Below are 60,560 nucleotides of genomic sequence, written 5' to 3'. Positions count from 1 at the left end.
CACACACACACGCACACACACGCACACACATATAAACTAAATATGATCAAATATTCACATACTTATTCATATACAGTTCTATTCTCTAATGGACACACAGCCCAAGTCCAGGCCAGAGTACACTGGTCCTTCAGGGCGGTGCCTCTACCTGCCTTCTACCAAGTACACTTTTTCTCCTGCACCTTTCTTCTGGGGACAGAGAAGCACACACACACGCACACACACGCACACACATATAAACTAAATATGATCAAATATTCACATACTTATTCATATACAGTTCTATTCTCTAATGGACACACAGCCCAAGTCCAGGCCAGAGTACACTGGTCCTTCAGGGCGGTGCCTCTACCTGCCTTCTACCAAGTACACTTTTTCTCCTGCACCTTTCTTCTGGGGACAGAGAAGCAGCTCGCCCTGACACCCACCCAGGACACACACTATCACATACAGTTCACCCCAACTCTGCTGCCTGCCTGCCTACTGTGACTGTAGCCGGTCAATACATTGGCTAAGATTGGAGTGTGTGGCTGTGTGCGTGGACATACCCAGCTCACCCCTGTCTAATCTGCTGAGACATGTTAGACTGAGTGTAAAGATGTAGCCCACAGGGCTCGGAGAGCGCTGGACGGATCCAGGCTCCAACTGTCTCCAGCTTTCAAAAGAAAACTGAATCAGCCTGACACACACGCACACACAGTCCTGCGTGCCTGCCAGGCATCCCCAGCCCAGCCCCAGTCAGTAAGATCTGGGTGGTGTTATTGAGTGTCATGCCTGGTCCTGTGACTATTGATCTGTTGCCACAGCTGCACACTAGTGTTAGTAATGTCCCTCCTAGTCTATGTTACTGCACACTAAACACAAGGAGTGAAAACGGTGGTTTTCTGGTTGGCTGAATAGGAGGTGTGAGATGTTACAGCAATCACTGTACTGCCCTGTGTGGATAGCTGGACAATACATCCTTCCCTCCTTCCCTCCCTTCCTGTACTCCTTGGAGTTGGCTCGGATCTGGTAGTTCTGCATTAGTGTTAGCTATGTAAGGGACACCTCATTTCCACCATGTTCAACCATGTTCCAGATAAGAGGTCGCCGATTACTTCAAGGAAGGGAAAGAAGCACTTCCACTTAGTCTACAGCTGGGTTGGTGACTGTCTAGGGGCTAGAAACTCACTCCGGGCTTTAGGTTTCAACCGCAGGGCTGCCATCTAGGGGAACGACAGAGGAACTGCACCGTCACCCCAGTCACCCCTCCTCATCCCTCTTCTCTCATTCGCCCTCCCTCTAATCCGGCCAATGAGCAGTAAGCGTGGGTACATTCCTGACACCTGTCACACACTGTAGCCCCTGAGGGCCCAATCCCTTCTGAAAGGTCGTGGTAGGACAAAGTTACCCGGGACACTGATCTAAAGTCAGTTTGGTGTTTTCCTCCCAGATAGTGAAGATTAGGTTTGGTGGAGGGGAAGCTGATCCTAGATCTGTGCCTATGGGCAACAGCCAGAGCTGAAAGGTCAGTGAGTCAGTGTGACGTCTCACAGGGCTAAGAGCCCTGTAGGGTCTGTCTGGTGTCTCAACCACTTTGCCTGTCTGTCTGTCTGTACTGTCTGTCTGTCTGTCTGTCTGTCTGTCTGTCTGTCTGTCTGTCTGTCTGTCTGTCTGTCTGTCTGTCTGTCCCCCCTCCTCACATCAACACAACGCTCTAGGAGATAACAACAGCCTACACAGACTAGCACACACACACACACACACATGACTCATCTCTTTGGTTTCCTTTGAACTTTAGATGTGTGTGTTGTGCCGTCAACAGTTTTGAAGAGTGGAGGGGGAATGTTCTTTAGAACAGGGCTCTTCAACCGTCTCTTGTTCAGGGACAAGGGCAAAAACAGAAAGGGGAAAGACTGGGTGATGACTAATGACTGGGAATGGTGATATACATTGTTATAATGTACCACTTCTCCATTGCTGGATTTCCATTTCTCACTCTCTTTCTCCATTTGGCAGTGCTGTGTGTCAACCCTCCCACCGTGAAGAACGCCTTTCTGATTGGTCGTAAGCGGTCCCACTATGACATCCACTCAGTGGTGCGTTACCAGTGTGCCGACGGGTTCCTCCAACGCCACGTCCCCACGGCCAAGTGTCGTGCCAACGGCAAATGGGAGCGGCCCAAAATCATCTGCACTAAGTGTGAGTGACCAAGACTGTTAAAGGGCTTTAAGTTTTATCTCTATGGGGTAAATGATCAAAAACAGTGGAGGAATGGAAACTTAAAATGAGACTGAATTCAGTAGGAATACAAGATTCTCCATAGAAGTTGTAGCATGTACTCGAATTTGACAAACTTTTCATTCAGATAGAGGTTGTGTGACGACGGTAATGTAATTTTAATGTAGATAAAACTAAGTTATAGCCCTTGTTCTGTTGAGATAGTGTATCGCTCCAAAGTCTGATTGACAGCCAGGGGTTTGGAGGAATGCCAGAAACACCAAAAAGAAACATTTCATTTTACTATCCTCCCATGAGAAGTAAAACTCGCTCTGCCAAACGACGGAAACATCCATCTTTCTTTATGACAGCAGAATCATTCATATTGTAGGATTGTATCAATGTTTGCCCTTTTTAAGAAGGTATGAGCAAACAAGTATTTCCCATTTCCCCTTTCGGCTCGTACTGACAAATAATGAATTGCTGCTGTTTGAACTGGAGAGAAAATATGGAGCCTTATTTCGTATTCGGTGCATTTCGAGTGTAATGTTGTTTTCCTGCTAGAGTCGTTTGTTAGTCATTGTTATCATGGCAAGGTAGACCTTCTGTTGGCAAACCTAACCCAGGACCAACGGATCCAATTTGGCAGCACAACACAGGAAGGAAGCGGCTCACTCAGGACGTGAGTGGGAGGACAGTCCTATGCTAATACATTTAGAGAGCTAGTAATGTAAAGTTGAGTAGAGAAGACACTTTAGGCAGAGTGGCTGATGTTGAGAGCTGTATGTCTGTGGTGTTGACCTCTCACCCCCCTCCTCTCACATCTCATATCCCTCTCTCACTCTCTCACTCCACTTGACTCTCCACTCTACCTGTCACCCCCCACCCCCCTCTACTCTCTCTCATCCGTTCTCTTTCTCCTGACTCATCCCCTCTCACACTCTTTCACTCCCTTCTGTCTCTCTCCAGCCCGGGGAGCACAGCGCTACAGGCGGCACCATGACCATCACAACGGCCGACGGGAGCGCAGAAAGCACAAGAAGCACGGCCATGGACACGGAGAGGGGGGCCACCACGGAGGGGATCAGGGCCACAGGCATGGGCACGGGCACGGGAACGGGAACGCTCATGCCCACATCTGAACCAAAAACGTCCACTGCCCGAACCTCGCCTCGCTGCCCAGTCTCCTTCCTCCCCCTCTCTACCCCCTCTCCTGCCCTGTTCCTGACCCCACAACCTGGCTCCCAGAGCCAGCCTGTATCATACTCAACTCTGAGGCCTGACAGCCGACTGCTAGGCCTCACTGAGACAATAACAATCTCTTTGTACTCTTCTTTACCTTCACTGCTTTTCTGTCTCACTCCCGGCCTACTTTTATCAAGTCAACGAGGACCCAGGATATGGGGCTTTGCTCACCTGTTAAAATCTGAAGAGGTTTCTTTTGTTTCCTTCTATTTTTACATTAACGATCGTGGAGGAGGAGGTTTAGTACAAACTGTAAATAATGACAACATCGTCAGAAAATTCTGTATCAAAACCAGAAGAGTCGAGGAATACATGTACATGCAATCCATGTTTTTCAATTGAGTCTTCGTTCTAACCTTGTTTTTAACAGATGTATTGTCTGACTGTATTTCTTGACTTTGCTGTTTTTGGTTAGCTCTTTGGAAGACCTTTTGCTTAATGACCTACAACAGTTATTCTGAACAGATTTAGCTACGGGCTTTCTTTGACACTGGCAATTCTACTGGTTTCGAATGACTAGCATTGTATCTCATCATTGTTACGACAGTCACTTTTAACTGGGTGTAGAGGAAAACCGAGAAAATGCACAGTTAGCCTGTATCCAAATCGACCTCACGCCACTGAGGTTGATCCAGAAGCTCAAGCTTCTCCCCGTAGTGGTGGAAGACCCCCACAGCAGTCCATGTTTCTTCTAACGATATCATCCTACTGTACGTGTTTCCTTTCTAAGTCACTCTGTGTTCCTGCTTCACTATTAGAGGAGATAGCTAGTAAGGAGTCGAGAAACACAACCCAGAATACGGCAGATTATGACTAGCCTCTCTGAGTCTGGTTTCCCAGCTAGCTAATAGGCAATGATCCTTCGTCAGAATTCTCTCATACCCATCACCACACTCTCATATTCCGTCTATGTCCCGGTGTCAATGGTCTGTTCGTCTTCCATTTTGGAGTTCTACTTCTCTGGCCCGCTGAGGAGAAATTGTTCTGTCAGACTGTCAGAGAGAGAAAAGGAGAGGGGGAGGAATAGAGAGAGAGAGAGAGAGAAAAAAAGAGAAGAGCAGGGAATTCGGACTCTTAATTGCAGTCGCCCCCTTCTCCAGCACATCAAACAGAGGGATGACAGGGCTCTCTGTGCAGCCGGCGGGTACAGCGCTGGGCCCATAATTAGCTTTTTAAAGTAGTGCAGATGGGGGCATAATGCCGGGATGAACACACACTCTGCCCCACCAGAGGAGGAGTAAGCTGGGCTAGTGTCCTAGTGTATGGATCTGGCTTTAAATACAGAGAACCAGAGTTGTTGGAGGATGCAGAGGGGAATGGGTTCAGAGGCCAGTCTCAGTGAGGTTTGTGTGGGGGCGACAGAGACAGCGACATGGCCCACAGAAAATTCTAGAAACATCTGAGACGGTTAAAAGGGATAAAACACCCTTGTATTTCTGGACCAGTGGTTCAGAATGGTAACAGGAAACGCATGGTTTTAAACAGAGCTGTCCTGTCTGCTGCAGCCCGGAGCCGGCTGGGATAAGAACCGGGCCACCTCTTCTCTCTACAGCGGGTAGAAAAAGGAGACATGTTTTATTTTTACTGCAGGATCCGACTGATTCTCCAAAGCTCCTTTATCGGCTTTACGCAATTCCTCTGAGCTTACACCCCCCCTCTTCCTTTCTCTCTTTCTCTCTCTCTCCCTCCTCTCTTCCTCTCTCCCTTGTCTTTCATCCTCATCCCTTTATCCACCTTGTCAATGACACAGACAGGGCCTGAAAGAGAGAAAAGAGAGCAAGCTCCATATCAGTACAATTCATCTCCGTTAAAGCATGCTTAATTAATGAAGAGGTTATCATCATGACCTTTGTCCCTGGCTGTGATGACAGGGGCTTTGCTCTGACGGACGGGGAGCCGCAGGCCTGTCACAGCCCTCACGCTTCTTACGTCTTTTAGATGTCAGTCTAATATCGGCTTTTTTTTCTATCCCGTCTACCATTCCAGACATTCCGGACAATGGATTGACCGTGGGTGGGTGGGGGCTCCTTAGGCATTTAAATCAGCTGAGATTCTCCTAAAGATAGCGTGATGACTATAATTACTATGGGGTTAAGCAGGACAGTATGTGTCTGTCTCTTACAGTAGTATGAGGGACGGAGTGCGTGTGTGACAGGAAGAACACATATGAAGAGGTGATTGGATCTCTCTCACACAAGGTGGACAGAATTGTAAAACGAACAAACCGAGACTCTGCTGAGATCGAGCCTGGGCTGGCCAGATGTTGGATATGATTAAGGAGTAGAGATGTAGTCCGGTTTTTTGTTGTTGTTGTTGTACAGTGTAGGCCGACCTATGTGTCTGGCTGGCTGGCAGTCATCCTCTAGTCTAGGAGGCTGCTGTTATCACTGCACCAGACCAGCTGCTTATTGGTTGATCTCCTGGAGCAATGGGTCAACTCAGCTCAATGTGCTCTGTGGATGGTGTAAGCTTGCTCTGATGCACACAGACTCTCCAGACACATACTGTCTCTCCATCACAGACACAAATGTTCTCTCTTTCCCTATCTGACACTCTCTCGCCCTCTCTTTCTCTGACACATACACACGTGCTTACACCCCTCATAAACATATACGTCCTCGCTTCAGCTTCGAATACACACACACACACAGAGCCGCCCTCACTCCAGCTCCAGACAGCACCATCTCTCTCACCCACTCTCCCTCTCTACCACTCCCCGGCTCTGCAGTCTGATGCCCTGAAGGCAGGCAGACGGCTGGGACGATGGGATCGCTACTTCATTGCGATGAGCCTTAATTATGAAGACGAGTCACTAAACAACAGAGGTCGCCCACAGCTGTCTGCTGCATGGCATGGTCGGCACGCCTGCAGGAGGAATGCCTTCACAACCATCTGGGCTTCTTCTTTAGGCTATAGCCAGCACTTCACCTTAATTGCTACGGAGCCATTCTGATCACACAGGCTCTGGGTTCCCTGTAGGGGGGGGAGAGAGAGAGAGAGAGAAGAGAGAGAGAGAGAGAGAGAAGAGAGAGAGGAGAGAGAGGAGAGAGAGAGAGATCTTTCTAGAACTACATCAGAGCAGTATCTATATCTCTGCATGGTCGGCAAAGTGTGTGGATGAGTGGATGCGCAGTCAGGTAGCATGTGATTGGATCAGAGGGTTAGAGCAATGGAGAAGTTCACTTTCTGTCGTCTGTCTCGGGTAGCAACAGACGAGCAGCCGGAGAGGTAGGAAACTCTGTTAGTTTTCTGAAGCACAAGCGATAATGATGCAGAACTTTGCCCTTTTGTATTTACACTGTTGTAGGAGTGTGAGAAGGAGGACAGGCGTGTGGCAGGAGGGAGAGGAGCAGGGAGAGAGTACCTCTATTTCATCTGAGCCCTGCGTTAGCAGCAAGCACCATCAATGACTACATACACTGCTTTAGTATAAACAGAGGGTGGGTGGGTGTGTGTGTGTGTGTGTGTGTGTGTGTGTGTGTGTGTGTGTGTGTGTGTGTGTGTGTGTGTGTGTGTGTGTGTGTGTGTGTGTGTGTGTGTGTGTGTGTGTGTGTGTGTGTGTGTGTGTGTGTGTGTGTGTGTGTGTGTGTGTAACACAAGTATTACTAGTATTAGGAAAGCATGCATGGCAAACAAATATGAGATGAGCATAGGTGGATGAGGGGAGATTTGTCTTAGAACAGCTAGACAGAAAACGAGCCAGTGTCAGCGGAACAGCCAGGAACCACCACTCATCTCCTCTCCTCTCTCCTCCCCTGCTTAGTCCTCTCTCGCCTCCTCTCCTGTCCTCATTTCACGCCTCCTGTCCTCTCTCTCCTCTCCCCTCCTCTCGGTGCTGGTCGCCAGTAGCCCAGTAGGGCAGGTAATCCTGACACTAAACCCCAACACGGCTCTCTACTGTAGGTCACTGTCATCTCATTAGAAGCTGCTTTCTACCACAGTGTGCTGGTGAATGAGATGACAGCTCTGTAGCAGCAGAGGCATCAGAAACACCACTGTGTCAGGACTGGCTCAAGACCATCAACCAATGGGATTCTCAGCATAGCCGCGGTCCTGTGGTGAGGAAACCTGCTTTCTGACTGCTAGAGGGTAATGTGTCACCTGTTATGATATTAACCCTAGGAGAGGTCTCAAGTCAAGGATAATGATATTTACTCTATAAAGCCAGACCAGCTATAGTACATATAATAATGTGGTTGTTTTTATGAGAGAATGTATTCTACGTACAACTGTATACTACCCATATCAGATGTTAACCTTCTGACAATGACAAACTGATCAGACTGGGGAATGACTATTGCATCTGCTGTCACTGAGACGGCTCATTGATTTCATGGTTAGTCTGTCTGAGGTACTAGTTAGGTTGTCTGTGAGACTGGCAGCATGACTTGATACGCCTACTGCATATTTGCTTATTGTTAGCTATCCTCATCAGTGTCTTTGCAAGCTGGCTTTTTGAACTCTTTCCTTTCATGGTTCATTTTAGTTTGGGTTGCCAGAAGCTGTTCTCTCTCCCCGTGTGTTTTTACTCCTCTCTAGAACGCCCTTGACATTGTGTGTGTTTGTGTGATTGTTTTGACCCCAAGATCAATTCCTTTTGTTTAACATGATATTCCCATAGCATAGAAAATGTTACCCATATCTACCAACACTAGGTATTCTTCGTGCATAGATATGGGAACCATGTTGACATGTTAGTTTATAATCTATTCTAATTGATGTACAATCCCCTTGATAGCCCAGAATTTGTTTTATCTGGAATGTTAAAATGATTTCTAAGCATTAGCTGTTAAGAGCTAATTTCCCCTTTTTGTATATGGTTACATACAGTACAGTACAATACAGTACAGTACAGTACAGTACTGTAGAGCGTTACATACTGTAAACTTTTTGTCACTGTCAAGAAACCAGCACTCTTATAGGAAGGAAGCTACAAGCGGAGAGTATGGAAAACAAGGGGTCCAGACGCGTAGTAGCCGAGCCCACAAAGCACCCCTCTCCACTCCTCCTCTTCTCCTCTCTGTGATGTAAATACTCTGTGGGATTTATTTCAAAATCCTTTAAAACTCTTGGCGTGTTTGTTGCTTGGACTCCATGGACCTTATTCATACAGTCTCAGCTCCCAATGCTCCGTTCACCAGACAGACGGGAGAGACACAACCGCTGCTGCCGCATCATCAAAAGGAGACGTTCCTTTGGGAAGCCTGAAGTGTCACATTACAGTTCTGACAGCACACCGCCTCCCCCAGGATGCAGCAGCGCTACAAGGACTACAGTACAAGCACAGATACGCTGTGTGATGATGACGATGATGTGACGGGCTTAGTGAATCTGGTCCTCAAGTATTAATCCGTATTTATTGATGTTCTTATGAATTCCAGTCCTGTCATATTGTAAGATATTCTTTACGAGACAAATTATCATTAAAAAACTTTGATTGGACCCGTTATATGGGTGTTGGTGTGGTTATTTTGATGCTTGGATGTTCATCTAGTACTGTACACCACAGACAATGACATGCTGTGTGGCCTTGGTGATCAAATCCATGGATATGGTTAGTTACGGACGTAGTCGTTTCATCAAATGTTGACATGCACGACTTTTCAAGGACACACAATCTGAAATTCTGTCAGAAAAGTAACATTTCAAACTACCGTATTGTAATAGTAACACAAACGATCTCCAGAGCTGTTCGATCGGGTTCAAGTCCGGGCTCTGGCTGGGCCACTCAAGGACATTCAGAGACTTGTCCCGAAGCCAATCCTGCGTTGTCTTGGCTGTGTGCTTGGGGTCGTTGTCCTGTTGGCAGGTAAACATTCGCACCAGTCTGAGGTCCTGAGCACTCTGGAGCAGGTTTTCATCAAGAATTTCTCTGTACTTTTCTCCGTTCATCTTTGCCTCAACCCTGACTAGTCTCCCAGTCGCTGCCACTGAAAAACAGGTTTTCACCAGACGTGACTCTTGGCATTCAGGCCAAAGAGTTCAATTTTGGTATCATCAGACCAGAGAATCCTGTTTCTCATGGTCTGAGAGTCTTTAGGTGCCTTTTGGCAGACTCCGAGTGGACTGTCATGTGCCTTTTAATGAGGAGTGGTTTCTGTCTAGCCACACTACCATAAAGGCCTGATTGGTGGAGTGCTGCAGAGATGGTTGTCCTTCTGGAAGGTTCTTCCATCTCCACAGAGGATATCTAGAGCTGATTCAGAGTGACCATCGGGTTTCTTGGTCACCTCCCTGACCAAGGCCCTTCTCCACCGATTGCTCAGTTTGGCCAGGTGGCCAGCTCTAGGAAGAGTCTTGGTGGTTCCAAACTTCTTCCATTTAAGAATGATGGAGGCCACCCTATTCTTGGGGACCTACAATGTTGAATACATGTTTTGGTACCCTTCCCCAGATCTGTGCCTCAACACAATCCTGTCTCGGAGCTCTACAGACAATTCCTTCAACCTCATAGCTTAGTTTTTGCTCTGACATGCACTGTCAACTGTGGGACCTTATATAGACAAGTGTGTGCCTTTCCAAATCATGTCCAGTTAATTGAATTTACCACAGGTGGACTCCAATCAATTTGTAGAAACATCTTAAGGATGATCAATGGAAAAAGGATGCACCTGAGACAATTTCGAGTCTCATAGCAAAGGGTCTGAATACTTATGTAAATAAGGTATTTCTGTATTTTTTTTTTATAAATGTGCAAATATTTCTAAAAACCTGTATTTGCTTCATCATTATTGGTTATTTTGTGTAGATTGCTGAGGATTTAAAAAAAATCAATTTTAGAAAAAGGCTGTTACATAATGTGGAAAAAGTCAAGGGGTCTGAATACTTTCCAAAGGCACTGTAACCCAAAACACAATGAAAACAAACCTGCAAATGCATCCAACATGTTTATAGAGTCACAAGCTTGATGTAGTCATTGTGGGCTAGGAATATGGGACCAAATACTAAACTTTTGACCACTTTGATACACTATATATAGATTCTCTTTTTTTTCTACCATGTTATTGACTTGTTTATTGTTTACTCCATGTGTAACTCTGTGTTGTCTGTTCACACTGCTATGCTTTATCTTGGCCAGGTCGCAGTTGCAAATGAGAACTTGTTCTCAACTAGCCTACCTGGTTAAATAAAGGTGAAATAAAAAAAATAAAAATAAAATATATATAAGTGAAATTTGTCCAAATAGTTGACATCTTCAAATGCTTTCAAATGCTTTCAAATGCTTTCATTTCTAAATGGTGAAACAGATATTTATGGAAAAACCCTCAAATAAAAGGTGACATTCTGTACTGTCACCTCATATGAAACATTTGATCTCAAAAATGTTTTTTTTCTTCCTTTATTTAACTAGTCAGTTACGCACAAAATCTTATTTTCAATGACAGCCTTGTCCAGGGGCAGAACGACAGATTTTTACCTTGTCAGCTCGGGGATTTGAACTTGCAACCTTTCGGTTACTAGCCTAACGCTCTAACCACTTGGCTACCCTGCCACCCTAATACATACTAATGTGGGTGTACATGCAAAGTATGTCATTTGTGTCATTAAAGCCTAGAGCAAACTGTAGCTTTGCAAAGAATACAGATTTGTTTTTTCTCAAAGGAATACATTTCTCCAATGCAGAGAAATCAATATTACTGACAAAACTAGCACAAGTTATTGAGCAGATCTCCAGACATCTGCTGAAAGTAGAGAAAAGAAGGGATGGAGTGAGAGAAAGACATGGCTGCACGTGTTTGTGTGTGTGTTTCATTCAGAAAACACGACGTTGTCTTGTTCTCAGTTTGCTGCAACATCCTCAAAATGGCAAACAGAACATACTGAAAAACAAGGACATCCAACAATGCTGACCAGAATAATAATTAGGGATAGCTGATGTGTTTCAAGACAATTGCATCTCCTGTCTTTGTACTGCTAGACACTTCTCTCCCCCTATAGTTTTGACCTTTCCCCCTATAGTTTTTTACCTCAGTGCTGCATCAAGCCTTACCATTGGTGCCTTAGCAATGTGCCTATCTGTACAACCCGTTCTGTGTTTTGAATGAGTAATCACTGAAAACGTTTTTTTCAGAGATTTCTGCGACACTATAAAGCGTGTGTGATGTTTGGTAGGCTGTGCGAGTTCCAAGGACATGCAGGACTCATTAGGAAGGCTGCTGAGGAGTTTACTTAATGCAGTATCCAACATGACCTTCAGTTCTCCTTCCACACAATAACAGCTCTGGTTTTGGAACAGCAACTTCCAGCATTTATCCATCACATGAATCATATACTGTAGCTGTCGAGGTCTGTGTAACATTATGTTGGCATTCCAGAAGCATTGAAACCAGGGGCACAACTTTGTTTTTAGAAGTGGGGGGGACATTATTATTATTATTATAATAAACATTTTTAATACAGTGATGATAAACACTTCAAACAGCCTACCCAACCGTTGCCTCGTTTTTGTATCACATTCCAATGATAAAACTGGGGGGGACAAAAATGCAATTTCAGAATGTGGGGGAGACATGTGAAAGTTGCGCCCCTGATTGATACTAAGGCAGCTTGTTTCGTGGTTTCCCTGTGAATGCGAAATGAGGCCGCTGTTCTCTTCTCTGTATGTTTTACTGAAGGCAGGTTTGAACAGTATTTTCTGCATACACCATCCATAACCTCTGCCCTTGCTTGTGATCATCGAAATATGTCCTAGGACTGAGATCAGTGACAGTGGATAAACAACAAATATTCTTCCCTAATCACGCTAATCTTGTTTCTGTGTCTGTACATTGGCCATTTGGCTGGCATAGCCAATCAACGATAACCTTTCACATCATAACTTAGAATCTCACTAATAACCCAACGTTTAGCAACATAAACAAAGACTTTTACTCTTTCTCTGCGATGGAGTCAGCCCCAATAGCTTCTCCCAACAACTGGTGAGCCCTGCAGCTCAGCCGAATAAAAAGGTTAATATCCATCTTAAGTCTGTTTATCTTTCCCACAGCTACTTTGATCAATAGGCCACTCCTCTAAGCTTCACCAGTGCAACTGCATTTACAACGATAATGATGTCTGCACAGATGGCGAAGCATCAGCCGCTAATAGCTTTTCGAGACGCAAAGCAAGCGAAACGTCATCCTGAGCCAGCCGGGCTGGCTCTCTCAGGCGGCTGCTCCCCCAGTTGTATTGTTGTGTGTCTACGAGTGATGATCCGGAAATCTGACTGTATTAAGCAGCTTACCGCATCACTTTACTACAGGATGTTCACGCTTTGGGTGTGTACTTCACTTTTCTGCATTTTCTTTTGCTCTTAGGCCTACTTCTTGACTTGTATCCCGCTGTTCCATAGATGGGGGATAGATGTACTTTGTTAATTGCAGACCTCTTGTTCTGGCAAGGCATAACATGATATGTGGGATCGTGGAGGAGCAGTGTAGTATTAGGCTTCACACTGTGAATCACTAGACAGGCTTTATAGCTGTAGTGGGCTGTCAGTAGATCAGGACAATGATATGCTCAGATCAGAGCTAGGGTCATGATCCCAGTTCAATATCATCTCAGTAACTCTGTATATTCATGTTTTTATGAGCTCCAAAATACACTACATGACTAAAAGTATGTGGACACCGGCTTGTCGAACATCTCATTCGTAAATCAATGGCATTAATATGGAGTTGGTCCCCCTTTGCTGCTATAACAGCCTCCACTCTTCTGGGAAAGGCGTTCCACTAGATGCTGGCACATTGCTACAGGTCGGTTACTGATGTTGGGTGATTAGGCCTGGCTTGCAGTCGCCATTCCAATTCATCCCAAAGGTGTTCGATGGGGTTGAGGTGAGGGCTCTGTGCAGGCCAGTCATGTTCTTCCACACCAATCTCGACAAACCATTTCTGTATGGACCTCGCTTTGTGCATGGAGGCATTGTCATGCTGAAACAGGAAAGGGCCTTCCCCAAACTTTTGCCACAATGTTGGAACCACAGAATCGTCTAGAATGTCACTGTTTGCTGTAGCGTTGAGATTTCCCTTCACTGGAAGTAAGGTGCCTAGCCCGAACCGTGAAAAACAGCCCCGGACCATTATTCCTCCTCCACCAAACTTTACAGTTGTCACTACGCATTCGGGCAGTTAGCGTTCTCCTGGCATCAACCCAGATTTGTCCTTCGGACTGCCAGATGGTGAAGCGTGATTCATCACTCCAGAGAATGCGTTTCCACTGCTCCAGAGTCCAATAGCGGTGAGCTTTACACCACTCCAGCTGACACTTGGCATTTCGCATTGTGATCTTAGGCTTGTGTGCGGCTGCTCGGCCATGGTAACCCATTTCATGAAGCTCCCGACGAACAGTTATTCTGCTAATGTTGCTTCCAGAGGAAGTTTGGAACTCTGTAGTGAGTGTTGCAACCGAGGACAGACAATTTTTACGGGTTACGCGCTTCAGCACTCGGCCGTCCCGTTCTGTGAGCTTGTGTGGCCTTCCACTTCGCGGCTGAGCTGTTGTTACTCCTAGACGTTTCCACTTCGCAATAACAGCACTTACAGTTCACTGGTGCAGCTCTAGCAGGGCAGAAATTTGACTAACTGACTTGTTGGAAAGGTAGCATCCTATGACGGTGCCACGTTGAAAGTCACTGAGCTCTTCAGTAAGGCCCTTCTACTGCCAATGTTTGTCTATGGAGATTGCATGGCTGTGTGCTCGATTTTATACACCTGTCAGCGAGTTTGGCTGAAATAGCTGAATCCATCATTTGAGGGTGTCCACATAAACTTTGCATAATACATTGAACTGGAAGTTTACATACCCTTAGCCAAATAAATTTAAACTCGTTTTTCACAATTCCTGACATTTATCCTAGTAAAATTCCCTGTCTTAGGTCAGTTAGGATCCCCACTTTATTTTAAGAATGTGTGAATGTCAGAATATAGTAGAGAAGAATGATTTATTTCAGCTTTTATTTTTCATTCACATTCCTAGTGGTCAGAAGTTTACATACACTCAATTAGTATATGTACTGAGTTCAGGATTATGATAAGGCCTCCTGCTCCCACATCTTTTCTCAGTTCTGCCCACAAACTTCAATAAGAGATTGAAGCGTCAAGAATTTGTGAATGGCCAACATCCAAAATAAACCTTTGACAATTGTTAGCAACATAAAACCATTTGCCACACATGAACAAGTAGACTTGAGAAAGGTTCATGTCACATTTGAAGACCCCATTTGACGACAAGAGCTATTAACTCCATGAACCGGATGAGCTTCAATAGAGATGCATACTACACAATTAATTAAATTCACCTCATCAATGCCCATCATAATATTTTGGAAAGATCAACCAGTCCCTCTGCAGCAGAAGCACCCACACAACATTGATGCTGCAACCCCCGATGTATCACGGTTGGAGGAATAATGTATCTAATCGCTTTGGCAAAGGCTCCCCCATTAATTTCCTCCAAACATAACGATGGTCAATACATGCCACACAGTTCTATTGTAAGTTTCATCAGACCAGAGGACATTTCTCCAAAATAGACTCTTTGTCCCCATGTGCAGTTGTAAAACCGTAGTCTGGTTTTTATGCGGTTTGGAGGCAGTGGCTTCTTCCTTGCGGCGCATTTCAGTTTATGTCGATATTAGGACTCGTTTTACTGTGGATATAGATACTTTTGTACTGTTCCTCCAGCATCTTCACAAGGTCATTTGCTTTGTTTTTGAGATTATTGCACTTTTCGCACCAAGTACGTTCATCTCTAGGAGACAGTACGCGTCCTTCCTGAGCGTATGACAGCTGCGTGGTCCCATGTATGTTTATACTTGGTTACTATTGTTTGTACAGATGACATTGGTACTCTTCAGGAGTTTGGAATTGCTCCATGGAGACCAGACTTGTGGTCTACAATTCTTTCTAGGGTCTTGCACTGAGTTGAAGGTAGGCCTTGAATACATCAACAGGTATACCTCCAATTCACTCAAATGATGTCAATTAGCCTATCAGAATCTTCTGAGCCATGACATCATTTCTTGATTTTTCCAAGCTGTTTAAAGGCACTGTCAACATAGCGTATGTAAACTTCTGACCCCTGGAATGTGATACATTGAATTATAAGTGAAATAATCTGTATGTAAATTGTGGAAATCACTTGTTTAGCACCAAAGTAGATGTCCTAACCGACTTGCCAAAACTATAGTTTGTTGACATGAAATTTGTGGATTGGTTGAAAAACGAGTTTTAATTTTACATTACATTTAAGTCATTAGCAGACGCTCTTATCCAGAGCGACTTACAAGTTGGTGCATTCACCTTATGTATCCAGTGGAACAACCACTTTACAATAGTGCATCTAACTCTTTTAAGGGGGGGGGGGTTAGAAGGATCTTTTATCCTATCCTAGGTATTCCTTAAAGAGGTGGTGTTTCAGGTGTTTCCGGTGACTCCAACCTATGACTCCAACCTAAGTGTATGTAAACTTCCGACTTCAACTGTATATATATATAGTGTAGATACTCTTTGTGAGGCTGTAGCTGTGGTGAGGATGGAGATAAATGGGGTCAGTGGTACACACCTATGGAGCTACTCAATTCCCTGTTTTCCAATAGGAACACACTAGCTTTCACTGCAGCCAATCTTCCCTACATATTCCTGTGGAAGACCTGCTCGAGTCAGTCTGAGTTCCTCCTCATTCTACATCCCTCTCTCTCTCTCTCTCTTTCTCATTCCCTCCCCCTGCTCTCTCTCTCTCTCTTTATCTCACCCTCTTGTGTTTCTGCTGAGGCTGTCTCTTCCTCCTCTTCTCGCCATGTGCTCCCCCAAACACACAAATACAAACACAAACACATACAGCGCTTCCTTCCTGCAGAAAAAAGGTTTTGAATTGTTTCATTAACCTCCTGCTACTCTATGCCGACCCAATCTGGGATTCTCGAAACAGTCCAGCAAGCAAAAGCAGCGTGATCACTCTTGATCTGTGCGTGTGACAGCTTCCAATCACAACCAACAGCAGGACTCACACGGCCGACTCAGGGGGGGAGCTAAGCAAACAGACGCAGCATTCTTTCATCTGGAAACCTATCTGACGAGCCCAATGTGAATTCACATTCATTTTCCACACAACGCCCCATTAGATGGCTAACAACTTCAATTACCTCAGCAGAGCTGCATATTTAAATACCGACGCTCCAGGACAACTTTTTAGCAATTTAACCAATTATTCATCTCCACTAACCAAATAGTTATAATGCGTAATATGTCCCAGCATCTTCTCGACAAATTACACAGGGCTGCAGAGTATGCATATAGCATCAGGGAAGTTCTTGGGGAAAATAGGGTGTAATTTGATGCCATTTTCCATGAGTCAATGTTATCCATGTCTGTCTCTGTGTTTGTGGTGTCAATCATAACAAGCCACGGGCCTGAAAGCTAAAAGGACTTGCCATACTCAGTGCTTCATTTGTAAATTGGAAGGTGTCGGTACAAAAAGTGAGCGTGAGAGGGGGGTGACCTGTGGAGCTCTGAGGTACCGGAAAATCCCCTTTTATGATAAAGCAGAGCATGCATATCGTTGCATTTGGGTAGTGGTCTAGACAAGAGCAGTAGAGTAGATTTGCATTGTTTGTTTTTGTACCCTAGGGTCCGGGAAAATGTGGGCCTTTAATAAATGCATTTTATGCAATTTTATGTCATTTTACATGACTGAAGACTAGCAGAATATTTTTTTTATACCGCACAAATTATTGAAATGTCAGGCTAATTTTACACTGGAAAACTGAGAATGTGAGATCATTAAAAACGACCTCGTCTTGATTCCATCAACAGCCTATGCCTAAGTGTGTGGAGGAGACACAAATATTATACAATATGAGGGGGAAATTATAGTCCTAAAAAAAGATTTCCAGTTTCACTTTCACCTATGCTCTCGTTTTATACTGAACAAAAATATGAACGCAACATGCGACAATTTCAACGATTTTACTGAGTTACAGTTCATATAAGGAAATCCGTCATTTGAAATACATTCATTAGGCCCTAATCTATGGATTTCACATGACTGGGCAGGGGTGCAGCCATGGGTGGGCCTGGGAGGGCATAGGCCCACCCACTTGGGAGCCAGGCCCACCCACTGGAGAGCCAGGCCCAGCCAATCAAAATGAGTTTTCCCACACCAAAAGTGCCTTGTTACAGACAGAAATACTCCTTAGTTTCATCAGCTGTCCGGGTGGCCGGTCTCAGATGATCCTGCAGGTGAAGAAGCCAGATGTGGAGGTGCTGGGCTGGCGTGTTACATGTGGTCTGCGGTTGTGAGGCCGGTTGGACGTACTGCCAAAAATTATATACATTGGTAGAGAAATTAACATTCAATTCTCTGGCAACAGCTCTGGTGGACATTCCTGCAGTCAGCATGCCAATTGCACACTCCCTCAAAACGTGAGACCTCTGTGACATTGTGTTGTGTGACAAAACTGCACATTTTAGAGTGGCCTTTTATTGTCCCCAGCATGAGGTGCACCTGTGTAATGATCATGCTGTTTTATCAGCTTCTTGATATGCCACACCTGTCAGGTGGATTATCTTGGCAAATGAGAAATGCTCACTAACAGGGATATAAACACATTTGTGCTCCAAATTTGAGAGAAATAAGATTTTTGTGCATTTGGAACATTTCTGGGATCTTTTATTTCAGCTCATGAAACATGGGACCAACACTTTACATGTTGCTTTATATTTTTGTTCAGTATATAAGCAAATAAATGATGAAATACAACTCTGGAGAGATGGTAGTTGCAGGCTCATGTCTATCAGAACAGAGAGAGAGGAAGAGATCATAGAAAGAGAATCTCATTCTAGTTCTGTGAGAGAAAGGATACAGGCACGCTTCTCTCTCGCACCACAGCAGCTGCCATGAGTTGGTGTTGCGCAAATCATAAACCCGGGCTGGACCAACCTGAATCAATTACTAGAAAATCTAAGTTTTCACACTAGGATTAGTTTTTTTAAGGGGCAGGAGAATTACAGAGGAGACAACTCGAATTAACTCTAATCGCTTTTATTCAAATGTATACATTGCAAACAGTGAAAAGTATGTTTCATGCCACAAAAGGTACCGGATCCTGGCAAATAGGTTCCAGTAATGAAACAATCCAAAACTGAGAGGTGCTATATCCTGTTCCGGCAGGATCCGGTTCAAACTGAAAGGTGGGATTCTATACAAGTGCGCCAATGGGTAAAGTCTGTGTATTACAGTGCAAAAGCACAACAACAAGGAAGTGCGTCATGTGATCACGTCACACTGAAAGCCAAGGTAAGGTTCCATACAAGGCTCTGATGAAGGTGATTCATGACGAAACGTAACCCGATTGTTTGTTTGTCCCGCCAATAAATCAATCAGATTTACGCAGCAACTGATTGCTCGTTTTTCTTTATTCTCCCAGATAGTCACCAGTTCAAGTATCCTGGTGTAAGGAATGTTTCAGGATGGTTCCATACAAGTTTGCCAATGAGTGCAGTACTGTAGGTGATGCCCTCCAGTCTACTTACCCTAACCCTAGGAGAGGCGATGTGCTGGTATCTCCCCCAGGCTCATACCATAACTGAGTGGGGGGACGCAGGTCTCCCCCACTCCTTCACCACGGCTCCTCTCTCATCTCAGTCTAGAGTTATGAAGACCTGACCCCTGTCACACGCTGATAAATGAGACACAAATGGAAGCCTGCACTGTCTGATTCTGCTGTATTTACTCTGGGGGGTCACCTCATTTCATTTTAAACCAGGAAAAAAAGGAGGTTGATGAAATGAAAATAGCACTTTCATTCATTCGAGAGCAAAAGGGTCAGAGTTTGCTCTCTCGTGCTCCTCCATCCCTGTGCTCTCTCCACAGTTCCCATTCTGAGAGTAAATGAGAACCTAGTCCACCCCCCAACAATGCTTTTATTGATATTTGGCAGAGGCTGGAATCTCCCTGGTTTAGATAGAATCTTCAAACTAGTGTTATTATTGAGCTCTCACTCCAAACCTAGCATTCTGATTCCCCACGCTAGTGTTCCTACTTAACTTACAGTGGGTAGAGGCTGGAATCTTTCTGGTTAACCTTGACATATTGATCACTCCAGTGACAGAAGCCTACCAGATGAGCTAAATAACATCTATACTCGCTTCGAGGCAAGTAACACTGAAACATGCACAAAAGCATCAGCTGTTCCGGACGAATGTGTGATCACGCTCTCTGCAGCCGATGTGAGTAAGACCTTTAAACAGGTCAACATTCACAAGGGCCAGACCGATTTCCAGGACGTGTACTCCAAGCATGCACTGACCAACTGGCAAGTGTCTTCACTGACATTTTCAACCGCTCCCTGTTTGAGTCTGTAATACCAACATGTTTCAAGCAGACCACCATAGTCCCTGTGCCGAAGAACACTAAGGTAACCTGCCTAAATGACTACCGACCCGTAGCACTCACGTCTGTAGCCATGAAGTGCTTTGAAAGGCTGGTCATGGCTCACATCAACACCATTATCCCAGAAACCCTGGACCCATTCCAATTTGCATACCGCCCCAACAGATCCACAGATGATGCAATCTCTATTGCACTCCACACTGCCCTTTCCCACCTGGACAAAAGGAACACCTATGTAAGAATGATATTCATTGACTACAGCTCAGGTTTCAACGCCATAGTGCCCTCAAAGCTCATCACTAAGCTAAGGACCCTGGGACTAAACAGCTCCCTCTGCAACTGGATCCAAGACTTCCTGACGGGCCGCCCCCAGGTGGTAAGGATAGGTAACAACACATCCGCCATGCTGATCCTCAACACGGGGGCCCCTCAGGGGTGCATGCTCAGTCCCCTCCTGTACTCCCTGTTCACTCACGACTGCACGGCCAGGCACGACTCCAACACCATCATTAAGTTAACCGATGACACAACAGTGGTAGGCCTGATCACCAACAATGACGAGACAGCCTATAGGAGGTCAGAGACCTGACCGTTTGGTGCAAGGACAACAACCTCTCCCTCAGTGTGATCAAGACAAAGGAGATGATTGTGGACTACAGGAAAAGGAGGACCGAGCATGCCGCCATTCTCATCGACGGGGCTGTAGTGGAGCAGGTTGAGAGCTTCAAGTTCCTTGGCGTCACCAAGTTCCTCCACATCAACAACAAACTAACATGGTCCAAGCACACGAGACAGTCGTGAAGAGGGCACGACAAAACCTATTCCCCCTCAGGAGATTGAAAAGATTTGACATGGGTCCTCAGATCGTCAAAAGGTTCTACAGCTGCACCATCAAGAGCATCCTCACGGGTTGCATCACTGCCTGGTATGGCAACTGCTCGGCCTCCGACCGCAAGGCACTACAGAGGGTAGTGCCTACGGCCCAGTACATCACTGGGGCCAAGCTTCCTGCCATCCAGGACCTCTCTACCAGGCGGTGTCAGAGGAAGGCCCTGAAAATTGTCAAAGACGCCAGCCACCCTAGTCAGAGACTGTTCTCTCTGCTACCGCAGGGCAAGCGGTACCGGAGCGCCAAGTCTAGGTTCAAGAGGCTTCTAAACAGCTTCTACCCCCAAGCCATAAGACTCCTGAACATCTAATCAAATAGCTACCTAAGACGATTTGCATTGCAGGGCTCTTTAACCTGCTTCTACTCTGTTATTATCTTTACATAGTCACTTTAATAACTCTACCTACATATACATAGTACCTCAATTACCTCGACTAACCGTTGCCCCCGCACATTGACTCTGTACCGGTACCCCCAGTATATAGCCTCGCTATTGTTATTTTATTTCTGCTCTGTAATTAATTTAACACTCTCTTTTATTTCTTACTTCTTTTTAAAACTGCATTGTCGGTTAAAACATTTCACTTTAAGTTCTACAGCTGTTGTATTCGGCACATGTGACAAACACAATTTGATTTGATTTGATATGATATGAAACTTCAAGTTTGCATAGCACCCTTAAAATATCATAATAATTCAGGAGTAAAATAAAGCAGACGGTCTCGTTTGCCTTCCATAAAATGAGTTTTAACATTGTGTAGTTAAATATGAATAACTTAATCACCTCTGAGTTTAAGCATTTCAAGAACCAACACCAGATCAGCCAAGCATACTTCAATATTGAAATGTGGAATACATAATGAATACCCCTGAAATATAAATGTCAATATGTCTCAGGGCTTTGCCTCTGTTAATTCCTTTTGTTTCTATGCCGGTAGACTTATAATTCATAGCAGAGATTGATATAGCTGATAAACACTGTTCTAATGATTGTTTTTTAAAATACTCACAATATGTCTTCATGGCATTTGAATGTGTCTTGAACAAATGTATCAACAAACATGGTTATGCTGTCGAGGATGTAGCTACAGCTCACTCAATCATTCCAATTTGCTTTACTGAAATGTATCACTTAGCAGAATGATTATTTCATGTTATTAGTTTGCCTTGAACTTGATTTGGGTTCGTTAAGACTGTTGCTATGGAAATGACATTGTCACTTTTGTTGTGTTGGCAGTGCACAGAGTGTTGTTCCACTAAAGCCTGTACTCTAGAGCTACTCAGAAACAAACACTTCAAGACGACTGATACAGTCTCATTTAGTTTTGTTTATTAGGATATCACAGTAGAGATGATGAAAATGCAAAGACAGAATATCACAGAATCAGAATTTTTTAACAACCTTGTCAAGATCTCATTTGTTACTTTTGTATCACAGCGTCAGCATATAGCCCTAACTATAGATACATTCATGCATCAAGATAATGACCAATACAGTTAAAATCACGCTATTTCACAGTTGAACAAAGAGTGCAATCGATAGCCATGGCTGCATAGAAATATGAGGTAATTAAGCAGCTATTAAAGCAGCTATAACATAGTTCAGTTAGTTCAACTTCATCCCCAGATACTAAAATCACATCCAGGTATAACATGCTTGCTATAGACTAACCATTGCGTCATAAAGTATATCTAAGTGCAATATTCACTACTATGTTTATTGAGCTCTGGTATGGCATGCCAGTACTTAGTTAGTTACTGAGGTGAATAACGTTTAATAATTGGCTCTACCCAAACATGGCAACTGCTCACTCGGCACAGACACCATTTCAATGTCTAGTTTTCATTTACATTTGGTTGAGTTGTCAACTAACGTGAATTCAACGTGAAATAAACACAAAATGTCACGTCATTGGATTTAAGTTCAAAATTGGGTGAAAAAAAAGACAGAATTCCCTTACGTTGATTACTTTTTGCAAATCTAACCAGTTTTCACCTTGATTCAATGTCATCACATTACATATTTTTGTTGAAATGACATGGAAACATCATTGATTCAACCAGTTTGTGCGCAGAGGCAGGTGACTGGGGGCGCAGTAAACTCAAAGGGCACCTCTGAGCAGTGCCCTGCCATGCCAGGCAAAGCTTGGGCATCATGCTGGCAACTGGCAACATTCACAGATTGATCAGGCATTAGTAGTCTGCATTAAGCTCATCATCAGTCTCTGCTAATCAGGCCTCTGAGAGAGAGGATCTCTTAATGTGCTACATTCATTACACGCAGACAGACATAGTAAATTATCTCTGTCTTTCTGTCTCTGTCTGTACTGCACACTAATTAATATGACTCTCTCCGGCTGGCACTGCTTGAAGTCGAGTGCCTCTCGCAAAGGGCCTTTTTCTCTGGAATTGAAGCCACATTGAGACCAGAACACACTGTGGAGTCTGAGACCCCATCATGCATGTGGCCTCTCTCCATGCCTCCAATAGACACATAGTCAACTATGGAGTTATTTAATGAAAGGCTTTCCAATCTTGATGTGCGTGATAAGTTATGATCAGTTGCAGTTACTAGCTAAGCCTCTCTGAGACAGTGAAAGGTGCACGGAACGCTCTCAACAAACTGGCACCTCGTTTAACACCAGACAGGAGAAATCCCACAGATAAAGATTCCGCCCCTTATTGAACAAAGCAGTTACTTTCCCTTTCTGGTGAATCCTGCAAATTAGCATGTGTTGTCAGTGATGTTTATCCATGTTGTTTAGTTAAAGCAATGGATGGAGCTATGTTGTACGGGCAGTGATCTTAACCCTCCTCTCAGTCTCTCTCTAGATGATTCTGCTGGAGGTGGTATTCATGGGGATGTCCTTGCTGCTCTTCCTTGGGCCCTGGGTCGACTTCACCACATCACCATTAACACTCTCTTCATTCGTGCGGAAGCAGTAGACCCCGTAGAGGCGGAACTTCAAGTCAGGGAAGCCCAGGTGGCGGACCCCCGGTTGGGGCCCTCCGCAGCGGGTACGTGGGTTGACGATGGGGTAGCGGATGCTTGCATCCTCCAGCCAGCCAGCTTCACAGCGGTCCAGCAGCTGGATCTTCCAGGCAGCATAGAGCTGGCCCGTCTTGGCCACCACGGAGCCATCACGAACGCACGCCTTCACTGCTTCAGAATAATTCACCTTCTTAAAGCGCTTCAGGAAATACACCTTACCTGGAGGAGAGAGGAGGGGAGAGAAGTTTGTGTTGAACGATAGTGAGTGAGTGAGTGAGTGAGTGAGTGAGTGAGTGAGTTGAGTGAGTGAGTGAATGTGAGTGTGAGTGAGTGAGTGAGTGAGGTGAGTGAGTGAGTGAGTGAGTGAGTGAGTGAGTGAGTGAGTGAGTGAGTGAGTGAGTGAGTGAGGAGTGAAGCAGTGAGTGAGTGAGTGAGTGAGTGAATGAGTGAGTGAGTGAGTGAGTGAGTGAATGAGTGAGTGAGTGAGTGAGTGAGTGAGTGAGTGATTGTAAGGGGAGTGAAAGGGGTGAGACAGAGGGTGAGGAAGATAAATTGTCAGGGGTGTGAGGGAAACAAAGAGAGAAGGAGATAGAGAGAGAACCACATGAGATAACAGCAGCAGACACCCTTAGGGGAGAGATTATGAGTTATCATAGACCAGAACAGTTTGATCCCTTGTCTGCAGAATGTGTTCCGAATCTCAAAAACCAAACATTCGTCTGGGCAGCCACTGAAAATCGACCAGCATGCAGCGGTGGTGGACAGTGCTCAAATTACTGTAAAATATTTACATTCTAATTTCATCTTGCTCTGGGAAGACTTCTCGCCAGAAGCATTTACAGTTACGGGATCATGATTGTAGAAAGTGTTAGCTCTGAAATAAGGCCGAGTTAAGTTTTTACAGAGAGGAATGAACAAGCTAACCTAGAAAACAGAGGGTCATTTTCTACCACAGAACGGCTGACAGCAGGCTTGTTTCCGTTTATTTATGTGGCTGCTGCCTGTTAGGGAGTAATATTGTCTTATAATTCCCCAAGGGCTACTGGGTAAATATCTTCCAGCTGGTCAGTGCAACAGTATCACCCACCATCGCTCCTGAAGATAGCCCACATTTCAGGCCAGACTGTCTGTTGACTGTAATTAACTCACTGGGGAGGCAATGATAAGACTGTTAGGTCTCCACTATGAAGTACCAGGTTAAAGTTCGACTATGGCTAGTGTGTTGTTCTCTTCTCTAGCTCAGATAGTTCAGCTCTTGGCAAAAAGGACTATTTTGCTTTAATGTTCAAGAAAGAATATCATTAGACGCTGTGGCCCTTTTAAGAGAGCAGAATCAAAACAGGGACTGACCCAAATCCGATGGCCTCGGGCTTAGGGGAGAGACATGCCCCTCTTCCCCCTGTGGACTCTCTGGCTGCATCGCAATACACCTCGCCTAGTCTCCTTACCAGTTGCGACCCATCATTCAGGGGAGGTGGAGACCCACATTTTTTGTTTTTGAGCCCCACATTTCTAGCAATTTTTTTTATTTTGTATTTTTTAATCCAAAAATTGGGGGGAATTAATACGTGTCACATATTAGTTTGCAAACAACGTTAAAAAAATAATTGTTAATAAAGCCACATACAAACATGGTCTCTTTTTTGCTTTCTTGAGTAAGGCAGCTCCAAAATACAGGAATTTCAGCCTAGCTCAGTGCTTTCTGTGGTGGTGATGCAGCCAGCAGAAAAAACAGAGCGTAGGTATTGGTAATGTTCTCTAGTTGCGCCATGATTAGCCCAGTGTTCTGTCACTCGTGGGGACAGTACATCACCGCCAAGTCTAAGGGTAGACCTAAAATATTTCAAGCCTCTTGGGTGCTGCCATAGAGTTACATTAGAAGTGCCCATCCAAGAAGGCTCAAGGTCATTGGCCACAGATAAAATTACGTCAATTCACGTTATATCTACAGTAGCTTTGATTGGACTGATCATGTCAACATCATACTTTCAAAATCTTAGCTAGCAGTCATTATCATGAATCAAGTCGACAATCTAGTGGCAAATCATTTTTAATCCTTGCAATATGAAGAGAAATAATGAAGAGAAATTATAGATAAAACGTATCAGTACTCATCGGCCATTGGACATAAACATTACATAACAAGTTGGAAATCACAAATTAAACAATGAGTGGTTTGGAAGTAATCAGTGACAGTGGCTAACTGCAAGCATTGCAAAGCAATCACTAGCCTGCTATTCAGTGGAGTGGCTGTGTGGTCCTAAATCAGGGATTAAGTGTCTCTTTTTCAAGTTTAAAATGATAAACATTCAACATTGGCCATGCTGTCAATGAACCTTGATTTTTTGCAGCGCCCAAAACAACTGTTAACTTCAGTGAGTTCAAGACAACTGGGAATTCCAGAAAAAAACGAGCTCCGACTGGGAAATACGTTTTGAACGGTCATCCAACTCGGAAATGTAAATCGGGAACTCAGGTCTCTTTCTAGAGCTACGACCTGAAGATCAATGACGTCATCATGATTCGACCTTGTTTTTTTCCCAAGTTCCCAGTTGTCTTGAAAGCCCCATAAATCCAGAGAATGCCAGACTTTGATGACACATTTTTCCCACGAAGGACTGCCGTGCCACCTTCCTGTTCAAGTGAGCACAGCACAACAAGGTGAGTCCAAAAATGTATTGTATGCTGCTGCATAAATTCTGTAATATGCCAGGGAGATATGTATACTGTAGCCAAGTAAGTAATACTAAGTGTATGTTGTGTAGTAAGCTGTTAGTAGCTTATAATTTGGTCTATTTACCCCTCTTAATTTCGCCTACTGTTCTGACTTGGTGTACAGGGCTCGCTCATTAATGTCTTCATCAAAATTACGAATTGCCTCTTATCTGCTTGTCGTCCCCTTATGCCATAATTTGTACATCTCAATTGTCATTAGAAACCACATTTGTTTAAGCAAGTCAGCCAGCTATGTTTTTTTAAAGGCAGTAAATGAGGCTGAAAGAACTGTTTCGCTGCCAGACAAGGCTCCGCTGATAGCGAGGTGTAGCAGTGGTAAGATGTTGGGACAGCTTTATGTAGGCCCTAACAGTTTGTGGGCACCGTTTGTCACCGTTGTAGTATACAATATTCACGTATTGTTTAGTTTTATGTTGTGTAGTGGCGGTGCTGCATGCATCCCACTTTGTTTTTTGTTTTATTGCCCCACCAAGATTTACATGCTTCATCCACACAGACCTGAAAACACTGTATAGTCAGAGCAGAGGCAATATGGTGGAAAGATATCTGGGGAATCTACACGTCACCTATCAATGTTCACATATCTCATCTTTTCAAGGAAAGAAAGCCCACACATCCCCACACTCACCATTGAGGTTGGAGGTGAAACAGAAGGCATCATAGCGCTCATCCTCTTTGTGTCTGTAGCCGTAGTTGCGTACCCCTGCGGCGGTGTCCTTGCGGCCACACTGGTCCCGGGAGTGGGAGATGGGGTACTGGACGGAGCCATCCTCCAGCCAGCCAGCGTTGCACCAGTCCAGTCCATCCAGCCAGGCCTTGTGGAGCTGGGCATGGGAGGCCAGGATAGCATCCTGCTCCTTACACACGTCCTCAGCCTGGTGGTAGTTGAGCTTGTAGCGCCCCACCCGGGGATAGTAGGGGAACACCACACCTGGTGGAAAGAGAGAGAGAGAGATACTGAACTAGGAGTACAAGCTAACATTTTGATTTTTTTAAAGACGTTCATAACATGGATTATTTATCTATTTTATTTAGAATTTCTGGACCCCTTTAGGTATAAAAATATATATTATTTGATAGAATATTGAATTTGCCCTTTACTACTATAGCCCATAGAAACGCATTGAATAACACATTCATAAATGCAAAAAAAGACAGTCCCCAAAAAAATCATAGGTAATTAGGTTTTGAAGTGTCTGTCCTATATCTAGGAGAAAACTCAGGATATATTTTAGTTTATTTTGACACATATTTAACACCTTATTTTTGCCGGCACAAAACTGCCTACATACTTTCATTCATTTGTTTGGCTTACCTTCACACGAGTACCGTGACCTTCAAACGAGAGTATGACTACCACAGAGTGGTCATATTCGTTTGTAGGCCAAACCGTTTGGATGCTACAGACTTTTTTTTGAGAGAACCCAATTTCGAGATGTCTCATGGTCTGAAAAACACTGGTGTAGCTCGGCCATCTTCCACCGTAGATGCGGAAAGCCGAGATACCGTTCAAATGTTTGGGGTCACTTAGAAATGTCCTTGTTTTTGAAAGAAAATGGCAGAAAGAAACGGCAGATTTTTATGGAATATCTACATAGGCATACAGAGGCCCATTATCAGCAACCATCACTCCTGTGTTCCAATGGCACTTTGTGTTAGCTAATCCAAGTTTATCATTTTAAAAGGCTAAATGATCATAAGAAAACCCTTTTGCAATTATGTTAGCACAGCTGAAAACTATTGTGCTGATTTAAAAAAGCAATAAAACTGGCCTTCTTTAGACCAGTTGAGTATCTGGAGCATCAGCATTTGTGGGTTCGATTACAGCCTCAAAATGGCCAGAAACAAAGAACTTTCTTCTGAAACTCGTCAGTATATTCTTGTTCTGAGAAATTAAAGCTATTCCATGCGAGAAATTGCTAAAAAATTTAAGATCTCGTACAACGCTGTGTACTACTCCCTTCACAGAACTGCGCAGACTGGCTCTAACCAGAATAGAGGAGTGGGAGGCCCTGGTGCACAACTGAGCAAGAGGACAAGTACAGTAGAGTGTCTAGTTTGGGAAACAGACGACTCACAAGTCCTCAACTGGCAGCTTCATTAAATAGTACCCGCAAAACACCAGTCTCAACGTCAACAGTGAAGAGGCAACTTCGTGATGCTGGCCTTCTATGCAGAGTTGAAAAGAAAAAGCCATATCTCAGACTCCCCAATAAAAATAAAAGATTAAGATGGGCAAAAGAACACAGACACTGGACAGAGGAAGATTGGAAAAAAGTGTTATGGACAGACAAATCTAAATTTGAGGTGTTCGGATCACAAAGAAGAACATTTGTGAGACTAAGAAAAAATGAAAATATGCTGGAGGAGTGCATGACACCATCTGTCAAGCATGGTGGAGGCAATGTGATGGTCTGGGGGTGCTTTGGTGGTGGTAAAGTGAGAGATTTATACAGGGTAAAAGGGATCTCGAAGAAGGAAGGCTATCACTCCATTTTGCAACGCCATGCCATCCCCTGTGGACTGAGTTTAATTGGAGCCAATTTCCTCCTACAACAGGACAAGGACCCAAAGCACAGCTCCAAACTATGCAATAACTATTTAGGGAAGAAGCAGTCAGCTGGTATTCTGTCTATAATGGAGTGGCCAGAACAGTCACCGGATCTCAACCCTATTGAGCTGTTGTGAGAGCAGCTTGACCGTATGGAACGTAGTGCCAATCAAGCCAATCCAACTTGCATGGGGTGAAATCTCTTCAGATTACCTCAACAAATTGACAACTAGAATGCCAAAGGTCCGCAAGGCTGTAATTGCTGCAAATGGAGGATTCTTTGACGAAAGCAAAGTTTGAAGGACACAATTATTATTTCAATTAGAAATAATTAATAACAATCGGTAATCTGCATTTTTGGACACCGATTATGGCCGATTACATTGCACTCCACGAGGAGACTGCGTGGCAGGCTGACTACCTGTTATGCGAGTGCAGCAAGGAGCCAAGGTAAGTTGCTAGCTAGCATTAAACTTATCTTATAAAAAACAATCAATCTTAACATAATCACTAGTTAACTACACATGGTTGATGATATTACTAGTTTATCTAGCTTGTCCTGCGTTGCATATAATCGATGCGGTGCCTGTTAATTTATCATCGAATCACAGCCTACTTCGTAACGGATGATGATTTAACAAGCGCATTCGCGAAAAAAGCACTGTCGTTGCACCAATGTGTACCTAACCATAAACATCCATGCCTTTCTTAAAATCAATACACAAGTATATATTTTTAAACCTGCATATTTAGTTAATATTGCCTGCTAACATGAATTTCTTTTAACTAGGGAAATTGTCACTTCTCTTGCGTTCTGTGCAAGCAGAGTCAGGGTATATGCAGCAGTTTGGGCTGCCTGGCTCGTTGCGAACTGTGTGAAGACCATTTCTTCCTAACAAAGACAGTAATTAATTTGCCAGAATTGTACATAATTATGACATAACATTGAAGGTTGTGCAATGTAACAGTAATATTTACTCTTATGGATGCCACCCGTTCGATAAAATACGGAGCGGTTCCGTATTTCACTGAAAGAATATACGTTTTGTTTTCGAAATGATAGTTTCCGGATTTGACCATATTAATGACCTAAGGCTCGTATTTCTGTGTGTTATTATATTATTAGTAAGTCTATGATTTGATATTTGATAGAGCAGTCTGACAGAGCGGTGGTAGGCAGCAGCAGGCTCGTAAGCATTCATTCAAACAGCACTTTCCTGCATTTCTTGCCAGCAGCTCTTCGCTGTGCTTCAAGCATTGCGCTGTTTATGACTTCAAGCCTATCAACTCCCGAGATTAGGCTGGCAATACTATAGTGCCTATGAACATCCAATAGTCAAAGGTAAATGAAATACAAATGGTATGGAGAGAAAAAGTCCTATAATTCCTATAATAACTACAACCTAAAACTTCTTACCTGGGAATATTGAAAACTCATGTTAAAAGGAACCATCAGCTTTCATATGTTCTCATGTTCTGAGCAAGGAACTTAAACGTTAGCTTTTTTACATGGCAAATATTGCACTTTTACGTTCTTATCCAACACTTTGTTTTTGCATTATTTAAACCAAATTGAACATGTTTCATTATTTATTTGAGACTAAATAGATTTTAATGATGTATTATATTAAGTTAAAATAAAAGTGTTCATTCAGTTTTGTTGTAATTGTCATTATTACAAATATATATATAAAAATTGGCCGATTAATCGGTATCAGCTTTTTTTGGTCCTCCAATAATCGGTATCGGTATCGGCGTTGAAAAATCATAATCGGTCAACCTCTAATCAATAGACTCTTAAGGATTAACATTACATGGGAATATATCATGTTTAGAATGAGTATGTGTGTGTATGTGCTAAGGTGTGGAGAATCAGAGCAGGAGGTCAGTCCAGTGTTCAGCAGTCTGATGGCTTGTAGATAGAAACTGTCTCTGAGTCTGTTGGTAAGGAAGTGAGCAGCTCATGGCTGGGGTGTTCGGAAACCTGGTAAATAATGCTATGTAACTGTATGTCTCGAATTAGAACAATATTTAACATTCTAAAAGTTGGCCCAACTCTCTAAATACATGGCTCTGAACCCATCTAACCCTTCAACCTTAACCTCTGACCTTCAAGATCGAGGTTGACGAATCCCGTATCATCCTCCATGTCGTTGGTGACCTCACACTCGTAGCGTCCGTAGTCCTCCAAGGTGACGTTGTGGATGATGACCGAGGCGTCCCCCGGTCCGTTTTGCTCCAGGGACACACGACCCCGATACGACCCGAACAACCTCTGCTGGAGGCCCAGTGCAACGAACACATCCTCAAACACCAGCGCGTCCGTCACCTTGGTCCACTTGATGCGGATGCGGTTGGGGTCGGAGCTCTCGGGTTCGTGGTGGTAGCGGCAGGGCAGGGTGATGGAGCCTCCCCGGTGGGTGATCACTTTACCGGGGGCGGTCTGAACAATCACTGCCCCAGTGTCATCCTCTGGACGCAGAGAGGGGGAGTAGAGGAACAGGAATGGTCAGAACAGGCAAGGTTGTGGGGGACTTACAGTATGTTTATCAATGATCTGATGCACCAGTACTTTACTTTCAAAATTTCTCATAGTGTGATGATCTACAGTATATAGGGACATTATTACTGTTAAAGTTATGGGAACCAACCAAACTTTAGTTAGAAGGTCATGATGGTGAAAGTGTATATAATTAGATAGCTTGTTGTTTCCCCGGTGGGAGCCAATGGGCTGAGGAGACGTGTCACCTGAGAGACGTGTGTTTCATCATCAGCACGAGGTCCCAGCATGCCTTGTTCTGTGCCTTGTTCTGTGTCACTGGCACTGCCTATTACATCATAGTTCTTTTTAGGCCAGCTGAATCCCCAAGGCCTAAGCTGTGTTTCATTCCAGAAAGTGTTTGACTCCCTACATCTACACCCGTGTTCACTCCACTTCGCAAATCTAATAGGACTGGAAATCAATATGACGCGTAGGGGGAGCTATGACTTACACCTACCCAGTTGTCTCAGATTTGTGAGGGGTAGTGAATGACAGCAGTGGGTAGGAGACAACTTTATTTGAAATGGAATGTACAAGCAGCTCTGGTTTGCGTCATTGGCAGCCAGGCCGTCTCCTAGGCTTTGTGACAGTGCTCTTCTCTGAGGGTTACTGAGCAACACAGCTGACTGATTCTCATTCTAAGAGTCTGCTTATTGTGAACAGATCACAAAGCCTACAATTAGCCATGACAGCTGGTTATAATGACTGTGAGCTGGGAACTCTGCACTCTGAAATGTTTGTAACCGACCGTTGAGCTTTGAGACCTGTTTTACAGAATACATTCAAACATAAATCTAGGTTGGGACTTCAGGCGTGAATAGAGATGTATCCAGGTGGAGGCATACTGTTTATAACATAATAATAACATTATATTTAAGAAGGACAGGTGATGATAACAAGGTGATATTGTAGCTGGTGGCCAGTACAGCATCATCAAGTTCCCAATCAGGCTGAACACAGCTTCTTCGCAGCGTTGATAGAGACTGTTCTAAGTCCAAATCAACAACATCTGCTGGAATATGAAGTGGATGGAATTTAGCAACATTTTCCTGATAATATGACTCCTACCTCATTCTACATGAAACAGAAATTCCATTTTCTACAGTTGACTGCCAATAATCCTGGAGGAGAGATAAAGTTTTGCGACTCACTTATTTTGAGACCCAGACAGCTGCTCTTTTATTCTCCCCTTGGAATGTCAAAAAATCATTCTCATTACAATGATGCAACATGTGTGGGATGGGGACAGAGAGAAGGGGAGATCTTACCGAGTACATGAACAACTTTCCTCCTTCCCTTCTCAGCATCGGTAGGGAGGGAGGTCGCATAGAGGCCAAAGATTAGGACCAAGCAGGTCACTGTCCCCAAGGACAGGGGCTGTGAGGAGAGCTGCAAGGGAGGCAGGGAAGGACCAATCAGTGAAGTTCCAGTTATTGAGTATCCAATGGTGCTGCTAGCCATTCCTAAGCTCTAATATGGCTAGCCTATAAACAAATCAAATTAAAGTTTATTCGTCACGTACACAGTTTACCAATGTTAGAGCAGGTGCAGTGAAATGCTTAAGTTACTAGCGCCTAACAATGGAGTATAATGTCAATCAAGAAATGTCGGAACGAAACTAATTAACAACCCAAATAGCAATGTAACAGTAATCCAAATGAAATCTATACATACATCGGATTAATTTACACAAGATATGGTGCCTTCGGAAACTATTCAGACCCCTTGACTTTTTCCACATTTTGTTACGTTACAGCCTTATTCTAAAATGGATTAAATTAAACAAATTCCTGAGCAATCTACACACAATACCCCATAATGACAAAGTGAAAACAGGGTATTCAGGCCCTTTGCTGTGAGACTCGAAATTGATCTCAGGTGCATCCTATTTCCATAGATTATCCTTGAGATGTTTCACCAACTGATGTAAATTCAATTGATTGGACATGATTTGGAAAGGCACACACCTGTCTATATAAGGTCCCACAGTTGACAGTGCATGTCAGAGCTATAAACCAAGCCATGAGGTCGAAGGAATTGTCCGTAGAGCTCCAAGACAGGATTGTGTCCAGGCTGAGATCTGGAGAAGGGTACTAAAAAATGTGCTGCAGCATTGAAGATCCCCAAGAACACAATGGCCTCCAGGCGGTGTCAGAGGAAGGCCCTAAAAATTGTCAAAGACCCCAGCCACCCCAGTCATAGACTGTTCTCTCTACTAATGCATGGCAAGCGGTACCGGAGTGCCAAGTCTAGGACAAAAAGGCTTCTCAACAGTTTTTACCCCCAAGCCATAAGACTCCTGAACAGGTAATCAAATGGCTACCCGGACTATTTGCATTGTGTGCCCCCCCAACCCCTCTTTTACGCTGATGCTACTCTCTGTTTATCATTTATGCATTGGCTAACCAGGCTATCTGCATTGTGTCCCGCCACCCACCACCCGCCAACCCCTCTTTTACGCTACTGCTACTCTCTGTTCATCATATATGCATAGTCACTTTAACCATATCTACATGTACATACTACCTCAATCAGCCTGACTAACCGGTGTCTGTATGTAGCCTCGCTACTTTTATAGCCTCGCTACTGTATATAGCCTGTCTTTTTACTGTTGTTTTATTTCTTTACTTACCTATTGTTCACCCAATACCTTTTTTGCACTATTGGTTAGAGCCTGTAAGTAAGCATTTCACTGTAAGGTCTACACCTGTTGTATTCGGCGCACGTGACAAATAAACTTCGATTTGATTCTTAAATAGAAGAAGTTCGGAACCACAAAGAATCTTCCTAGAGCTGGCCGCCCAGCCAAACATGTCAGCCCGCTTGGAGTTTGCCAAAGGGCACCTAAAGACTCTCAGACCATAAGAAACAAGATTATCTGGTCTGATGAAACCAAGATTGAACTCTTTGGCCTGAATGCCAAGTTTCACGTCTGGAGAAAACCTGGCACCATCCCTACGGTGAAGCATGGTGGTGGCAGCATGCTGTGGGGATGTTTTTCAGTGGCAGGGACTGGGAGACTAGTCAGGATCGAGGCAAAGATGAAGGGAGCAAAGTATAGAGAGATTGATGAAAACCTGCTCCAGAGCGCTCAGGACCTCAGACTGTGGCGAAGGTTCACCTTCCAACAGGACAATGGCCCTAAGCACACAGCCAAGACCACACAGGAGTGGATTCAGGACAAGTCTCTGAATGACCTTGAGTGGCCCAGCCAGAGCCCGAACTTGAACCCGATCAAACATCTCTGGCGAGACCTGACAATAGCTGTGCAGCAACGCACTCCATCCAACCTGACAGACCTTGAGAGGATCTGCAGAGAAGAATGGGAGAAACTCCCCAAATACAGGTGTCCCAAGCTTGTAGCGTCATACCCAAGAAGACTCAAGGGTGTAATTGCTGCCAAAGGTGCTTCAACAAAGTACTGAGTAAAAGGTCTGAATACTTATGTACATTTACATTTACATTTAAGTCATTTAGCAGACGCTCTTATCCAGAGCGACTTACAAATTGGTATAAACGTAATTGTCACACCCTGACCTTAGTTATCTTTGTTTTCTTTATTATTTCGGTTAGGTCAGGGTGTGACAAGGGTGGTATGGGTGTTTTGACTTGTCTAGGGTTTTTTGTATATCTATGGGGTTTTGGTATTGTCTAGGTAAATGTAGGTCTATGGTGGCCTGAATTGGTTCCCAATCAGAGACAGCTGTTTATCGTTGTCTCTGATTGGGGATCCTATTTAGGTTGCCATTTTCCATTTTGGTTTTGTGGGTTATTGTCAATGTGTAGTTGCATGTCAGCACTCGTGTTTATAGCGTCACGTTCGTTTTGTTATTTGTGTTAGTTTGTTTAGTGTTCTTTGTTTAAATAAAGAAGAATGTATTCATCTCACGCTGCACCTTGGTCTCCTCGTTATGACGAACGTGACAGTAATATTTCATTTTTTTCTTTTTAATAAATTAGCAACAATTTCTAGAAATCATTATGGGTTATTGTGTGTAGATTGATGAGGGGGGGAAACTATTTAATACATTTTTGAATACGGCTGTAACGTAACAAAATGTGGAAAAAGTCAAGGGGTCTGAATACTTTCCAAAGGCACTGTATACTAAAAATGATATGTACAGCAGTATATTAGAGTAAGTTATGTCATTAATTCAGTATATAAATAAGAGGTGTATAAAAAGTGTATAAAAAGTGTAAAATGCAATGTACATTAGTATAAATATTAGAATACAGTATTTAAATACAAAGTTTTAAAAAACATGACAGAGTCTAAAATATATACAGCTATGGTAGACAGCATTCAAAGATTTAAGAGTAGTGGTTGCTGCATTCCGATAAACGGTGTCACCATAGTCAAGAACTAGTAGGGAAATTGACCGTACAATCTGCTTCCTGCTGTTTAGGGAGAGGCATGATCTATTTCTACACTGAACAAAAATATAAATGGAACAAGATTTTACTGAGTTGCAGTTCATAATCAGTCAATTGAAATAAATGCATTAGATATACAGATATACATCTTTTGGTCACAGATACCTTAAAAAAAGTAGGGGCGTGGATCAGAAAACCAGTCGGTATCTGGTGTGGCCACAATTTGCCTCATTCAGCTTGACACATCTCCTTTGCATAGAGTTGATCAGGCTGTTGATTGTGGAATGTTGGCCCAGTCCTCTTCAATGGCTGTGCGAAGTTGCTGAATATTGGTGGGAACTGGAACACGTTGTCGTACACGTCAATCCAGAGCATCCCAAACATGCTCAATGGGTGGTGACATGTCTGGTGAGTATGCAGGCCATGGAAGAACTGGGACATTTTCAGCTTCCAGGAATTGTGTACAGATCCTTGCAACATGGGGCCATGCATTATCATGCTGAAACATGAGGTGATGGCGGCAGATGAATGGCACAACAATGGGCCTCAGGATCTCGTCACGGTGTCTCTGTGCATTCAAATTGCCATCAATAAAATGCAATTGTGTTCATTGCCTGCCCATTGAATAAACCCACCACCACGGGACACTCTGTTCACATCATTGACATCAGCAAACCGCTCACCCACACAACACCATTCCACATGGTTGTGAGGCCAGTTGGACTTATTGCTGATGTACATTCTTTAACATTCAATTCTCTGGCAACAGCTCAGGTGGACATTCCTGCAGTCAGCATGCCAATTGCACGCTCCCTCAAAACTTGAGACATCTGTAGCGTTGTGTTGTGTGACAAAACTGCTCATTTTAGAGTGGCCTTTATTGTCCCCAGTACAAGGTGCACCTGTGTAATGATCATGCTGTTTAATCAGCTTCTTGATATGCCACACTTGTCCACTAGGTAGTGTTTAGAGTGTTGGACTAGTAACCGTGTTGGACTAGTAACCGAAAGGTTGCAAGATCGAATCCCCGAGCTGACAAGGTAAAAATCTGTTGTTCTACTGTTCCTAGGCCGTCATTGAAAATAAGAATTTGTTCTTAACTGACTTGCCTAGTTAAATAAAGGTAAAATAAAAAAAGTATTTGGCAAAGGAGAATGTGCACAACATTTTACAGAAATAATATTTTTGTGCATATGGAACATTTCAGAGATCGTTTATTTCAGCTCATGAAACATGGGACATGTTGCTTTTATATTTTTGTTCAGTGTAAATATATGTGTATATGAATAGTGTGTATAGACAGTATGTGAATAGAAAAGGTGTGTACAGCAGTAGTTATATAGGATGAGCCATGACTAGAATATAGTTGAAGTCGGAAGTTTACATAAACCTTAGCCAAATACATTTAAACTCAGTTTTTCACAATTCCTGACATTTAATCCTAGTAAAAATTCCCTATCTTAGCTCAGTCACCACTTTATTTTAAGAATGTGAAATGTCAGAATAATAGTAAAGAGAATTATTTCTTTCATCACATTCCCAGTGGGTCAGAAGTTTACATACACTCAATTAGTATTTGGTAGTATTGCCTTTAAATTGTTTAACTTGGGTCAAACGTTTTGGGTAGCCTTCCACAAGCTTCCCACAATAAGTTGGGTGAATTTTGGCCCATTCCTCCTGACAGAGCTGGTGTAATTGAGTCAGGTTTGTAGGCCTCCTTGCTCGCACACGCTTTTTCAGTTCTGCCCACAAATTTTCGATAGGATTGAGGTCAGGGCTTTGTGATGGCCACTCCAATACCTTGACTTTGTTGTCCTTAAGCCATTTTGCCACAACTTTGGAAGTATGTATGGACTCATTGTCCATTTGGAAGACCCATTTACGACCAAGCTTTAACTTCCTGACTGATGTCTTGGGATGTTGCTTCAATATATTCACATAATTTTCCATCCACATGAAGCCATCTATTTTGTGAAGTGCACCAGTCCCTCCTGCAGCAAAGCACCCCCACAACATGATGCTGCAACCCCCGTGCTCAAGGTTGAGATGGTGTTCTTCGGCTTGTAAGCCTCCCCCTTTTCCCTCCAAACATAAAGATGGTCATTATGGCCAAACAGTTCTATTTTTGTTTCATCAGACAAGAGGACATTTCTCCACAAAGTACAATATTTGTCCCCATGTGCAGTTGCAAACCGTAGTCTGGCTTTTTTATGGCGGTTTTGGAGCAGTGGCTTCTTCTTTGCTGAGCGGCCTTTCAGGTTATGTCGACATAGAATCTTTTGTACCTGTTTCCTCCAGCATCTTCACACGGTCCTTTGCTGTTGTTCTGGGATTGATTTGCACTTTTCGCAACAAAGTTCGTTAATCTCTAGGAGACAGAACTTGTCTCCTTCCTGAGCGGTATGACGGCCATGGTGTTTATACTTGCGTACTGTTGTTTGTACTGATGAACGTAGTACCTTCAGGCATTTGTAAATTTCTCCCAAGGTTGAACCAGACTTGTGGAGGTCTACAATTGTTTTCTGAGGTCTTGGCTGATTTCTTTAGATTTCCCATGATGTCAAGCAAAGAGGCACTGTGTTTGAAGGTAGGCCTTGAAATACAACCACAGGTACACCTCCAATTTACTCAAATGATGTCAATTAGCCTATCAGAAGCTTCGAAAGCCATGACATCATTTTCTGGAACGTTCCAAGCTGTTTAAAGGCACTGTCAACTTCGTGTATGTAAACTTCTGACCCACTGGAATTGTGATACAGTGAGTTATCAGTGAAATAATCTGTCTGTAAACAATTTTTGGAAAAATTACTTGTGTCGTGCACAAAGTAGATGTCCTAACCGACTTGCCAAAACTATAGTTTGTTAACAAGAAATTTGTGGAGTGGTTGAAAAACGTGATTTAATGACTCCAACCTAAGTGTATGTAAACTTCCGACTTCAACTGTATCTATAAAGTGGGTAAAACAGTATGTAAACAATATTAAAGTGATTAGTGTTCAATGATGCTATGTACATAGAGCGGCATTCTCTAGTCTTAGGGTTAGGCGTCCCGCCAGCGGGACCCCTGTTAACAACTTCCGGTAAAATTGGATGGCCGCAATTCAAATAAATAATCATAAATTATGGATATTAAACAATTAGGTACATACAAGTGCCATATATCGGTTAAAATCTTAAATCCAACTGCATTGTCCGATTTACAATAGGCTTTACAGCGAATGCATGCCATGCAATTGTTTGAGGAAGGCACCCCACATCAAAATATTTTTCATAAATTCACAAATTGCGATTAAATATTCACTTACTTTTTGAAAATCTTCCTCTGATTTGCAATCCAAAGGCTCCCAGCTACAACATGTAGTGTCGTTTTGTTAGATAAAATCCTTCTTTATATCCCAAAAAGTACATTTAGTTGGCGCCATCGATTTGAGTAATCCTAAAAACTACACATAAACTTTGTTTCAACAAGTCAAAATACATTTCTATTTATTCCTCAGGTACCTTAAAATGTAATTAAACTGAAATTATTCTTAAGGAAAGAAGTATGTTCAATAGGAGAGCAAATACGCTCGAACACGGATTTCCAAACTGGTGTCGTCATACTAAAACTCATATTTCTTCTTCAGTATTCAAGTTACAAGCCTGAAACCTTGAACAAAGACTGTTGACATCTAGTGGAAGCCATAGGAATTGCAATATGGGAGCTGGAATTGCATATGCCCCTATGCTTTCCATTGTAAGAGCATGGGCTCTCAAAAAAAACTATTCTGTTTGTTTTTTCTTTGGATTTTCTCCTGCCATATCAATTGTCTTATAGTCTTATACATTATTTTAACATTTATACAAACTTCAACGTGTTTTCTATCCAATGGTACCAATTGTATGCATATCCTAGCTTCTGGGCTTAAGTAACAGGCAGTTGACACGCCCCGTTGATGTGGATGGTGTCGTGCTCTATCTGCTGTCTCCTGTAGTCCACCATCAGCTTCTTTGTTTTGTTGACGTTGAGGGTGAAGTTATTTTCCTTACACCACTCTGCATGTTGTTTAGGGTATGTGTGTCTCAGTTGGTAGGGCATTGTGCTTGTAACACCAGGATTGTGGGTTTGATTCCCATGGGGGACTAGTACAAAAATGTATGCACTCACTACTGCAGGTCGTATTGTAAATTTGTATTACTATGACATCAGCTGCTACATCATGAGAGTGCAGTTTGCCATGTGATAGCAACGAGGGAAAGGGGCCTGTAATGTTAACTCCCTTGGCACCAGCCTATGTTAGAATTCCATGAGAAAGGGCGAGGAGCTGTAGCTGCTCAATAAAGTTACTCAGAAATGGTATCACACAGGGGGGGTGTATGTTGGATTAAAGTGCAACTGTAGTCTACACCTGTATGGAGACAACCCACTAGGCACATATGTCAGTTCAACATTTAGTTTTGATTTACTTTTGGTTGCGTTGTTAACTAACGTGAGTGAATTCAACCAATATGTCACCCTGTATTGGACAATATGTCACCCTGTAATTGGTTAAAAGTTATCTTATATGACTTTATTGAAATCCAATCCGTTTTCCATGTTGATTCAACATGTATTTTTTGGGGTTGAAATGACGTCGAAAATAAAAATAAGGTTTTGTCCAGTGGGAATGTCAGAGCCCCGCCCCCATATGTTTAGATGTAAAATATATATATATATATAAGTTAACATTAATAGCATTCATGTGATAAAGGGTTGTTATTGCAGCAAGTTTCTTTACAGACACCTCTGCAATATTATACATTTTAATTGCCTATAATAGGAACATGGAAATATGCTGCTGACCACATTGTAAACAAATAACCTGACCACGCTCCTTGATCCTCTCATCTGCACTGTACTGCACTGCTACAGTAATCTTTAAGGTTACTGTACAGAAATATCCCATGCAGTAAGAAAAAAGACTGCATGATGCCCAGACACAGAGCCAACCCATCCCGCCACATTAGAAGACTTACCATTATCTCTTCAAGAATACTGTCTGTCTGAAGTTAGATAGACCGTGTGTCGTTTGTTCCAGCTGGGCTGTTATTGATATGGTGCAGTACTTGACTCATAGCTCTCTATCCTGCAGTTAGCCTGCCGTGTCCTGTCGTATTGCTGTTTGATTTTGGCAGTGCAGGGGAACTGCTGACTCTGTGCAGGACTGGGCTAGTTGGGCTGTTCCGCAGTTCACACAATTTCAGCACAATGTGAATCACTATAAGAGCGCACCAGAATGTGTAAATCAGCGAAAGTAACAGGGAACAACTGAACTGCTATATTGTTGCATTTGCTGATTGCTGTTAGTGCATGATGATACGTTGTGCCAGTAGGAAGGCTACAATGTTTCAGTAGAAGCAGTAACGTTAAACCTCCTTAAACTAATAACGTATCAATGCTTGCCATCAACGAAAGAAAACATTGTGCAGGGCGTAATGTAGTATAATGTTAATAGCAAATTCAACCGTACACTAAACACAAGACACACATTTTTTATTTCAGAGTGTGGATTTGTGTGCATGTAGTTATTATAGCCTATAATTTACAGCAGTACTAGTAGGCTGGCAAACATTGAACGCTGGTAGGGAGTAAAAGACACTATATGCTATATATATTTAACTGGAGCTTTCTAAGCGCACTGGGGAATTAGCTCAAATGGTAGAGCGCTCGCTTAGCATGCGAGAGGTAGCGGGATCGATGCCCGCATTCTCCAACACATTTTTATTGGCCCATATGTCTCAAGAAAGCATTTTAGAAAGGAGGACATAAATTATACTGTTACGATGGTGCTCCTTTTAACTATAAAAGCATTTTTGAGAATGAGAACGACATTTCTCGAGTCAGGTTCATGCCAAATTACATTATAGGAATTGCTTTTGATTGTCATGTAACATTTTATTTCTGGCAGGTGTCTGTAGGAGACAATATAGAGTCCAGTTTAAATAATCTGACCAGCATGGCCTCTGTCCTCTTCACACCTACTAATATTGATACAGACCCAGCAAAGTGTGAATTGCTATATTGCAGTGTTCAGCCCCTCTCTACCATCAAGGTAAAGGCAGACCGCAAGTCTCCTGGGGTCTCAGGCTGTACAGCTGAGCAGACATCTGCACATATTCCCAGTGGCTCCTCTGAATAGATGGAGCTGTTGTGATAGGGGCCGGATTTGATTTAGGTCTGTCACAGAGTGCAAGCAGGCCGTTTGTTTTTCATTGCCATACATCAGCATGTAAAAGCTGCTGAGGGAGAATTAATTAGATTATCCTGTGTGTGAGTGTGCATGTCACTCAGATAAGAGGCCACTTAGTTACTGAAGAGACGGAGGTGAAGAGTGTGTTTACAGACCTTTTTTTATAACACATTATCACTGTGTTGAATATTAATGCTGCACACCCTCTCTGTAGCAAGGGAACATCCATCTAATGTAACAGAGAGGGCGTCCATTATTGTTTGTGTTTTGAGAGAACATGGCTTTTTCTATACGGTTTCATGTTATCATCCACTATGAATGTATACAGTATGTAAATATAATTACATTAATGTTTGGGAATGTTGACAGTGATAGATGTCCTTTGAATCTACAGCCAAATATCAAAATAGGTTATACATTTGATAGAGACAATATGAAGTAACTGCAAAACTTTTTACCTTTGGTTTCAAGTTGAATGGGATATCAACTGTAATTCCTTCTCTGTTGTGTTGAGTGTTTGTGTGTCAAAATACAAATAGGCAATCCACCTGGGCTTCATTCGAGATCTTTTTATATCAGAAGAGCAATGGGCCACCTGCACAGAGAATAGCTAGAACAGAATGACATCACTTAGGGAGAGAAGAGAGGAAGGGACAAACCTGGTTCCATAGGTTTATAGCATTAGCCATGATGACAAGTAACTGGATAGTCAGATAGTCATGATAAAAATGATAAAGCACATACACATACAGATTTGGGATCAGGCTAGCGAGTAGAGCTAGCGTCATGAAGGCACTGCCACAGAGGAGAAATAAAATGACAAACAAACAGCCGTCTGGTATACCTAGCCTGAGAGAGTGACTTTCTTTCCAAAGGGCAGGCAGACACGACAATGATCTGTGTTCCACTAGGGTTGAGTGATGAGGACTCATGTTGAATGAGATGTACGTCCACAAAAACACACCCTGACTGGTGGGCCAATCAGCCCCGGCTGATGAAAAGTAGCAGCAGATGAATGAACACCACTCAGACACTTGTTCTCACTGGGGGGGGGGGGGGGGGGGGGGGGGGGGGGATGTTAGCCCTCCCCTTCTTTCTCTCTCCCTGGTGCTTGAATTTGATCTTGTCCGACTTTGTTTGTCATACTGAAATGAAATGCATCTAAGGATGTCTTGACTGGAGTTAGTTATTTTGGAAGCATTTCTCAGTAACGGTACCTGGCTGCCGCATTCGTTTCTAATGAAAAGGGGAAAATATTATTTGGTTGTCAACACCTCCGTGTTTGTATAAACTAAAGCAGGGCTCACCAACACTGTTCATGGACAATTCCCCTCCTGTAGGTTTTTGTTCCAACCCCAGTTGTAACTAACCTGATTCAGCTTGTCAACCAGCTAATTGATGCGCTTGATTAGGGTTGAAGCTCTCCAGGAACAGTGTTGGAGAGCCCTGAACTAAAGGCTGCAGGAAAAGTGGAGTCTGTGTCTCACTCTGACTCTGCAGTATAGTTCAATGGAGGGTCCCGGTCTAAGAGAACATGATGTCTTGTCTTGTATGATACACGTATCTACTTACTTGCTCCTCTGCTTCCCCTATGGGACTTGTTACATAAACTAATACAGAAACAAATTTATAGATTAGAAGTCAATTCTGTAAACTTATTTGAATATCTTTATTGGTAACTTTATTAGTATGTAAACTTTAATTGTGTTTCTTCTCGACTAGGGTGTCAGCATCAGGAACCCAGGGCATCCCCTCCATCCCAGGAAGTTTAGTGACAGTCAAGAAGAAGTTTGTGTTACTGGTGCAGCGCATGGCGATGAGTGAGGGGATCACAGCGTACAGCAGGTTGGCTGCCAGAACAGCCAGGAAGGCCTCGTCTGGGATCCGGAATGGGGCCACTGTACGTGGGTGGAGGGATGCCCCAATGTGGGCCCACTGACACTGTGGAGGAGAGAGGAAATAGTAGGTAAAGTTTAGGGTTATTCCAAACAGGAGGGCAACTTGTACAGTATATTCACAGCTGACCGGTCATTTGATTTTCACGTTTTTAGGGTTACCGGTAGTTGTTTTTCCCCCCACAAAGGCCTTGACTGAATAGTTTTAAACCTAATATGTTGCTTCACTTTGAGCCTCTGCAACAGTCATTAGTATCTACAGCCAACGAAGTGCAGTATAACAGCCGACCTCAGAGAGAAGACTCTGGTGCACTGCTCTGAGCAGAAGATGCAGCAATCCCAGCTCCGTTTCACAGGATTATTTTTATTAGAATAGCTGAATCTCTGAGGCAGGCTTTCCCTTGTGTTGGGAGGGATAGTAGGGGCTGCAGATAAGTCTATACAGGACTGGCCTTTGATCACTGTCTCTTGTTTGATGTTTGCCTCCATTAGTCCCGTATGGAAAGGAACTTGATTACAGGAAGCAGGCCTCTGCAGGATGGGGCTGATTGGTTATTATTGTGAACACAGACTCCATGAAGAGGTCTTATTAAGGTTGGCTATAATATATTTCAATGAGAAGTAGCACTGGGAGCTATATTGTCACTAACTCCAAGCGTAATGTCTACAGTTTGAACTTTCAGGGCCCCAGTCACTGCAAAGTGATTCAACCTCTTCATCTGTTCAAGTCATCACTAGTATGACTAGTAATAGCAGTATGTAGAAGCTCTGTACGTAGAGCACATTACATTCTGGGAGCTGTAGTCTATGCTATTAACAAATAATAACAGAAATATGTCCCCCCATATCTTACCTGGGCAACGCCTCCAGCAACGAATACAGTCCAGTCAGGCATCCAGGTGCAGCCAGGCACTACGAGTCCGTAGATGAAGGCACCCAGCATAGGCAGCATGTAGAACAGGAAGTGCAACATCTAAAAAATGTAAATGTGTAACATCAAAGGATTACATCACAGTGGTGACTTCAGCCGACCCTCCCTAACACACAACTCTGACACTCCAATGGTCAATTAATACAGTACATCTTCATCCTCTCTAGGGCGCTGACACCTTACAGCAGTCCAAGTACTCACACAGAATACAGAGAACGCTGCTGCGTGCTGGCTGCGTAGACAACACACTCTCACGCATGCACGTACACAAACACACACATTTGAAGTGCTTTCACACTGCACACTCAGGTCCAAATTGTATTGTCCAGATACAGAGGTCATTACATCGACACTCACAAGCACTTGCAGAATATTTGGAGCATGAAAGTCAGGTAGCTGTTAAAGTAATGGCATCAAATTATGCCTTTGAACAGTGGCTTTTGTTCTAGAGCTGTGGTCCTGATGAATCCTAATGAATTGAGCCCAGAGGCTGAGAACCAATCACACGTTGCCCTTCAGTCCTTGGAGGAGTGTCTTTGTTTTCCGCGCCCTGGTCATCTGTATGCCGTGGTTTATCACCATCAATGATTAAAAAGGTCGGTCAGTGTAAGATCAGCGCAACACTCCACACACATACACACACACTCAACACACACATACACGCACACTCAACACACACACCCGTATTGACACACACAGGATTACACACACATGCTACCTTGAGCACGCCAACATGCAAGCACACACACACACACAACACACACACACACACACACACACACACACACACACACACAGCCATCACACAACACGAACACCACACACACACACACACAAGCACCCCTCCCACCCGGTGTGTTGCTGATGGGGGGGCTCAGGGGAAGGAGGATTATCTTATCAAGTTCTCAGCATGCAGTTCCCTGCCTGATCGATGCTTCGCAATTGTGCCTGGACTGGAGCCACAACAAGGTCTTTGGATAACCTATTGACTCGGCTAAGAACCCTAACAAAACCAAATAAACATCCCCCAGCAGACGGAGAAAGCCCAGGCGTTGAGACCGGACCAGACACAACCACATTCTCTTGCCTAACAAATGAGAGAGAATGAACCAGCCTGGCCTCTCACCCCTCTCATTGTGGCATAATGATGAAAAATGGCTCTGTGATCTCTTCTGTGAGATACACAGCTAGAGAGGAGAGAGATAGGGCAGGCTTCAAGGCAGCTCCAAGTGATTTCTGAATGGAGTTGTTATTTAAAACAAAGTGGGTTAGAGACTATTAAGGAATGCCACTGGCACTGCAGAGAGGCATGCTCTGTCTCTTAAAGTACCCACCATAACCTTGGGGTAGCCCACCGGGTCCTTCAGATAGGGCTCGTACTGGCGGAGGTAGATGGTACAGGCCTCTAGAGGGGAGTCAAGAGCTACCTGAATGCACACATAGGAGGAAGGTTACAACATGATCATCTTCTTGACAAGAGCACTGTATAAACTACTTGTCTGTAGGATCAGTTATTGTAATTTATAAACTGGTGGTTCGAGCTCTGAATGCTGATTGGCTGACAGCCGTGGTAAATCAAACTGTATACCCCGGGTAATACAAACATGTATTTTTACTATGATTTTCATCAAGTACCTACTTGTTCACTTTCACGTCCCCCATGGACCAGACATGGTTTATTTAAGCAATAAGGCACAAGGAGGTGTGGTATATGGCCAATATACCACGGCTAAGGGCAGTTCTTAGGCACGACGCATCGCGGAGGCACTGGATGAAAATCACAGTAAAAAACTATGCAAGTTAAATAAGTATGTGCATATTTCCACAAATCAGACCATCTTGAATGTTCTATTTGCCAGGGAAGTGTCAGATGAGACCACCCATATCACATGATTGAACCAGCGCAGCAGGTGTTGCACATAATCTATGCATCATAAACAAATCCTTGACTGCTGTACAAAGACAGCTAGGACGAGGGAATCAACTCAATATGCATTGACTCTTTTGGCTGTGCTAAAATTGGTGGGCTGAACCAATCCTAATATAATAAGACTTTATGTCGGGTGTTTCATTTTATTTCCAATATTTTTGAGTTTTCATTTCTAAGCGTGTATTCAGGCCCTGCTGGCTCACCAAGCCCCTGAAGAGAGTGAAGGCCATGGCCCCCAGTAGCAGCAGCACCAGGAGAAGGTCTGTAGGGCGCCAGATGAGATTAAAACTCTGATCATAGTGGGCCTAGGAGACACCAACACCAGGGGAGGAGAAGCTTCTTTAGACAGTTCAGATGCACTATAACATAGTAATAAATACACACTTCAGCAAGGATTTTGTAGTAATATATCATAACTAAGGCCCTATTTTTGAGTCCTAGTTTGTCTGGTCAGGTCACACGGTCAGGGAAAACTCCAGGCCCTACGCATTCCACCAGGCCAATCAGCTGTGCCCTGCTCCATCATACCCTGTATCCACCGAGGGTTGGCCCATTCTTGGGCTGGTTGAACAGCTTGATCGCACCCCATATTGGAAGCATTAGGAAGGGCATGTTGAGCCAGAAGGCGGGACGGATATCTGATCCAAATTTACCTGCCAGAGAGGGAAACATAGAGAGCATTTCATCCCCTAGAACTATGAGGAGGAACTGGGTACATCTGAAGTAGAGTAGAGCAGTCTAATTTTAACCGTGTTAAAGTTGACACATTTCCATGAGGTTTACATGAAAAATAGGTGAGGCCACGTTACCATAACTTTGAGCCTATTTTCTTATTATACTAACCTTGTAATTAACTCCAATGATATTCTAAATAAATCCTCTTTAGGGCATCATTGAACAAATATACAACTAAAATTCAAAATGATGTGAACACAGCCACAGTTTAGTTTGATCCTCTAATACTTCCCTATGCTGTTTAAACCTCAGAGAACAGATGCCTTGAGCCTAGTTTAGCTTTGTTCTGTAAATTCTAAAGGAAAGCACATGTGTTACGTTGGCAGCCTACACTATGACACTGATTCTACAAGGCTGTACAGATGTACCGTTGATTAACCCTGCCATTGTGGGATACAGGAGGGGGGAAGGAGAGACTCACCTACAACAATTCCTGTCACAAAGACACTCATGTTGGCAAACAACGATCCTGCCCAGAAGAGACCCAGGGTGCGGTAAGACTTGCTGAGAGACGGAAAGAAAATGGTCAAAAGATGTTGCTCCCATCACTGAAAACTAGTGACACCATGTCTTACAAAGCTTCAAATCAATGACCCAGCAGTGAGACGATGAGATGATGTGTGGACGTAAATGTGGTCACACTAGGATCTTGCTTGGGGCCGATTCTGAGGTACGAAGTCTCGGCTCTCCTGGTGAAGGGGACTATAAGGTACAATACAATACAATTCTTGCTTCATTGGTCCAGTTATTGGTACAGGAATGAATGGAGTGTTTCAGAATCCTAGTATATGTGCAGTGTGTAGATCATCCTTAGAAGACCAAGGTGACACAGCGAACAACAAACACCTGTTCCATAAGCGCTGTATCATCATGAGGTACATGATGAAATGCACTATTCCATCCCAGTAGCACATCATGATGGCATAGGCTGTACCCAGATAGGGCTCTCCCTGCAACACACAAATACAACCGTTAACCTAAAACTGTTGAAACAACAGACAGATTCTAAAGTAAAGAAATATATATTATTAGCAAATCAAATTTTATTCGTCACATACACATGGTTAGCAGATGCTATTGTGAGTGTAGCGAAATGCTTATGCTTCTAGATCTGACAGTGCAGCAGTATCTAACCGGTAATATCTAACAATTTCACAAAAATCTAATACACACAATCTAGTAAAGGAATGGGATAAGAATATATAAATATAAAATATATGGATGAGCAGTGACAGAGCGGCTAAGATGCAATAGATAGTAAAGAATAGATAGTGTAGTATACAGTATACAGTATATACATATGAGATAAGTAATGTGAGATATGTAAACATTCTTATTGTGGCATTATTAAAGTGACTAGTGTTCCATTTGACCTAGCATGATGTTAAGTCATGAGATGGAGAATCTAGAGACTAACCGTTTTCTGGTAGAATTCCATAAACCCGGAAATAAAACCATCATGTTCCATAGCACTCACAAGGTCAATGACACAAGTGAAGGAAAACTCAGCAAACACTGTAAAGACAATGCAAACATTCAGTACTGTGGCAGACTGATATTGTGAAAGTGGACAATAATAAGCAGGAGGCAATACAGTACTATAGAATACACGTCACAGGGGAAATTTCACGTAAGTGCCTCAATTACACAACAGAAAATTACTTGGATTAATGTGTGGCTGTTGTTCTGTTCAACTTTCTTTGGTGCGATTAGCATACACCGATTGTATTTTTGAGCATTTTTCAGCTCTGTAAGAAAGGCCCTCATTCAATTCGTTGCAGAATTCAGCTCAGTAGAAATCTGTAGCAGCTAGATTTCAAGCAGCTCTGCTGTAGGAACAATTCTCATTATTCTCATTATGATAAAGAGAAATCTCTTTCCTCCAATCTTTATTACCCAATCTGCTTTGTCTGCCTCTTTGAAACTCTTAATAAAACTGTCAGAACCCTATTACTGCCTATAAAGATGCATTGAACAAGACTGGATTTTTCTCTGTGTTTAAAATATTTCCCTCCAACCAACCAGTTATTGATTTCCTGGGCTATGGAGGGGGATACTGCTATAGCTGTAGGCTGGGTGAAGGGAGATTTATATTGGGAGCTGTGGGTTGAGTTTTCCTCGGGTTAAGAGCAGAGCGGCGCTGAGAGGGCACTTCTCATCTCTCCAAGTCAGAGCCTGGCTGGAACCCCATATGGGTCTGGAAAACACATGAGTGGCAGGGGATCAAGAGGACTGGAGATGAACTGGGCTTCTGTCCTTGCCTAAGTGGTTGGTAATGTGAAGCTAATACACATAGTGGTTCTCCACCTCAATATCCACACTCTTTAGGAACTGCCCACAGTCAGCCAGTAGCCATTGCTACCATTTTTTTTGTTGATTTCACATTGAATTCACGTTATATGACAACCAAACGTAAACCAAAAATAGACGTTGAAATGACGAAGCATGGTGGTGGCTGCATCATGGTATGAGTATGGTGGTGGTGGTGGCTGCATCATGGTATGAGTATTTTATTTAACCTTTATTTCATCAGGAAGTCATACTGACACCAAGGTCTCTTTTCCAAATAAGCCCTGATTTACAGAAATTACAGAAAATACACTCATCAAAATAAAAATAAGAAAAACACAGTGCTAAAAAACAAACACATTCATCAGTAATAATGTCCTCAAGGTATGCTTGACATCAGGAAAGACTGGGGAGCTTTTCCAGGATAAAAATAAACTGGATAGAGCTAAGCACAGGCAAAATCCTAAAGGAAAACCTGCTTCAGTCGGCTTTACACCAGACACTGGGAGAGGAATTCACCTTTCAGCAGGACAATAACCTTCAACACAAGGCCAAATCTACACTAAATTTGCGTACCAAGAAGACAGTGAGTGTTCCTGAATGGCCAAGTTACAGTTTTGACTTAAATCTGCTTGAAAATCTATGGCAAGACTTGATAATTGCTGTTTAGCTACGGTTAACAACACCTCAACAGAGCTTGAACAATTTTGAAAAGAATAATGGACAAATACTGCACTTAGAGACTTACCCAGAAGGACTCACAGCTGTAATCGCTGCCAAAGGTGATTCTAACATGTATCAGGGAGATTAATACTTATCTGATCAAGGTATATTAGGGTTTTATTTTTCATTAATCTTGATATAAAAAATCAATAAAAAATCTTCCACGTGGACAAAAAAATGACAATAAATCAATTCTAATCCCACTTTGTAACACAATAAAATTAGAAGAAATCCAAGGTGGTGAATATTTGATACCCAGTGTGTATAGAGTTCTGTGAACTCATGTTTTCTTGAAATGGAATAGGGTGCCCAATCCATGTATTAACTTTAATACAAGGCTTGGCTGTCCCGTACATCATCAAATGTCCTTGTAACGGCACCTGTGTGTAACGGCTCAGACAGCCATCCTGCATCCCTCACTATCTCCCTGACGTTGCTGTTGCTGTCTCCTGATAAACACACCGATAGAGACACACACACTCTGTCTCTCTCCAGGTACCTGTGGCCTTCTAATCCTCTGGAGGGTCTGGTTTATCTAAGCCGTCTAACAGGTAAGATAGGAGGATTATCCTTCTCTATCACAGCAGGAAGACATTCTCAGCTCTGGGCTGTTTCTCCTTCTTCAGAATCACCTGATGAGGCACAACGTCATGGCATAGCCACAGGGCATCTGTGAGATAGGCTCATTCCTAACCACCTGTGTGTAAGCCTATGGCAGGATATATGTGACTATTAACTATCAAAAATAAAGAGAGTCGCACACTCCATATATATTACCTCCCAGTAATTTATTGGGTATTTACCAACATTTCAGTATCACTGTGCCTTCTTCAGGGTAATGTCATAAATACTTGAACCAGATTATGTAGACAAACAGTGCAATTAATGCAACCAATGACAAGAGTGAGGTGTGTGTCATAATGATTAAGTTAATTAGAATGAATTTGGTTAAATGTAAAGAAAAACTTWAAAAAACAATAGTGTATGGCATATTAAATATAATAGGCTATTGTTATCATATGGAAACATAATTGAATATTGTACATAATATTAGCATCAACATATATTATTGTTTCATTCAATTTCACATATTTAATTGTTTCATATTTAATTTCATATTTGTTACATGTAATCTTTTGGTTCAACCTTAATGCATAGTAAGCATCATCAACAGGGGGAACATATTAGGTGTACGCTAATAAGCTGTAGAAAGAATATATCAATTTATAAGACTTGTTCATAAAACAAAGAATTGTTCATAAGAAGGGCCTGAGATCAAAGTCAATATTCAGACCACTAGGGGTCAATGTTCTTAGATAGGATATCCAGTAAGCCTCCCTTTGTAGTCTTTTCCACATGAACAGGTGATGAGATAGATTACTCCCTTGGTCTTGCATGAGATGATACCCCTAACAGGGATTTTTCGATCTGTATGTGGGTGTCTGAAGAAGGATGTTTTTATAGTGCTATTGCACATGAACTACATTTGTAGTTCCCATTTGGAATGGGTGTCTAGAGTGTCTGAGTGGGCTCAGGGGGCAGGTCAGATCTCACCWAACTATCTCCAATATTGCGACCACGCTTATAGACCACCAGTGGGGGTTCCTTGAAGAGGTGTGCAATTTTTTTGTCTGACTGCAGAAAATGCCAGTGCTTTTTCAGGATTGCTTTCATTTTCTCTCCGAACCCGTGGTGTACTTAGTGCAAAAGATGGTTGCGTTGTTTTTCTTCTTTGGTTGAGTTTTTAGTAATTCCTCTCTTGGTTTTTGAGAGATTGTCATCATTGCAGCATCAAGAGATTTGTCCTTGTAGCCTCTCATTTTGAATTTATCRGTCATTCTTTTAGCATTGCTGTGAAAATCTGTCTGGTGGCCACAGATCCGTTTAACTCTGCATAGCTGGCTATATGGTAGACCATTCTTGTGGGGAAGGGGATGCATACTATCCGCACATAGCAAGGTATTGCGATCTGTGGGCGGCTTTGTGGATAAGTCTGTGTGTAATGCATCATTCTCTTTGATGATCCATAAGTCCAGGTAGTTTCTTTTTCTCTCATCAGTCTGCATGGTGAATTTAAGGTATTCAGAGCTCTCCTTTAGCAGAGTTTGGAATTAATTTAGTTTCTGCTGACTTCCTTCCCAGAGCACATAGACATCATCTATGTATCTCTTCCATAGGAGGATTTTAGAAAGTAGGGGGTGTGTCTCTGTTTTGTAAAGGAGTGCTTCCTCAAATTGTCCCACATACAGGTTTGCATAGTTGGGGGGAAAGGGGGAGTCCGTGGCTACACCCCCCGAATTTGAAGGAAAAAGTCTGACTCAAAGACGAAGTAGTTATTGGATAATACCAGTTCAGTATGTTGTAAGATGCAATCATTGGATGGAGCAAGGGTAGAGTCTCTCCGCTGAAGGAAGTGTTGCAACGTGTACAAGCCTCCAGTGTGTGGGACGTTTGTGTACAAGCTCTCCACATCAAACGTGGCCAGCAGGGTGCCCTCTGGTAACAGGTGGTTAGGAATTAACCTATTGCAGGATATAGGTGACTGACATGACATCCCTTATAATGCCAGCCCGGAAGCTAATGTATCAATCTCAAGTCAAATCAAATTTTATTCGTCACATGCGCCGAATACAACAGGTGTAGACCTTACAGTGAAATGCTTACTTACAAGCCCTTAACCAACGATGCAGTTAAGAAAATACCCCAAAAATCTAAAAGTAAGAAAAGTAAGAGATAAGAAAAACAAACAATTAAAGAGCAGCAGTAAATAACAATAGCGGTTATATACAGGGGGTACCGGTACAGAGTCAATGTGTCAATGTGCGGAGGCACCGGTGTCGAGGTATTGAGACAATTGTGTAGATGCAGGTAGGGTTGTCAAAGTGGCTATGCATAGATAATAACAGAGAGTTGCAGCAGTGCAAATAGTCTGGGTAGCCATTTGATTAGCTGTTCAGAAGTCTTATGGCTTGGGGGTAGAAGCTTTTGGACCTAGACTTGGCGCTCCAGTACCGCTTGCCGTGCGGTAGCAGAGAAAACAGTCTATGACTAGGGTGGCTGGAATCTTGGATGATTTTTAGGGCCTTCCTCTGACACCGCCTGGTATAGAGGTCCTGGATGGCAGGAAGCTTGGCCCAGTGATGTACTGGACTGTACGCACTACCCTCTGTAGTGCCTTGCGGTCGGAGGCCGAGCAGTTGCCATACCAGGCAGTGATGCAACCCGTCAGGATGCTCTCAATGGTGCAGCTGTAAAACTCTTTTGAGGATCTGAGGACCCATGCCAAATCTTTTCAGTCTCCTGAGGGCGAATAGGTTTTGTCGTGCCCTCTTCACGACTGTCTTTGTGTGTTTGGACCATGTTAGGTTGTTGTTGATGTGGACGCCAAGGAACTTGAAGCTCTCAACCTGCTCCACTACAGCCCTGTCAATGAGAATGGGGGCGTGCTCGGTCCTCTTTTTACTGTAGTCCACAATCATCTCCTTAGTCTTGATCACGTTGAGGGAGAGGTTGTTATCCTGGCACCACATGGTCAGGTCTCTGACCTCCTCCCTATAGGCTGTCTCATCCTTGTCATGATCAGGCCTACCCCTGTTGTGTCATCAGCAAACTTAATGATGGTGTTGGAGTTGTGCCTGGCCGTGCAGTCATGAGGGAACAGGGAGTACAGGAGGAGACTGAGCATGCACCCCTGAGGGCCCCCGTGTTGAGGATCAGCGTGGCGGATGTGTTGTTACCTACCCTTACCACCTGGGGGCGGCCGTCAGGAAGTCTTGGATCCAGTTGCAGAGGGAGCTGTTTAGTCCCAGGGTCCTTAGCTTAGTGATGAGCTTTGAGGGCACTATGGTGTTGAACGCTGAGCTGTAGTCAATGAACAGCATTCTTACATAGGTGTTCCTTTTGTCCAGGTGGGAAAGGACAGTGTGGAGTGCAATAGAGACTGCATCATCTGTGGATCTGTTGGTGCAGAATGCAAATTGGAGTGGGTCTAGGGCAGTGGTCACCAACCGGTCGATCGCAATCGACTTGTCGATCTCCAAGGCATTTCTAGTTGATCACCAAAAATTTCTGTCAAAAACACAACGATAACGCCTTGTGTTTCTATTTTTTTTTTTTTTTAGTCTCGGGTTGTTGGTGGTAGCTGCAGCCAATTCAGCTGCCCCGGCAAACTGTTGCCATTTCATGTGTCTGAAGGTACAAACTCTGCCTTCCCGGTGGGCCTGGAGAGGAAATCAAGTGCACTATGCCTCCGCTGGCCAATCAGATTGCTCAGATGACCAAGTCTGCAGTAACGTAGCAGGCAAGAAAGAAAGCTGCGGCAAAATTGATATTGAGATTTCAAAACGTTTAAAACCATGACTAGAGAGAGACTGTCAACGAATATAGCAAATAGCTGCTGTTTTTGTGAGTGAGTTCATGTTTAAGTTCTTACTCAGCACTATCAACACTTTTATAAGCCATAAAATGCGCGTTCCTCCTATTTCCACTCAGCGCTACAACAGCAGTAATGAATGAGTAGGAAAGTGTATCTATAGGCTTGCGTTGTTATTATTAGCGGCTTGGGTAATTTTTAATATCAAGGAATATTTCACATTCTCTGTAGATAGGAGTAACATGAATTTGTGCATGAGGCAGAAATAATGCGGTGCGACTCGAGGTTAGCCATCAGCTGGAAGATGGTGTCCCTTTTTGGTCAGTGTCAGTGGAGGAATGTTGAGAGACGGACCCGCAGTCTGCTTCTCTCTCCCTCCGCTGAGACTGACCATCAGATGCAGGCACCATCAGCCAAGTAAAATAAATAGCTAATGATTTAAATGTATGCTCACTCAGCTGTGATCATACAGTGTGTTGTTAAATCTGTGAATGTATTGTAATGTTTTAAAATTGTATAAACTGCCTTAATTTTGCCTGACCCCAGGAAGAGTAGCTGCTGCTTTGGCAGCAGTTAATGGGGAACCATAATAAATACAAATATAACCAACCTCAAATTTTTAAATATAATTTTTAAATGTTAAATGTTCTGAACAACAATGCATTGGCAGGTAAATTCATGCAAAGCCAGTATGCGGTGATAATGTATTGGGCCTATAGCTTACTACACAAACTTCATTGCTACAGTACTGTTTTTAATTTGTTAATGTTGCATAGGCTTACATTTTTTAAGTCATGTTAATAAAAATCTGAGTGGTAGATCTCCGCATGCATTTTGACTCAGAAAGTGATCTTGACTCAGAAAAGGTTGTTGACCACTGGTCTAGGGCTTCTGGGATAATGATGTTGATATGAGCCATGACCAGCCTTTCAAAGCATTTCATGGCTACAGACTTGAGTGCTACAGGTCGGTAGTCATTTAGGCAGGTTAGCTTAGTGCTCTTGGGTACAGAGACTATGGTGGTCTGCTTGAAACATGTTGGTATTACAAACTCCGACAGGGAGAGGTTGAAAATGTCAGTGAAGACACTTGCCAGTTGGTCAGCGCATGCTCGGAGTACACTTCCTGGTAATCCGTCGGGCCCAGCGGCCTTGTGAATGTTGACATGTTTAAAGGGCTTACTTTCGTCGGCTGCAGAGAGCATGATCACACAGTCATCCAGAACAGTTGGTGCTCTCATGCATGTTTCAGTGTGACTTGCCTCGAAGCGAGCATAGAAGTTATTTAGCTCGTCTGGTAGGCTCATGTCACTGGGCAGCTCTCGGCTGCGCTTCCCTTTGTAGTCTGTAATAGCTTGCAAGCCATGCCACATCCGACGAGCGTCGGAGCCGGTGTAGTATGATTCAATCCTAGTCCTGTATTGACGATTTGCCTGTTTGATGGTTCGTCGGAGGGCATAGCGGGATTTCTTATAAGCTTCCGGGTTAGAGTCCTGCTCCTTGAAAGCGGCAGCTCTACTCTTTAGCTCAGTGCAAATGTTGCCTGTAATCCTTGGCTTCTGGTTGGGGTATGTACATACAGTCACTATGGGGACGACGTCCTTGATGCACTTATTGATAAAGCCAGTGACTGATGTGCTGTAGTCCTCAATGCCATCAGAAGAGTCCCGGAACATATTCCAGTCTGTGCTAGCAAAACAGTCCTGTAGTTTAGCATCTGCTTCAACTGACTACTTTTTTATAGAGACCGAGTCACTGGTGCTTTCTGCTATATATATATATGTATATGTGTGTGTGTGTGTGTGTATGTATATACATATATGTATGTTGTTTTTGGTCTTCTTATTTGGTAATGATGCATCAACATTACTGCCCTGCATCCCATATGGGACAGTCATCCACGATCAGTAAGTTCAGTAAGTAGTAAGCTATCTACTGTGTGTATGCACGTCATGTAAGTTCAGTAAGTAGTAAGCTATCTACTGTGTGTATGCACGGCATGTAAGTTCAGTAAGTAGTAAGCTATCTACTGTGTGTATTGCACAGGCATGTAATTCAGTAAGTAGTAAGCTATCTACTGTGTGTATGCACGGCATGTGAGTTCAGTAAGTAGTAAGCTATCTACTGTGTGTATGCACGGCATGTGAGTTCACATGCCCTTAGGCTCTCATGTTTCAGGTCTTTCCAGCTCTCCTACAACTGTGGTGCTGTAAGAACAAGCCTAACAAGTCTGTCAGTCTGGGTTCCAGCTTTACGCTGATCCTGATCAGTATAAGCAGCTTTGTGTATAAATGAATGAAACAATGAAAACAATTCACGACGATAAGAACGTTCTGGAAGTCTGTTCAATGGGGTTGGCCTTATGTATGTAGTGGTCATTCATGCTCTTTCTTAACTATGTAACACAGAGGGGATCTGTTTAAAGGTATTGGTGCTTTGTAATGGAAATAAAATCATCAATGTTAAACTAGTTTTCACCCAAATAAAACTGCTAATTTCCCTTTGATCTGCCATCATCTTGAAAGAATGATTAATACCATACCATAGAAAAGGGTGTCTTTGGGCGGGTTGCGTCGGGTGATAAGGAAATAGAAGAACCATACCACCACCAACACTGCAATACCAATCTGCAGTATCACAACAGGCCTGCAGGTAAGAAATTACAACACACTGTTAGCTAGCGGACAAATCATGATATTTTTCAAATTCATAGTGCAAAGTCTTACCTGCACTATACTTTTTAAAGAGCAATCTCCCTCCGCTGTTCTGCCTCATTCTCTTTTCTAATTAGTTTCCATCTAAGTTGGTGAGTCTGCTCTGCAGTGCTAAATTAGTGAGCAGTGATGAATGGGCAGACAGAGGGAGCGATAATTATGCCAACAACCGGAGCACCAGGAGAAATGATGCAGAGATGGGAGACCGCATGATAGATAGAGGATACACACAGACAGACAGACATATGAGGCTCACGGAGGGAAGGAGACTGGGGGAATTGCTGCACGCTCTGTTTGGGTTCTAATCACGCTAAAGCCTTGGAGATAGGAGAACAGCAGGATGCTAGCTGCCTATGACAATTAGAGAATATGTGTTAATGTCAACGGCTACATGGGGCCGCATTGGACTGATAGTGTCAAAGTTTGCAACATTCAGTGAGGACAAACGGCTTGCTTGATCTCTAGCCATTAGTAGCCCACATCACAAGGTCTATTTCAACTGTTGTGTTGACCCAAGCTGTGAGGTCAACTGCTAAAGCCTGCTTTGATGCTTCAGACTCTGGGTCTTGTTTCAACAGAGCTACTTTGACTTGCTGATCCCTAACACCATGGGGATGGCAGATCACTAGTACAAGAAGCATGTTTCATGTAGATCTCCAATGGTTTCCCAGCAACAACAGAGGTCATCACCACAATGACCCAATCAATCATGGTCTTAGCTGTAGGAGGCAAAAGGATGGGGCATGTAAGATCACCACTCATCACCATGATTGGCAGTCAGAGTTAACAGGTACTGTGTTCAGAAAAGATGAATGTGCTATGGGGCATCTCCATGTAAACAAAATGACTTCCATCTCAAATGTACAATGTGTACACGGAAGCCAAACAAATGCTGTGAAGCCAAAGGGAAGCTTCCTGGCTGCATCTCAATGCACCAGCGCTGGAAGATTTATGCACACAATACTYTTTGTTTGCAAAGTGGAAGAACACATGTCAGCAGCAATTTATCAAACTCCTCTCGCGGCATGTAGGCCTATTGATTGCCAAAGTCCACATTGAACGAGTTGTAGAGATATCCGCTACGGAGGGGTATGGCAGTCTGCTTGAAATTAGAAATGTCCGCTGAGGAATGGAAGAACTCCTCCCACTCGGGAGGAGTGGTGCAGACAGTCACCACTATCCTTCTGGAACTTTAATGTAATTAGGCCTGCTGTGGCAGCCTGCTTAACTAAACACTGGAGAGAGCATATCTTAACCCAAWTGTCTGACAACACAGGTAGACTGGGGATTGACAAAATGTAGAAAATAGGAAAAATATATGTTTCATCATCCAGAGAGGTTAGAGAAAGTCATTGTTTCAGATGTCAAAGACATGTCCTTACATGTTCTATCTGATTTCACAAGCCTTTTTTGACTTCCCCTTTAACTAATTATTTTTCATCCATCACCATATAATCTGAATGTAATCATTACATGGGTTTTACACATGCCAGTGTATTACTTGCTTCCACATGACTAAAGATTTGTCAAGGATTTATGGGTCAGAAATCTATGCGTAAAACTCAACAATGTCAGTGGGGCCTATTCATATGAGCTGCTAGTGCCCTCAAGCGGTAACAAAGAGTATTGAGCATACTTGCACCACTCAACTGGATCTTTGAATATGTAGCCTCAATTCGAATGCATTACTTCTCAATCATCTAGAGACTCTACTGGCCTAGACGGCAAAATATTCTGTCATAGTTCCACATACACTACAACTTGCAAAATATGACTTTACTTAATATAACATTTTTATTTAGTTTCCAAAACACATTTGGTAAGACTGACCTTTGATTCAAATCTCATGAGCCATTTTAATTTTGTTCATAAATGAACCAAAACAATGTTTAAAGCTATTGATTAATTGAAGTCTACTAGCCTAAAAAAATTGTATAACTGTATGAACACATTTAAATGACCCAATTCTATAGGTAGACAATAGGACATGACATAATTGACTTACTCTTGGAAGTCTGGAGTGGTGTTCATGCAGTGAAGGACTGCAAGGGCCATCAGAGAGAACAAGAAAACTAATCTCTCCATCTCTTCAAGTGCAGATGAAACAGCCAAAGGGTCCCTGGAGAATCACTAGCACCGGCCACTGTAAAGAAAAACAAAAGTGGAATACAACTGCCATTTGACCAATTATCTGCTGTGATCTAATAACTACCTGTGTCTTGAGAAAAATCACATGAATAATTGAACCATTTGCCAAAAACATATCCACGCAATACTTTCACAAAATAGACAATCTCAATACAAATGTTATCAATCAATTCTTACCGTCTGGCCACTGTTTTGGCCTGTGGATTGTTGAAATTATGGTTGGCCTCGGGCAGACACAGCATATTTACAGGGAAATAATGAACTAGGAGCTTTTGGGGCAAGTTATGCAATTCGGGTTCGTCAGAGATTTATATAAATCGCATTAGATGGGGTAATTCACATGCCTCTTAACTCACATTCATGTGTGTTAAGCCATGTGTGGTTAAGTCACATTCGTGTGTTAAGCAAATGTGTGGGTTTATGGTTTATACATTGTACTAGGTCTACTACATTAGGCCTACTCTCTATTTAGTTTGAACTCATTTGAGATGAACACATTAAAATCCTTTCCTGCAGTCAAATGACCAAATCGCCATCTATTTTTGATAATTAATCCCCCCCAAAAAATGACTCAGAAAAAGCAGGTTTCTATGTCAAACTGTTTTGTTATATTTCAGTCTTCTGTGATGCATATAAAGTTTAATATTGAGATCCAAACTCAAAATGTTATACATTTCAACTCTATTTCTGACATGGTACAGGTGTCTTCTTTTTTT

At 43.1% G+C, this 60,560-nt stretch overlaps 3 protein-coding genes and 1 non-coding gene across 4 annotated transcripts in view; 2 read left to right on the top strand and 2 right to left on the bottom strand.

Moving 5' to 3' along the window:
* Positions 1-4,482, top strand: part of LOC111975930 (neurocan core protein-like) — a 223,365-nt gene extending 218,883 nt beyond the window's left edge. Inside the window, exons 13-14 of the mRNA XM_070447717.1 lie at positions 1,999-2,181; positions 3,169-4,482. Coding sequence (XP_070303818.1) covers positions 1,999-2,181; positions 3,169-3,341 — 356 coding nt within the window. The 3' untranslated portion in view covers positions 3,342-4,482. The remainder of the gene's footprint in view (positions 1-1,998; positions 2,182-3,168) is intronic.
* Positions 4,483-22,019: 17,537 nt separating this feature from the next.
* On the bottom strand, positions 22,020-41,072 carry LOC111975422 (hyaluronan and proteoglycan link protein 4). The gene is made up of 5 exons (XM_024003694.2): positions 40,895-41,072; positions 32,794-32,914; positions 31,093-31,455; positions 27,061-27,363; positions 22,020-23,915 (listed from the first exon to the last, which is right to left on the bottom strand). The coding sequence occupies exons 1-5, from the start codon at positions 40,895-40,897 to the stop codon at positions 23,533-23,535; spliced, it is 1,173 nt and encodes a 390-aa protein (XP_023859462.1). The 5' UTR covers positions 40,898-41,072; the 3' UTR covers positions 22,020-23,532.
* A 486-nt stretch (positions 41,073-41,558) lies between these two features.
* Positions 41,559-41,631, top strand: trnaa-agc (transfer RNA alanine (anticodon AGC)). Its single transcript has one exon. It is a non-coding gene; the product is annotated as a tRNA-Ala (tRNA).
* Positions 41,632-43,762: 2,131 nt separating this feature from the next.
* Positions 43,763-60,104, bottom strand: tm6sf2b (transmembrane 6 superfamily member 2b). The gene is made up of 11 exons (XM_024003616.2): positions 60,022-60,104; positions 59,702-59,839; positions 57,525-57,628; positions 49,017-49,114; positions 48,446-48,549; positions 48,021-48,103; positions 47,393-47,517; positions 47,068-47,169; positions 46,269-46,361; positions 44,857-44,976; positions 43,763-44,049 (listed from the first exon to the last, which is right to left on the bottom strand). Exons 2-11 carry the CDS (start codon positions 59,779-59,781, stop codon positions 43,807-43,809), a joined length of 1,152 nt encoding a protein of 383 aa, XP_023859384.1. The 5' UTR covers positions 59,782-59,839; positions 60,022-60,104; the 3' UTR covers positions 43,763-43,806.
* Positions 60,105-60,560: the final 456 nt, after the last annotated feature.

Source organism: Salvelinus sp. IW2-2015, linkage group LG16 (genome assembly GCF_002910315.2).
Source record: "Salvelinus sp. IW2-2015 linkage group LG16, ASM291031v2, whole genome shotgun sequence".
NCBI classification, from domain to species: domain Eukaryota; kingdom Metazoa; phylum Chordata; class Actinopteri; order Salmoniformes; family Salmonidae; genus Salvelinus; species Salvelinus sp. IW2-2015.
This window is presented reverse-complemented; position numbering and strand designations above follow the sequence as displayed.

Coding starts and splice junctions, on each gene's coding strand:
- tm6sf2b (XM_024003616.2), bottom strand. CDS start 59,781: ATGGAGAGATTAGTTTTCTTGTTCTCTCTGATGGCCCTTGCAGTCCTT. Junction 49,115..57,524: donor CAAAGACACCCTTTTCTATG/GTATGGTATTAA, acceptor TTGTCTTTACAG/TGTTTGCTGAGTTTTCCTTC. Junction 44,050..44,856: donor TTGCTGGAGGCGTTGCCCAG/GTAAGATATGGG, acceptor TCTCCTCCACAG/TGTCAGTGGGCCCACATTGG.
- LOC111975422 (XM_024003694.2), bottom strand. Junction 31,456..32,793: donor GAAAGTTGTTCATGTACTCG/GTAAGATCTCCC, acceptor CTCTGCGTCCAG/AGGATGACACTGGGGCAGTG. Junction 27,364..31,092: donor CGTCAACCTCGATCTTGAAG/GTCAGAGGTTAA, acceptor TCTTTCCACCAG/GTGTGGTGTTCCCCTACTAT.